General features: G+C 35.2%; 4 protein-coding genes across 8 annotated transcripts; 1 reads left to right on the top strand and 3 right to left on the bottom strand.

Annotated features, from left to right (window-relative positions):
- Nucleotides 1–6739: 6739 nt before the first annotated feature.
- On the bottom strand, nt 6740–12854 carry LOC130046482 (uncharacterized). Its single transcript, XM_056157209.1, has 6 exons — nt 12551–12854; nt 12215–12264; nt 11876–12106; nt 9033–9177; nt 8079–8113; nt 6740–7173 (listed from the first exon to the last, which is right to left on the bottom strand). The coding sequence occupies exons 1-6, from the start codon at nt 12844–12846 to the stop codon at nt 6809–6811; spliced, it is 1122 nt and encodes a 373-aa protein (XP_056013184.1). The 5' UTR covers nt 12847–12854; the 3' UTR covers nt 6740–6808.
- A 133-nt stretch (nt 12855–12987) lies between these two features.
- On the bottom strand, nt 12988–20515 carry LOC130052985 (uncharacterized). Of its 2 annotated transcripts, none has more exons than XM_056159575.1 (6): nt 20238–20515; nt 18390–18442; nt 17005–17163; nt 16369–16525; nt 16250–16281; nt 12988–13886 (listed from the first exon to the last, which is right to left on the bottom strand). In XM_056159575.1, the coding sequence occupies exons 1-6, from the start codon at nt 20330–20332 to the stop codon at nt 13462–13464; spliced, it is 921 nt and encodes a 306-aa protein (XP_056015550.1). In that variant the 5' UTR covers nt 20333–20515; the 3' UTR covers nt 12988–13461. The 2 variants fall into 2 exon arrangements, with proteins under 2 accessions (XP_056015550.1, XP_056015928.1); XM_056159953.1 differs by having other exon boundaries at nt 16369–16513.
- Nucleotides 20516–27656: 7141 nt separating this feature from the next.
- LOC125663817 (uncharacterized) lies at nt 27657–29910 on the bottom strand. Its single transcript, XM_048896198.2, has 6 exons — nt 29787–29910; nt 29656–29705; nt 29125–29280; nt 28589–28724; nt 28404–28435; nt 27657–28277 (listed from the first exon to the last, which is right to left on the bottom strand). Exons 1-6 carry the CDS (start codon nt 29807–29809, stop codon nt 27805–27807), a joined length of 870 nt encoding a protein of 289 aa, XP_048752155.2. The 5' UTR covers nt 29810–29910; the 3' UTR covers nt 27657–27804.
- Nucleotides 29911–33477: 3567 nt separating this feature from the next.
- Nucleotides 33478–45511, top strand: LOC125663811 (protein O-linked-mannose beta-1,4-N-acetylglucosaminyltransferase 2-like). 4 transcript variants are annotated; one of them, XM_048896191.2, is made up of 3 exons: nt 33486–33512; nt 43842–43912; nt 44109–45511. In XM_048896191.2, the coding sequence occupies exons 2-3, from the start codon at nt 43861–43863 to the stop codon at nt 45488–45490; spliced, it is 1434 nt and encodes a 477-aa protein (XP_048752148.2). In that variant the 5' UTR covers nt 33486–33512; nt 43842–43860; the 3' UTR covers nt 45491–45511. The 4 variants fall into 4 exon arrangements, with proteins under 4 accessions (XP_048752146.2, XP_048752148.2, XP_048752147.2 ...); XM_048896190.2 differs by having other exon boundaries at nt 33495–33512; nt 44091–45511; XM_048896192.2 differs by having other exon boundaries at nt 33497–33512; nt 44346–45511.
- The last annotated feature ends 21636 nt before the right edge of the window (nt 45512–67147 follow it).

Here is a 67147-nt window from a genome sequence, read left to right as displayed (position 1 = left end):
AAATGTTGCGGGGGTGAATCACTTTATGATCACTCCTGCATCTGCACCATTACGAAGATCCTAAGTTCTTGCCTCCATTCCCAAAAAACAAAAAAACAAAACAAAACAAACAAAAACAAACAAACAAACAACCAAAATCGGAAAGGGCTACATTATTGCAGCTAATATATACGCATCGATTTGGTGGCAATTTAATATCTAGTTCACCCATTCCAAAATATTTGACCGTTTAGCTACAAACTGCCAATTCTGCAGTTAAATTCAAGACGAAGTTCTATGAATATTAATAAAAATCATGTTTTCATTCTTCTCTATCCTACAGGTGCTGAGTACAATGGTTTGGTTGCTGACTTAGTCTGAATACAGTATATAGTAACCACTGTAAGTACTTACATAGGGACAATCTACTAGATTATTGGTCAGTGTATGAGATCCTTCAGGTACTATGTACAGTACTTGGGTTGCTGACTTAGTTTGAGCATTATCATATGGTAACTACAATACGTACAATACTTACACACAGGGACAATTTACTAGATCCTAAGTCAGTGTACTGGATCCTCCACAACGGCAAAGCACTGCTTTCCAGTGTGCAATCAGGGAGTCTTTATGATCACTCCTGCATCTGCACCATTACGAAGATCCTAAGTTCTTGCCTCCATTCCCAAAAAACAAAAAAACAAAACAAAACAAACAAAAACAAACAAACAAACAACCAAAATCGGAAAGGGCTACATTATTGCAGCTAATATATACGCATCGATTTGGTGGCAATTTAATATCTAGTTCACCCATTCCAAAATATTTGACCGTTTAGCTACAGACTGCCAATTCTGCAGTTAAATTCAAGACGAAGTTCTATGAATATTAATAAAAAATCATGTTTTCATTCTTCTCTATCCTACAGGTGCTGAGTACAATGTTTTGGTTGCTGACTTAGTCTGAATACAGTATATAGTAACCACTGTAAGTACTTACATAGGGACAATCTACTAGATTATTGGTCAGTGTATGACATCCTTCAGGTACTGAGTACAGTACTTGGGTTGCTGAATTAGTTTGAGCATTATCATATGGTAACCACAATATGTACAATACTTACACACAGGGACAATTTACTAGATCCTAAGTCAGTGTATTGGATCCTCCACAACGGCAAAGCACTGCTTTCCAGTGTGCAATCAGGGAGTCTTTAAATTCAATTTGAAATCAAAGCCTATCAGACACTTATCGACAGACATCACCAGAACTCCATCGCTCCTCTGGAAATTATTGCTCTCGTATGCTACCATGAGTCGAGGTTATACATTTGTTGTCAGTTAGAAAAATGGAAGTATCGGGTATCTGTAACTTGTATTATCTTATCTTACACGAAACCCGTGCTTCCATTGTTTATAATATATTCCCTTACTGCATTAACTTGATATTGTGATCTACAATAAACTCAATTGATTGTAACTGTATTGAAAGATAATTAATATATGATCTCCCGTCGAAAACACGAACAGGGCTTGTCAAATGTCGTTCGCTATCATATTTTCTTTCAATAGTCCAAATATTCCATATATTTCAAGACACCTACCATGTACGTACATGTATACATGCTGTTAATACAATATAGCTATTTTTGATTAGACGATGTACACAACATACATGCATTTTCAGAAGAAGTTTCAGCAAGTTGATCAATTTGAATTTGGTTTTCACCAGATCTTCTACCACGTCAACTGAAAACTTCATCAAATCCACGGGAGGTAAATCCGGGCTGTAAATTTATGATAAAATCAATTCAGAAGTCCTGGTATATTGTAGACAATGACCCAGTGTATGGTTTAGGTACATAGCGGATATCGTAGTTCTGAAGTGGTGGATGAAAATCGTACATGTAAGTTGCTGCTCTATCAAATCATTTATTGTCATCTATTTCTGATTTTAAAACATTTAATGCTTACATAACGGCACGTTCAGTCATCCACTATCATGATGGTCTAAATGCTGGGCATACTTATGAACTGTCACACAGGCTATGTATTCTATATGCCACAGTGACTAATCTGATCCACAAATGTTTGATTACGAGAGGTGTGACAAACTATATGATTATTATATCATAAACCTTCCATACGAGAAGAAAGAATTCTTTCAACGTAGATAATGTTGGGAATCTGACTAGTCTAAATGCAGATAACGTAAATGTGATTCGTCGATGTACACAAAGCCATAGTCATGAAGTTCGTTCATACAAAAGTCCACGTATACACAAAGTATCACTTGATTTACTTTTACCTTTTGTCAAGAAACAATTAGGTCCACGTCATATTCGCAGAAAAGGTTACTCTGTTCCATTGAATGTCTTGATTACGTTATTTCAGGAAGCCAAAACTAGTCCATACTTGGATTTTTCAACACTAGAATACAGATTGGAATTCTAAGATTATAGATGTTGTCCATTATCAACTCTTTAAATCATTGCAGGTTACAAAATGAATATTCTTCCGAATAATATCGTCATTTCCTTAAGCTTCAAAGTTATAACAACGTTATATATGCCTTTAGCATAAAGAAGATTCTTCGTCATAATAAAAATCAGTCATGTGTTGTATCATTTCAAAATTTATGTCCTGTAAATATACTTCTATTATCGCATCCAAACTTTTTAATTACAAACTTAAGATAATCTTAAACGTAATCCATCTACATGTTCTTGTTCTTCTTTCAACGTTATTTTAGCTGGATATGTCATTACTGGTGATATCGACATAGTTGAAAACGAAGAACTGAATTCACTTGGTTTAAAAGGTCTTAAATCTTCATATTTCATAGCTCCGAATTTTCTGTTCACAACAGAACTTCATCTCTGGTATGAATTATATCGAAGATAATGCCAGACGATAAGGTAAATAGAAAAAGAAGAGCTTAGCTCCTTGTCAGAATGGATTCAAGACAAATATTGAAATCTCTGAGACACATCAAAACAAAGTACATACCATTTATCGTTCTGGGATTAGTAAACCAAAGGTAATAAAGGAACAAAATAGGTTACACGAAGAATTTGTATTCGTTCCAGCTGACCAGAGACATATATAGCAGATATTAGCAATTTCCTCCAGTTTTGTATTATCTTACGATCCCCTGTTGTTTTGGTAAAATTGTACACACTGATATACCATAAAAGTTCTGATTAAAGATTTCTAGAGATATATATAAATATACATGTAACTCTTTATTATTTCAATTAATACGTTTCATTTTTATTCATTATTAAATAAATATTATGAATTAACGATTTTATACGTAGCTTGTACAACAAGTACTCCCCGGAATGACAGTGTATAAAATATAGAAGCATCTCATTATAACATTCCAGATATCACAATGTAAGTAAATAAATGAATTGATTAGAATAATTTATGTTGGTTTCAATATGCTACAGCCGCAAATATTTATATACATGTATATTCGGTTATTGCTTTGCTTAAGATCCGCGACGTGCAAATCAGGGTTGCAAACATCCGCAGTATAGCTAGTCCAGCGAGTAATATTGCCAACATCATGTGATATAGATACAGGGTATGTCTTGCCATTTCATTCAATGACACATTCAGCACATTTCTGAAGCAAGTTTTGTTCTGCAATCTATTGAAACTCAAAATCTAATAATATTCATTTACTCAATCTGCTTACCATCATGATGGTGAATTTAAGCATTTTCAATGCAAATTTTCCAATGAGCAAGGGTGAATTGTGGATTTCAATTTAGAGGGGCGTGGAAAAAATATGTTGGTCGCTTTTAAGTCCCCATTTCGTCCTGATGAGAACAAGAGGGCTTAACTGCATTTTGATAATAAAATATCTTGTGTAAAACTAATAGAATTTTCACATACACATGATGTTGTTATATGATTTGAGAATAAATAATGTTTCACTTTTTAAACTTCATCCAATCATGTTTGATAACCATGTTTGCTTCCCGTGTCTGGCATCTTATTCATAGACAGACTTAGAAAACGTCCGTATTTTTCATATGTATTTTCTAAACTTCCTCAATAGACATGATGAGGCAGTTGTCATTTTTATAATATACTTCTCAAAATTTGATAAGAATCACTAGGTTATATGTGTGTAATTTACCACTAACATAACAAAAGACATAAATTTGACTCAGAAACGTGTTTACTCAGGTTATGAATGAAAATCCATGAACGGCATGAACTTTTATCAATACGGAATGCTTGAAATCTGATAACAACACCAAAAGGCATTTCATTACAAAAAGTTAACAGCAAACCAGAGAAAGAATTACACAGTTTTTGGGGATAGTTCATCATTACACTTAGTCGATGAAGTGTCAATACCGGGTATGGCCTCCCCTTGCATCAATGACGGCTTGACAACGTCGAGCCATGGTGTCAATAAGCACCCGGATGTTTCCAATGGAAAGGTTGTTCCACTCTTCCACGAGGGCGTTTCCGAGCTCTGCCAAAGTCGTGGGTTGTGTTTTACGTCGTGAAAGGGCAACCTGCAGCATGTTCCATCCATACTCAATCGGGTTCAAGTCCGGCGAGCGCGCTGGACAGTCCATACGGACAATTGTCTCCTGCTGAAGGTACTGCTCCACCATCCTGGTGCGATGAGGACGGGCGTTATCATCCATCAGGATGAACTCAGGGCCAACATCACCAGCGTAGGGTCTGACGTAAACATCTAAGATCTCATCCCGGTACCGCACCCCCGGCATTGTTCCTCTCTCCGGGACATGAAGATCTGTTCTTCCGTCCCTGCTGATTCCACCCCAGACCATGATGGAACCACCACCATAACGGTCATGTTCACTGATGTTGGCATCATGGAAACATTCACGTTGTCGTCGCCACACTCGGTGCATCCTGTCTGTAAAGTCCAAACAATACCTAGACTCATCAGTGAACAGAACTTGAACCCAATCGTTCTGTGTCCAAGTGACATGATCTTCAGCCCAGTCCAATCGCTCCCGCCGGTGTCGAACAGTCAGAGGGACTCGAACAGGTGCCCTTCTCGAGTTGAGACCTGCATTGTGAAGCCGATTCCGTATCGTCTGAGTGGACACATTCACCCCCGAGGCGTTCAGGAGGTCGTTACGTAAGCTGGTTGCTGTCCTGAAGGGATGGCGTCGTGCCTGAAGAGGCACAAAATGGTCTAGGCGTTGGGTTGTCGACCTCTGATGACCACCCCCATGTCGGTGTGCTGCTGTACCAAAAGTCTGCTGTTGGTTCCAGGCCATGTTTACAACGCTCTGACTGACGTTTAGTGCATTTGTAACGTCACGTTGTGAATAACCAGCGTCAAGCATTCCAATACATCTGCCCAGTTGTTCTGTCGTCAGGCGACGCCTTACACGTTGGGGGGGGGGGGGGGGGGCATTGCGTTGATAAACGTAGTGTAAACACTCAAGTGAGTTTTAAAGTTTAGAAAGAATCAGACACCGATGGTAAAAGCCCATTGTCTCAGGACTTTGGATTGAAGGAATTGAAGGATTATGTTAAATTAAATCCATGTTGATTAATCATCGTAAATGTATTGAATAAATTCATTTCTTGCTTAGTAGTGTGGCAGGGTGATCTTTATATCTAATTGAATTTTCTACATTTTTCAATACTAAGCTGTGCTATATTAATTGAATGAAATTTATTCACAACATTCTATTGGCCAGGTTGTTTGTAGGAATTCACTCACTCTAGCTAAAACCAGTTTAATCACTTTTTCTTCTATAAATAAGTTTCGCGGGCTATTTTCATCAGTGCGGGAAATTTGTTTTAGAGGGAGTAGACCTATACATGTAGCTGCCCGTGCCACACCGTAAGGTATAGATTTGAAATGTTTATTATTAACTGATTGATAATTATGTACGTTGAACTATTTTTTATCAGTATATTTCTCTACTATGAAATGGCCGGGTTTTTTTATCAAGGACTATAAAGTTTGTTACTTTTTGAAGTAAAGTAATAAAGTCGATCATGTACATTTCATTGGAATATTTTGACTTCTTTAAAGGGAAATACGAATATGAATTTATGGAATTGTATATTTTGTTGCATGTGTAATGTGGTGTGTGATTTGTTAATTTCAGATCTGCCATTGCCTTTAGTTCTTAATAAATTTAATATTAAAACCTACGTCACTTGGTTATAGTAGACAACAAACATTTTTGTAAAATATATGTACTGCAAAATCCTTGGTGTAACCAGGTACGTGTCCACTGATAAATATCGACCCTCTGCTGAACACACGTTACACGTATAGTAGTTAATGCTTTATAAAGTGAGTACTCAAATTGAATTGTTTCTTGATTTTGTTTAAAATATTTCATCTTACATTTTTCGTGTTTCATGGAACTAGTTTAGAATATCTTAAATTCTTAGTGACCGATTTGATGAATTGCATCAAAATTAGGTTGTTGAACATGGATATTGACAGTAAACTAACAACTCAATTTTATGGTAAAGGGGATGATTTCAGCTTCTCCATCGTCAACCTACCATCTTTATATAACAATATTCCATCATCACCTACATATGGTGTTTATGTCTCTCAACTGATTCGATGCTTATGAACATGTTATGTTTTAAATCGAGGTAGACTAACGACAAATAGTTTGATGTTACAATGCATTGGTTCAACAGTCTCGTTTAAAATAAGCATTTCCCAAATTCTGTAAAATGTAGACAGGGAAAGAGCTGGGAATTAACGGTAAAAGTTAAAAGAGACATCTCATGCTTTAATTACATCAAACATGCCTTATGTTTCCCTGATAGCAATCTGTATTTAATCGTCAGATACAGGTTTCTGAACAATTTGTGATGGTATCGTCATAATCGCCAGATGACTGACTACCGGTTGCATCTTTTTGGGCAGTCTTTACTGTCGGTGTTACAGATGACTGACTACCGTTTGTGTCTTTTTTGGCAGTCTTTACTGTCGGTGTTAGATAATAACCGGATCCTCCACTTTTATCACTGATGCTGGTATCGTATCCTTTGCTGTGTAGTGATACTGATGTTAAGCTCTTCCTCTCCTCCGCTTCGTCATAATGAACATCGGCATACAGACGAAATGATCTTTCGCTGATGGTAAGGTACGAATGGAAATCTGGATTTTGTTCCGCGGTCTCAGACATCTCCTCGCTGTTCTTTGTTTCTAAACGATAGTTAGAATTGATGACACTCTTTATTCATGATATATAGCTATCGTTATGATAATTTTACAAATATACAGTATTAATCCGTATTACAAAGTTCTATTTTTAAAATCAAAAACTTTATCCATTTTAAAGATTTATTTTGCGAATGGCATAACTTCAATTCCATCAATTTGCAATTTCATAAATTCTCACATCTACATATTTGTAGAAATATTAGAGTCTTTTTTAGAAACGGGGCGGAATTGCAAGACTTTGTTATGAATAGGTACATATTGCGAATTTTCAACAATCTATATGATATCTACTCAGTCACAGATTTAAAAATGTTTTGTTGATTATTACATAATTGATAATATGCTCTTTATCTTATCAGCAAATTTGAATCGGAAGTTGGCGAATGATATAGCATATTCACACTATCCCAAACACAGAGAATAGAGCCGCAGATGATTTAGTCATAATACAACAGAATAGGATTGTGACGTCATAAAGAGATAAAGGTTGGTGACTTTTAATGTTATTGATGATATTCGTCATCAATGGGTTTGGAAAGTTTCAAAATTTTTAGAGCTGAATTTGCGAGACTGCTTCTTTGATTTCGCGGCAATTGACATTACGTATTCCATACTAGATTTTGTTTTATCTTACTGTCCATTAGTTTATGGTAACAATGACTGCAGTGAGTTTTATATCAATAATGCAATCATTTCAGTAACAGCATGACAGTTTGATCACCCTGCAAATGTTTAGGTGCGGCTTCTTTGAAAGAATGGCATAACGTGGTCATCCAAGCTAACTTTACTGAAACTACATGACCAATCAGTGATTGAAATTTGCACGCTCCATCAAGCGAAGTGGCACGCTGTTATTTCAACGATAATAAAAACATTAGGGCACTTACTCGTAGCTGTTTTTGTCCCCTTTTTCGAGTTTCGTCTACAAACAAATACAGTAAAAATAAATACATATATTTATGCGTTGTTATTACAGCACTAAAAAATATAGTGAAAATAAATACATGTACAATGTATCTATGCGTTGCTAAATCTTATTTTCCTGTTGGGTGACCTTCCCAAAATTTCAAATCCCTAGAGTCTTTTCAAAAATACATTGACATTTGATGTTTGTCACTTTTACAACTTGTCCTCCATATGAATCGATAATTATCTTAAATTTCTGAAGGCTTTTGTTAAACCTAAATTTCAGTCATACAATCACACAATGAAACAATCTGTGCTTGTAAAACACTGATGCACCCGAATTGCGACGTAGTCGATAAGGGCCAAGGTTAAAGTTTTTCAAAAGTATGTCAAACCCCAAGGTCAATATTACAAACTCAGAAATGAAAACTATTATTACAAAGAAGACACATGTGAAATAGCAAAGCCTTAGCCCAACCCGTTCAAAAGCTATTACCAAGGTTAACATTTCAAAAGTAGGTAAAAGGTCAAGGTCATGAGGTATTAAAAAATGCTACTTAAAGAAATGTCTTTTCAAAAGAAAGTACATGTGGAATATAAAAGACATATTACTAAACATTTAAAAGTTATGGCTTTGGTCTAAATTACTCAAAAGCAAGTCAAACGATCACGAGGTCAAATCCTTTGATAATCAAAGAAGGTTATGTCACCAGGAATACATTACACATGTAACATATAAAAGCTATATTAGCATCTATTCAAAAGTTAGGACTAGTGTTAAAGTTTTGCAGACACACAGACAGACAAACCAAAAATATGTGCCCCTGCATCTTCAAGTAGGGGGGGGGGCATAAAAAGAGAGATAAAAGTTTAACTACAATAAACAGGTATATTGTGACACAACAACTGATATTATGATAGATAATTATAATTACCTTAATACAATAACTATGCAGGAAATGCTCAGCGTAACCACTAAAACCAATGAGGCTGCTAATGCAATAATAACAGCGTTGAACATCGTTAATGGTTTTAATGGCGCTGCACTATTTCTCAGCACTGTTGTCGTCTCTTGAGCTTCTAGATAAATAAACAAATCAGTAGACGGATGATATGTGGTACATGTACGATATTGTCTGAATTATCATAAAGAAACAATCACCCATGGTCGTTACACAGGAGTCGGATTGAAATATTTAATAATGCCATATACAAAATGTTTTGCATTTCATATGACTCGATGTAATGAGTGATTATACGACCATCCATCTACAATTGTATGGGGACTGATCAACTGTGTCTGGTTTAAATTGACATTTCTTTTCAATCAAGAAAATCACTGGGCATTATGCGTATCGTGTTACTTAGGGCGGTTCAAACTGGGATTGGCATAACATGAGTAAACTTAACACACAATATTTAATCTGCATTGCGTTCAGACTACGATTTTCAGTAAGATTAACTTAATCTACTACGGATTGAAATGGGTTCATGTTATCAATATTTATTCTACTCAAACGTACTGTGCAACTACATATGCCCGATGTGGTGTAAATCAAATGTGGATTCTAAAAAAAACTTCCAAAGAACTTTTAGTAAACTTGAAATCACAAAACTTTTCTCAAATCAACATCAAAACGTACGACTTTTCAACTCTTTACACGACCATTCCTCGCGATAAATTAAAGACTAAACTTTTTGACATCATAGATAGTTGCTTTATCAACAAAAATGGAAAACGCAAATATTCCTATCTAGTGATCAGTCATTCCAAAAAATATTTTGTTAAACGCCACTCTGATTCCATACACAAGTACTCTGAAGTTGAAATAAAAAATATGCTGGAGTTCCTCATTGACAAAATCTTCGTGGTCTTTGGTGATCAGGTCTTCCAACAGTCTGTTGGAAATCCCCTGGGCACGAACTGTGCTCCTTAGTTTTTTTAATGTTTTATTTTTGTATTTTCAAAACATTTATACATACAAACTTTAATCTTCACTCGCTCATTCACATTTGCAATTACTCCGTGCACCTTTAAATCAACAATTACAATGAATTGTATATATAATATATACATGTATAATATATACATATACACACATAAATATAAATACACACATAAAAATACATATATACACATGGAAATTTAAATATAAAGGTAATTGTTTTATTTTTCATATCAATGTATATTGATTTTTAACAAACTATTTGTCCATTATATTATCATACAATGCCCATTTACCAAGCATTTTGGACTTGCTATGAAATACATTTTGACAATATTTTTATAAATTTCTATAGTATTTAAACAAATCAATTGCATCTGACAATTTGGGTTTTGAGCCCTGTGATCTGGAGTAATAAATGTGCTCTATTACTAACAAAAGAAGAAAATTTTCCAAACAGCTTCCATCAATATTGCCTAGTAACACAATTCTTTTTTGATTTTATAATCTTTTTCAAGTGCATTGTACCATTTCACAAAATCTCTCCAGAAAGCAGATACATACGCACAGTCATAAAAAATATTAGTGACTGTTTCTCTTTCGCTTTTGCAAAATGAACACAAGTCATTGTCTACAAGTTTAAGTTTGTGAAGGAAAGAGTTTGTAGCTATATAACACATACTACGGTATTGAAAATCAATTAATTTTGTTTCTTTTGTGCATAATGATGCGTTCATACAGTAAACTTCCTAACATTTTCCTGAAATAGTTTCACTGAGATAAGTTTCCCCCTTCTCTCTTTTGAGTTGTGGGGCTATGAATTCCTTTTCCTTCAAAACTTGATATAACAATTTAACATTAGAACTAGAGTTCATTTCTGTACAATGCATTGATTTGGACTCAAAAATTCATGATGTACTTTGTTTTTAAAATCAGTAATTTGTTTTTTTAATATTTTTGGGTACTTTTGAAATAAGACAATAATAGCTTAAAAGGTTCTTTGTACCAACCACATCTTTTACATCAGTAAAACATTTGAATGTTCCATTCTGTAAAACTAAGCCATTCAAGGTCTTAATGCCTTTGTCAACCCAATTTGTATAAAAAGTCCATTTTTTAATATCAACAAAGTTTCTTATATCTAAATTCAAATAATCTGTAATAAAAAAGAGCTTTCTTTAACTCTTGATAGAGCGCCTTTGTTACCTGACCTGTTTCTATATTCCTATGAAGCAGAATTTATGTTTTAAAAAAAACTTCTACTTGAGATGAAAAAATCTCTTGCTGTGGCCTTCAATTTGACATTTAGATATATCGACGATGAATTATCTATTAACAATTATAATTTGCATTCAGTCGATTCGATATATCCCAGTGAACTCGAAATAAAAGACACCAAAGAGTCGTCCACTTCTGTTTCATACTTAGATATGTTATTGAAAGTAGATATTAACGGCAAACTAACAACTCAACTTTATGACAAACGGGATGATTTCAACGTCTCCATCGTCAACTTCCCATATTTATGTAGCAATATTCCATTATCACCTGCATATGGTGTTTATATCTCTCAACTGATTTGATACGCAAGAGCTTGATCGAATGACCATTATGATTACAGTTTTTCTTTCATGACGTCTAATAATAACAATATGTCACAGACCTCAGTGCGGAACGCTCCACCTAGCGGGTATTTTAATTGGTTAAAAATATCAATGAATATTAGATATGGAGTTGCGGTGATTTTGCATTTTCTGGGAAATAGACAGTTTTATTGTATTAAATTTAAAGGGAGATAAATCAGTAGACGTGTAATAAGGAAGAATATAAACCTGATGATGAAGATGGTGTTGTTGATGATGATGATGATGATGATGATGCTGAAACCGATGTTTGTTGTGTAAATGTTTTGTACGTTGAAGTGATGTTGAAGCTAACACATCCAACTGCTGGGTCACAAAGTTCATCCACAGAACAATTACACTTGAGGTAGCAGTTCAAACCATATGTATTGACGGTGCAGTCCTGGGAGCAGTTACATCCATATTTACCGGCTTCACATGCTGAAATGAGTTGTCAGTTCAATGTAGTTTTCTATTTCTTAGAGCCGTGTTCACACGATTTGTTACATAAATTCTCTGTGCCAATTATTTTGGTAGTACTTTACTTACGTTCACATTTATCGGGCCCTACTTTGAAGTTGGCTTCACATGACAATGGCCTGTGTATGATAATTGGCTGTGTTAAAGTTCATTTTTGGTGGAAAATACATGCACATGAATATTACTCCATATCAAGAGTCATAAAAGGAAATCTAATTTGAGATAACGTGAACAGGTATTATCATATAGGTACATTTTAAGTAGATTGATAAAATCTGCTATTCAGGTCAATTCAAAATACAGAAAATAGTTCACACATTTAGATTATGTAACATTTAAACTTTATGATAAATATCATGCAATCTTTTGTAACAATATTTAAAATTTGTAGAATAACTGAATTACCAGTTGTTTACGTGACAGTCCCCTTCAGCAGGATGCACAAGTTTAAGGAGAATCGTAATGAAGACGAAACCTAACATGTCGGGTAAACATTCGATGACAGTAATATTAAGTACACTTATTCTGCAGATTTTTACTTTCAGATTTTCAACTCTAGAATTGTTTCCGGAATTCACACCAATATTTACAAGCTTCATTTCAATTAGTAATAAATTATTCTGCAGAAACATTTCATAATTTGCGGAAGTATATCCATTGTAATAAATATTGTAAAATATAATCAGACCTTCATCGGACATCGTTAAACTTTAATTCATTCTACTCGACCTAGTATATCACCAAAGCATAATTAATCAATGTTTCTATTGTTACATAGAACACGTATAGCCCCCATTATCCTCCAAGTTTTACAAATCGAATATGAATAACAAGCCATGGTGTATGCTGTACTTTGCCACCACCGTGACTTTTATTATGGCTGATAAGACAAAAAGTGTTTTTCAAGATACGCCAAAAATGACAACAAACAAATATTTTGTCTTAGAATAATATACACTGTAGTACATGTACACAAGTGGAGATGAGACGGAATATCATTTTAATTTTCCTTCATAGATACATGTATGTACCTACATTCTTCAAATATTGGAATTATCAAAAACTGTACTAAAGTTACGTGTAACAAGTTTTCTGAGATTTGGTTTTGAGAAGCAAACTCAATCATTATGTTTTTATTGTATGGACTTCTAATCATGTATTCCAATCAAAAGCAACATCCTCCTGTGAACTTAATGCAGCATACAGACATGCATGTATTCATGATTTTGGGTTTTTAAATAACCACTTTCTCTTTGTTCGCGGCACAACTAGACACGAAATTCCTCTTTTTCAGGACATGACGCAGTATGTCGCTATCACCATATGCTTGACTTTGGTCTGTTGATACTTGTAGTCGGTGATTTAGGATTAGTTTCCTTTTCCCATTTGGTATATATTACTTTTTGACCTTCGTCCTCGTGAAATAGGTTGATCAAACATTCTGGTTCTATCCCGACATTCAACTCCTCGACTTTAGATTTTGACATACTGTAAGATGAATGTGGAAAACTGCATGAAGCCACATCACACCCCTCGTCATTTTCATTTACCATTGATGATCTGGTTCTTAGAGATAAGATGTTGTAGCTTCCTCGTTCCGAATGGTCGTACGTGTTTTCTTCATTGCTATGGCGTAGGCTATTGCTGAATATACTCGAATCTGTATAGTTGTAGGAAGCATATTCAGGATCATCTTCAGTTCTTCTTGTTTCAGCCATGTGCAAGTTATTTACCAGTTTTTCTGAAGAAGAAAAAAGATACGATCATATTGAATTTCAAACAGGACAACTTATTCAATATGTAATAAATTCAAATATTGTGTGTTATTGTACATGTATGAAACAAAAGTAAATTAACATTGACGGTGGACATAGTATTAATCGAGATAAATCAGTTTGAATTCATGGTTTCGTTTCTGTATGTCTATGATTGTTACATTATTTACAATGTTCATGTAGCTGTGTCTTTACTTCATTAAGTGTATACACCGGTCACAGTAGCTCAGTGGTAGAGCGTTCCTTTCGTAACCAGGACGAGAGAGAGAGAGAGAGAGAGAGAGAGAGAGAGAGAGTATAATGACATTTCATAGATTTGATGTACATGTATTACACATTAATTCGATTTATGTTATATACTTTGACATTGGTTTTCTTGTCATATATTTCCAGGGGTTGTTTTTGCATTTTGATTATTGCTTTTTGGGTTGTTGGGGTGTTTTTTTTTACAAGTATTCCTTTTTATTTGTACTAGATAAAACCCCACGCAAGAGCGGGAAATCACAATTAAAATGATATTTGCCTTTTCAAAAGATGAATTCTTCAAAACCATGCTTCAATGTTAGACACATTTAATATCCTAGTCAATGGGTCGGATGAATATGAGTTACCGTACCTATACTAGATTCCTAAATTTCATAAAAACCCTTACAAATAAAGATACATTGCTGAATCCAGTAAATGTTCTACAAAGCCCCTATCTTTGCTCCTCACGAAAACATTAACAGCTGTGAAGGAGAAACCTCAAAAGTATTGTGCGACTACATATACCAGAAGTGGTGTAAATCAAATGTGGATTCTAAAAACTTCTGGAGAATTTTTAGTGAATTTGAAATCGCAAAACTTTTCCCAAAACAAGAAAATCAAAAGGTATGACTTTTCAACACTTTACACTACCATTCCTCACGATGAATTAAAGACTAGACTTTTTGACATCATAGGCAGTTGCTTCTTTAAAATAATGGAAAACGGAAATATTCGAATCTAGTATTCAGCCATCCAAAAAATTCCTTTGTTAAACACCATTCTGATTCCCCACACAAGCACTCTGAAGTTGAAATACAAAATATGCTGGAGTTCCTAATTGACAATAATTATCATCGTGGTCTTTGGTGTTCAGGTCTTCCAACAGTCTGTTGGAATCAACAAGGGCACGAATTGTGCTCCTTTGTTAGCTGACTTGTTTTTATATACCTATGAAGCAGAATTTATCGAAACACTTTTACGTGAGAAGAAAAAAATCTCTTGCTGTGGCCTTGAATTTGACATTTATATATATCGACGATGTATTATCTATCAACAATGATAATTTTCATTTATATGTCGATTCGATATATCCCTGTGAGCTCGTCCACTTCTGCTTCATACTTGAATATTTTATTGGAAATATATATAACGGTAAACTAACAACTCAACTTTATGACAAACAGGACGATTTCAACTTCTCCATCGTCAACTTCCCATATTTATGTAGCAATATTCCATTATCACCTACATATGGTGTTAATATCTCTCAACTGATTTGATACGCAAGAGCTTGTTCGGTGTGTGGTCAGTTTTTAAATCGAGGCAGGCTACTGAAAACAAGTTGATGATGCAGGGATTTCAACAGTTTCGTTTAAAGTCAGCATTTCGCAAATCCTATGGTATATTATCGTTAGACGAATTTGACTCCACTTTTTTTGGCACTCTGTTTTCCCCTATAATTTTGAATAAGATCATCTATATCTAAGCGTAAAGTGTGTTTGTAAATTTACAAATGGATGCAATAGTAGAGGTACACTTGTGGGTAATACAGGGTGTTGACCGGAACTTGGAATACAAGTCTGAACTGTATTATAACCAACGATGTTGTTCATGTTGATAGCATATATTCCTTTGTTAATTAGACTAAGTTTAAGGGACGGGCGGTGTGTTTCGAATTATCATCCGGTGGCATTACAGGCGAAGATAACGTACAGTGATCAATCTCATAACTCCTATAAGCAATACAAAACAGAGAGTTGGGCAAACACGGACCCCTGGACACACCAGAGGTGGGATCAGGTGCCTAGGAGGAGTAAGCATTCCCTGTCAACCGGTCACACCCGCCGTGAGCATGACGATGTCCATGACTATGTTTAGTTTACGTAGAGTTCCATCACATTCACATTATTTCCATGTGGACTTTCAAGATTTCCCACATTTTCTACCTTTTGTAGTATGATGGTATTTTTTCTAGAATTCTGACCCTCATGAATAAGATGATTTGAAACTATATTAAATCCTAAATTAATACTACACAAATTGTGTGGATTTTGAAATAGGACTCTAAATCAAATTTACTTACTGTATTCACGTTGGTATACTCTTTTTTTTAATCTGAAAATGTTTTAAAAAGAAATAAAATTTGAGGCATGTGTAGAAATAACAATTTCAAATGAAATAGATTTGAGTATTGTGTAATACCGTATCAGGATAGCAGCACAGAGTATGCTGAAGAAAACTACAGTTGCCGAGGACACCAGCAGCGACAACGGAAATTTGTTCAGACGATTGTTTTTTGGAAAATTAAATGACCTTACAGGAGAACTTCTTGGAAGGTTGGAGGAATCTGAAAACATATCTCATGGGAAGAGAGATGCAATAGATATGGAAATATATGGATATATACTGCAACTTATTCCATCAAAATATTAGATTTTATAATGCGCATGTAACCACGAAATCGGCAAAACACAACAAAATCGTTATTTAGATAAATTCTTATAGAAAAAAAGCTGAACTATTTCTAATCTATGGACTACGAAATGTTTTTCAATAATTCACAAAATATGTAGGGAAATACAATAATTAGTTGTTTTGATCACCAAAAACATGTCGCAAAACAAACGTTTATTTCAAATCATGCGTATTTAAAGAGAAAAAAAAATTAACATACTAATTGTACCTGATAGGATAATATGTTCATATATCAATCTAACTGTTGTATAAGTTAATGGGAAATATGTTGTATTACTCATAGGGAATTCTACCTGTTGTTCAACAATTAGAAAATAGTACCTGTTTCATAACTGTTATATAAATGTTTATAGAGAAATCTACCTGTTGTATATGAAGAAACACTGGTGTTGCTAGTACATCCTGTTGCGGGATCACAAATCTCATCAGCAAAACAGTTACATGTGGAGTAACAGCCTACACCAAATGCATTGCTGGAACATACTAGAGAGCAGTTACAACCATATCTACCAGCCTCGCAATCTACAAACAGAATATATCTATATTTTTCTTTAAAACTGCTACCGTTTATCAGATCTAAAATAAAATCTTTCGACAAAGGAAATCTGGTATGTTTTCTGATGGAGAATTTTATTTTCATAATACCCGCAATTTCTAAAGAAAGTTTAGGTATATTGTTGTTACCCTAGTCCGTCCGTTTGTCACACTTTCTTCTTCCTTAAACCCCTCTTTTATTTTAAGCAGTAATCAAATAATCTTTTGCAATGTGATAGGTGGTGTCCTGTAGATGTGCAATAAGGTTTCAGAATTTTGAATTTTACCTTGGGGCAAATAGGGTAAAAAATGATGCTTTTTTAAAAAGTAAAACCCAACTTGGTTCCCAGAACTCCTCATACATTTTATGCCAAATCATCTTTTGGAAGGTAATTGGTGGTGTCCTATAGATGTGCATTTTCATTTTCACTCGTGGGCCAATTGGGGTTCAAAAACGACATTTTTCTACATAAAAACCTGGTTTTAAGAACTACTCTTACATTTTATGAATTGGCTAAATCAACTTTTGGGAGATGGTTGGCGGTGTCCTTTAGATGTGGGGTTTTGGAATTTTTATTTTTACCTTGAGGAGCGAAAGGGGTGGAGGCGAACGAAAATATGGTGCTCAGCGCATTGTGTCATGTGCAACAAGAATATATTTGCTTTAAGGGTTGGATACTCAACCATTTTAAAGATATTTGAACAATAAAAACATGATGGGTCCAGGGATTAAGGCACTTGCCCACCCATCAGAATACTCAATGCATCTTCATATGTGCAGCAGGAATATACATGCATTTGGTTTAGGGGTCAGGATCTCAATTGCTTTAGATGTATATCAACAATTATGAAATAGGGTTTGGGATTACCCCAAGGGCACTTGCCCAGCAGAATACTCAATGCATTTTGACTTATCCATCCTAATAGGCCATAAGGGTAATGATTTCATCTGTTTTGAAGATATTTGAACAATCATAGAATGAGGGGGTGGGGATTACCCTGGGAACTTGTTGAATAGAACGATCTACACATCGTAATGTGTACATCAAGAATGTATATTTCTGGCAATGTAGGGGTGATTAATTCCTCCCAGAATCTCAAAGGTTATATTCTCACCCTGAGCATTTTATTCTAAATTTGATCATGTATATTCAAGTTAATCATGAAATAACTACAGCCACTTCTGTTTCAAGTATAACAGAGAGTATATTTACCTTCACATTTCCCTGATTTCATTAATTTCAAATTTGTTTCACATGGGATAAACCTGGAATGAAAATAACTAAATTTGTCTTAAGATATAAAGGTAGTGTATATAAACGATGTGATTATAACTAATCTTTTTATCATTACATTTGTTCTACTTACTATTGATATTTATATATCTTTTTATTATATACTTTCAATTTCATCTCTTCTTTTTCCTTTAAAAGTTTCCGGGCATATATCCCAAGATATATGCCCAGAAACATTTCGGCCGGCAAACATTACGTCACAATCAATACACAAGCCGTTACGACGCCGTTAATTTTCAAATTTTTCGTGTTTTTCATCTTTCACTCAGTTAAACCAATAAAGAAATTGTTAAAAATATATAAAAAGTATATAATGTAAAACTTGTACGGTACCAATTTTGATGCACCAGATGCGCATTTCGACAAATAATGTCTCTTCAGTGATGCTCAACCGAAATGTTTGAAATCCGAAATAACAATGAAGTTTTAGAGCTCATTTGGCCATTTTGATAATAAAAAGGTTATAGACTTTGTATGGGAAAATATGACGACCTTGTTTTTTGTCGTGGACGGACCTCGCAAAATATCTCTGCTAGACTTGCAACTAATTTCATTTATAATTTGATAAAGTAATGATCTAGTACTGGAGAAGTCTATGTAAACATTTATGAAGAATTTATCGATGTGTAAACTCCGGACATTTTACTCACAAACTGAATAAAAGTGCGAAGTGTGAGTAAAACAAAACGAGGTTACACATCGATAAATTCTTCAAAAAGAATGTTTGATTCTTATAATTCCAATTCATTCGCTTTATTGACAATTGCAAAAATTTGAATAGTTTCCCCGTACTACATGTACGATATTTGTTTTCAGACATGTATGAATACATCACGTTTTCAGATTTATTCATGTGTAAACTATTGTTCAGCTTTATTTTTGTCCAATCAAAACAATTGTAACAAATCACATTGGAATTATACATAATAAAATATGTTTGAAATACTGTATACAGTGTTATTTTCGTCCCGTGTTATTTTCGCCTTTCTACACTCGCAGGCAGTTTCGTCCCGTTTTAAATTCATCCAGACATAGTTGATTTAAAAGAGAGATGTGAGAGAAAACAGTTTCTCCCACTCTCAAATTCGCCTATTGACAACGAGGGCAAAAGGGACGAAATTAAAACGGGGGCGAATATTTCCGTGTTCACAGTAAACATATTACGATTTGGGGGTTTTCTCGTCATTTCTATGTCCCTCTCTCTTTGTAAAGAAATATCATGAATAACATCTAAGTCTAAAAGCGCAATTTGTAATTCACTTAGTATTTAATATTCGCCAATCTGGCATGCTTTGATAAAGTCGAAAATAAAAGTACTAGAGATACTTTTAATCTCATTGCCAATAATGGATTTAATTGAATCAATGATTCAAAATTCCATGAAAACCAATAAAATGTTCCGTATACATGTACATCTGTATTTCACAAAACGACAAACAAAAGTTTGAGGAAACCGTGATTTGCTCCTTGAATTCTCTCTCCTTATTTTTCGCTTAACTCTCTGTTTTGTATTGCTTATAGAAGTTATTAGATTTATCACTGTTCGTTATCTTCGTCTTTCTTACAATTGTACCCCCCCCCCTTCCGGACACAACTGTAAGATATAACAGATGTACATTGTGATGTAAAACGCAGTATCACCTACAATCTTATGAAAGTAAAGAAGTACAATACAACATACAGCATATAGTATAAAATATGTACAGTATACATTAGAAATTGACAGAGGAATAATTTCCAGTTGTCATAATTATCATGGTTACTTACGTGTCGTTTATGTAACATCCTACTGTAGAATTATGTATATTGTATACCGGATTCGCGGTCAAAATGACACATATGATTAAATTACATGTATACATAACAATTGTTTCTGTACGTCAAGCATAACATGTAAGCTATAGCAAGATCTCGGAGAGTTTTTTCATCCAAATTACATGTTTGTATTCAAATTTGATTACACTCTTAACATCATAAATTTTGATTGCAATTTTCCGGAATTTCCTGCATCAACAATATTCAGAAATAGACCCACATTTAATAATGATGTGAGTAATTTAACGGGAAGTTTATATATCAGCCTGCACACATCCATAATAATACAAAGGTCGACAGGGGATGTTTACTACTCATAGGCACCTGATCCCACCTCTAGTATATCCAGGCAACTCTCTATTTTGTATTATTACCTAATCTACAATATGAAAGGCAAAGATAGCGAACAGTGATCAATTTCATAGCTCCCACAAGCAATACAAAACAGAGAGTTTGGCAAACACGGACCCCCTGGATATACCAGAGGTGGAATCAGGTATCTAGGAGGAGTAAGCATCCCCTTTCGACAGGTCACATCCGCCATGAGCCCTATACCTTGAACAAGTAAACGAGGATATCCGTAGTCAAAATCAGTGTGCCAAGAACGGCCTAACAATCGGTATGAAACAACGTCAGAGAGCATTTGACCCAATGATCGTTATCGATATTACATCATCAGAGAAAAGTACACAAAATGAGCAGGGGTGAAAAAGTTCATCACGTGACCTACTATTACCCTATCACGTGACGAACTGTTTCCCAGTCACATGACAACTTTTTCCCGGTCACGGGAGAAACTATTACCAGATTAACAGATTAGGTAATGAAACAACTATTCCATGCCTACTAGGGAAACAGTCAAGACTATTGCCCCTCGGCAGTGGCGAAGACCCGGGAAACTGCGGCCTCTGACAACAGTTTCCCCGGTCTTCGTCACAACCTCGGGACAATAGTTTTGACTGTTTCCTGAGTAGGCATGAAATGATTGTATATTATTTATTTTGAGATAGATAACTGTTCCTTATCTTCAACTTTCATGTACGTGTTAAGTGGTCGGTGTATTTTACTGCTTTTTCCACCATTCAAATGAACAATAATTCCTTTTCTTTGAATGATCAAAAACATTACCTCAAAACACTCATAGGTATAAACAAATATCAAGACTAGAAATGAAGGAGGGACAGAACTCACAATGAGAGAGAGAGAGAGAGAGAGAGAGAGAGAATACCATGAAGATATCAAAAGGGCAGAATGAAAACCTGACATAGATCGAGTGATAAATGTAGAGAAAACGATACAGGGGCAAGATAAGGAATACCATACAATAATATTAGCTGCTTTGAAAGAAAACTTCAGACGTATCAATATATCAAACCACAGCATATGCGAGTAGTGTAAATCAAATCTGGATTCTAAAATATTCCAAGGAAATTTTAGTAAATTTGAAGTCTCAATACTTTCTCCAAATGAATAGCACCAAACCTTATGACTTTTCAACACTTTACACGACCATTCCTGACAACAGATTTTTGCTATCAGCTGTTGGTATAAAAATAGAACACGGATATATTCATATATTGTGATAAAAAAATAACTTTGTTAAACACCACTCTGGTTCTACGCACAAGTACTATGATGTTGATATTAAAAGATATTAGAGTTCCTCATTGACAATATCTAGGTGGTGTTTGGTTATGAGCACGAATAGTGCTTCTTTATCAGCCGACTAGTTTTATACTTTTATGAGGCAGATTGTATTCAAAAGCTTCTACATGGAGAAAAATATCTTGATGTGGCCTTCAACTGGACACTTTCTCATTTAGATATATCGACGACGTTTAATCTACCGGTATTAAGAACTTCCATTTTCATTCATATGCCGAATTGACTTTTTTGAAAATCGTCTCCTATGACCTTTAATTTTGTATTCTTTATAAGAGCTAGGAGATTGATATGAGATTGAGATTGATATTGTGAACTTTTCTTGACTACTACAATGTAAATAGTTTGCATTTATTAACCAAGGAAATCAGTTGTAGATCACTCAGACTACTATAAATTATTCTGTATTACCAGTGTTCAATGTAGAACATACACTGTAACTGTCTATCTTAGACTTCCGGCAAACATCAGAATTCCCGCAACTCCTCTGAAATATATTCATACAATACATGCACTTCCTTTAAGAATTGGATTGTTTGTATTCGTAGGGAGTATCCGTTAGGCCGACCTGGTCATAGTCATTAAGGTACTTCTCGTGATGTCATAAGTTTTTGCGAAATTATTGAACTTTTTGCATCACAGAGATATATGTATTTGTATGAATTTTACTCATTAGGTATAATTAAAAGCTTGGTAAAGTTATCAATGCTGAAAATGCTGAAAAGGGTATATATATATATATATATATATATATATATATATATATATATATTTGATTAACAGTTCAAGGTCTCCCAATATCTAGTTTGTCCCCCACGAGCACCAATTACAGCCTGACAATGTATTCCCATGGACCGAATGAAGGAGGTGTGCTACACCAGAGAAATTTGATGTAGATGAAAAGTGGAGGATATGTACAAAAATATTTTGAAGTTGAAAATTTTCAAATTTACTTTATTTTGTCAACAAATACAGTTTTAGTAGAAGGTAATCTGAAAAAAAAATTTAAAACCCCTGTTGCACTCGAACCTGCGACCTACAGGTCAGCAGTCGGTATTCTAACCTACTGAGCTACTCGGCTAGGTACTTAAATGGAAAAGGAAAAGTCAAATATTGCTGATATCGATTTTTTCATCCATGTTTTTAAAGGAAGTCAGCCATTATGATGATGTAGAGTACTACCTTAAGTCTAAAAACTGTCTAGGAATGTTGGTCCACTCTTACTACATAGCTGGGGCCACTTGTTGCAGTCTGAGGCGTAGGTTTCTTTGGCGGATACGTCTACACACGTCGTCCCAGGCATGTTCGATAGGGTTCAAATCTGGTGATGTGGATGCCAAGGAAGAACCTGAATAATGTGTCTTTGCAGAACATAACGTGTTAGACAAGCAATATGTCGTTGGTTTTGTTATGTCGAAAAACTGTTCCGGGATGCTGCATTTTTGGAACCATGTGAGGCTGTATGACTTCATCGATATATTGTTGAGTCGTTAAAGAACCCAGTATCTGAACCAAAAGCAATACTACTCTGTCTGTATAAGATATTGCGGCCCACATCATAACACTACCTCCCCCCCCCCCCTTTTTTTTGAGTCTGGGTGCAATTTTGCGCAAAACGTTCGTTTTAGAGTCTATACACTCTGGGGTTTTCATCAGGCCTCTGCAATAAAATTGGAGATAAATCGATCGCTGAACCAAACTGTTTGCCAGCGTTGCCGCGCCCATACTCTATGAGTGTGAGAACATTGAAGTCGGTTCCGGCGATGTTGCGGAGTCAGAACCGGTCTGCGCTCCATAACCATCCCAGGATCCCGTAGTCGATTGCTAACAATCTTGTCTGATATTTGCTATATCTTGATCCGGAATTGTAAGAGCTGATCTAATTGGTTTCTGTATTACTATATTATGTTACCTAATTAACCTCAAGCTCCGGTCAGCTCAGTATGTTCCGTTACGCTACAACTCCAATATCACTATTCGTAGGGGAAAGTAGTCCCGGAGAATTTGACGCTGTACGGAGTTTGAATTAACCTAAATGATTTGATAAAGTAGTTCGGAGTTCGCCATCTTGTGTTCCACACGTGTTTACTATGCAACAATATTCTGCGAATCCCAAGGCAGATGCTATAGATAACGTGAATCATTGACGACGACGACGCAATCGGATAAAGCGACACTATGCTTCTGGTTTCACGCGTGGTCTAACTACTGTACATGTATGCCGAACATGTTCCAAAGGTGAGGTATGGTGCTTTGTGCAACATTGAAATCTCTAGCAACTGCAAATTGTGACACACCTGCTTCCAGTCGTCCAACTGCATCATTCAGATGCGGTGTTTCTCAAAAACGGTTACATTTAAAGACAACGCAATCAAATGTCGAAAATCCGCGCATTTAGATGGACTACTGGTGTCTGAATCACATGCATTAGGAACTTACAACAGTCGAGACTTACAGAGACCAATTGTAGGATTTTATAAAAACACGTTTTATTCACCTCAAATTCTATAAAATGTCTATCCATTAAACAATATAATGCTAGATGCAGGCAATTCATACCAGACCAAAAATCAGGTGTGGAAAAATCATTTGAAAAGATTCAGCGATAAATTACTACTAATTACGTTTCTTTTTTATCGTTATATATTTACTTGCAATCGAGAAATCTCAAATTATTTTGGGTCATGATGATATTTTGGTTTCATTTTAGACACATATTTATGAAAAATGAATATAACGATAACTCAATAAGCAATACAAAGTAGAGAGTTGGGCAAACACGGACCCCTGGACACACCAAAGGTGGGATCAGGTGCCTAGGAAGAGTAAGCATCCCCTATCGACCGGTCACACCCGCCGTGAGCCTTGTATCTTTATCAGGTAAACGGAGTTATCCATAGTAAAAATTAGTGTGCCAAGAACGGCTTAACAATCGGTATGAAACACGTCAGACAGCATATGACCCAATGATAGGATGTATTGACAAAATAGATCATCATAACGACCATAGAAGTTGTGAAATGCTGACTTTAAACGGGACTGTTGAAACCCCTGCACCATCAACTTGTTTGTCAGTAGCTTGCCTCGATTTAAAAATTGACCATACGCAGAATAAACTCTTGCGTATCGAATCTGTTGAGAGATATAAACACCATATGCAGGTGATAATGAAATATTGCTACATACATGTTGACGATGGAAAAGCTAAACCATCCCGTTTGTCATAAAGTTGAGTTGTTAGTTTACCGATAGTATCTACTTTCAATAAAATATCTAAGTATGAGGCAGACGTGGACGACTCTGTGGTGTCTTTTATTTCGAGTTCACGGGGATATATCGAATCGACATATGAATGAAAGGTATTATTGTTAATAGGTAAAACATCGTCGATATATTATATAAATGTCGAATTGAAGATCACAGCAAGAAATGTTTTCTTCTCACGTAGAAGTTTTAGAAAAAATTCTGCTTCATAGGAATATAAAAACAAGTCAACTAACAAAGGAGCACAATTCGTGCCCATGGGAATTCCAACAGATTATCTAGCATCAATAATGAAACCCTCTCCGATTTTTTTATTCTAACGTTTTCGAGAGAGGGCTAGAACTTCATAGGATAATTGTAATAGTGTAAACTATTTTTATGAATAACCTGTAATAAGCTTGAAGTATTTGTCGCCAATGTTGTTTACACTCTGCGTTTACACTCAGGGTACCAACTCTGTACTTGGACATGTCCAATAGAAGTGTTTTTTCAATAGATATAATGTACAACATGCAAATTCTTCATCTGTCATCGTGAATTCTCGGAGGTGAATCTACTGAAAAACCTAAACATTGACAATCAGCACGAAAATGTATAGCCATTCCGACAAAGAAAGGAAAATTGCATATGGTGGCAGAAAAAATTGCACTCTGCTGTTCGTTTTTAACTTGATTTAAAATCTAAACCTTTTTAAATCCGACGAAATAGCTTTCTCGTCCGTACTCGTCCACGATGTAAAACTATACCCTATATGGGAAATGCAAATAACAATTTGACAATCGGAAGTTCAGCTCAAAATGGTGCATAATATGAATCGAGAAATTGGAATGTATCGAAATTGTTAAAAGCGGTATAGAATAGAGCCTCACAAATCGTAAGTTGCAGGTTATAGATTTTTATATGGACTAGGAAAGATAAAAAGCAGTTTTATTTACGTAAAGAAAGTCAGCAAATGTTTAGAATGATCGTAAATGTTGCAGGGGTGAACCACACGCACACCTTCACCATTACGGAGATCCTAAGTTGTGGCCCTATTCCAAAAAAAAAAAAAATGAAGAGGGCTACATTACTGTAACTAATATATATCCAGCATTTTGGCGGCGTCTTAATATCCGACTCACCCATTCAATAATCTTTGACAGTAGAGCTACAGACTGTCAATTTTGCAGTTACATTCCAGACCAAGTTTCATGAAAATAAACAGAAATCACCGTCGTCATGTTAACAGTCCTTTGGATCTGTTTTCACTCTTCTCTATCCTCCAGGTGCTGAGTACAATGTTTTGGTTGCTGACTTAGTCTGAATACAGTATATAGTAACCACTGTAAGTACTTACATAGGGACAATATACTAGATTATTGGTCAGTGTATGATATCCTTCAGGTACTGAGTACAGTACTTGAGTTGCTGACTTAGTTTGAGCACTATTATATGGTAACCACAATAAATACTTATACACAGGGACAATTTGCTAGATCCTAGGTCAGTGTACTGGATCCTCCACAAGGGCAAAGCACTGCTAAGAATTCGTCTATGTATTTCCGTGTGCAATCAGGAGTCAATATCAAATCAAAATTGTCTATCAGATATTTATCGGCAGACATCATCAAAATTGTCTATAAGATATTTATCGGCAGACATCATCAATGAATTTTCTGGGTTGCTACCATAAGGTGTTATATATATATATATATATATATATATATATATATATATATATATATATACATACAAAGCACTAAAATAACCAACGACACGAACAACAATTTTTTGAATCAGAAAACGATCATTGCTAATATTGATAACATTGAAGATATGTAATGTTCATTGGTTTAATAGACTATCATATAAACATTCTGATATTCAAAATAACACCGAAAGCAATCCACTGAAATGTGAGACAAAAATTATTTTCCAAACTTATTTTGAACAGATATTGTGTATCGTCCTACACAGCGTCTCCAATCTCGTTGTTCGTGTCGTTGGTCATTTTAGTGCTTTGTATAATTTTTTGTATTTGACCTTGTATCCATGTTGTGGATCCGACACTCTTGAGGTATCGGGTGTTGTTGGAACTTTAGTGCTTATATATATATATATATATATATATATATATATATATATATAATATTGAAAAATGGATATAGGTATCGGGTATCTGTAATTTACTTTATTGACTTTTCTTATCATGCACGAAATCCATGCTTCCATTGTTTATAATATATCCCAATCAACAATCAAGTCATTTACTTTAAATTGATATTTTGTAGATAATGGACACGTTGTTGACATTGTACGTATAAAATTCAATTTCAGAAGTACGAACGGGAATAAGTACCACGACTATATACTCGTACATTATGAAGTCAAATAATAACAATATGATTTTTATATATTTTGAATCAGAAAACGATCATTGCCAATATTGATAACATTGAGGATATGTAATGTTCATTGGTTTAATAGACTATCATATAAACATTCTGATATTCAAAATAACACCGAAAGCAATCCACTGAAATGTGAGACAAAAATTATTTTCCAAACTTATTTTGAACAGATATTGTGTATCGTCCTATACAGCGTCTCTATTTTAAGACAGCACGCTTCCTGTGTTCAGGATCCCACTGTTCACGTCACATCCGCTGTAATTTTCATAATTCCCCTTTTCACTGTCACTCTGGATCTCGGATATGATTTCCTGATTACTGACAGTGCTAAATAAGTCATCTTCCGATTCTCTAAAGAGATTTATTAAACATTCTGGTTCAATGTTAATACCTAGATATTCGATATCAGGCGATGGTGATATTTCAGCAGTTGTTTGTGGAGTCTGGACGTGAAATGACGTCATCAGAGGACATTGTCCGTCGTAAACACACGCCCTCTGTGACGTATGTCTGAGAGACAGAATGTGGTAGTCGCCTCTATCGGTATGATCGTACGTATTTTCTTCGCCGCCTGAAGGAAAGAGTCTGAAGTTGGTCAATGAGTCTGCAGAGCTGTAACCATGATACTCATTTCCAGCCCCTGGCCTTCCCTCCATTAAGTTACTCAGCATTCGTTCTGAATTTTTTTTTTTCAAAATTGAAATCATTGCATCAGTTAACATTGAACTGAGAAACCTCAATTTACTTGCAATTAGAATCATGATATAGATATTCATCTTTTGAAGAAGAAGAAATTACTTACGATATTCACGTTTGTAATATCTTTTACTTGACCTGAAATAAACAGCCGTTTTTATAAATAATACAAATGTACGACTAGAAATTAATATCAGTAATATTTAGACAGTAAGTAGGTATGTAAAATTAGCAGTATCTATTAATCGTTTATAGGTTAACATTTTCAATGCTCTGGTTTCCTTCATTTACTTGATGAGAATGAAACCGCAGATGACGCTGACAATCACGACAAATGCCAGGGAAACCAGAAGAGACGTGGTGATGTTGCTGAAGAAAACGTTGAACTGATCTGACGTCATCATGTCATATTCTGCAGACTGGGTTTCTGAAGGTCAGAGTGATACATGTAGTTTATAAAAAGACTGACTGCTCTTGGATTGTGCAAATATAAGTAATATCGATTGAAATCAAGAATGGTATCATAGAAAAGGTACATATTATGTGAAGTGTATCATAGATACGGAAGAGTTTCAAACCATACGAGTCTTCGTCCTCTTCGCATCTATGATTCATGATATGAAAATTGAATTGAATTGTATCCCATGTGCTCACCTCCACAAATGATGGTATTTTCAAAAATTAGTCTATGTACAGCTATCTGTAAAATACCATTCTGATACTGAAAGTTCTTCTGGAGTAAAAAGATCCATGTCCTTGGTGTTTCAAGGTTTATTGAACAATTGCTGAAAAAGGAAAACATCGCGACACAAAATATTTTAATTTACCTGGCGTTTTCGTAGAGATATTGACTACTAGACATCCATTCTGAGGATCACATATCTGGTCCTGTGTACAGTGACATGTTTCATAGCAGTTAACACCGTAGCTGTTGGCCCCACAGGGCGTGGAACAATTACAGCCGTATTCACCCGCATCACAAACTACACAGCACAAAATTGATGTAAGCTAATGATATCATTCCATCTGAAGAGAGCTGATATTTGTTCAAATAATTACCGTGAATCTAAAACTTTTTTCATTGTTGTACAAAACATAAGGATTATATGATAATCTGATTAAGATCAGATCGTTTGATCCGCTCACGTACATTATGTAGATCGAGTAGCGATATGAGCGGATCAAAGGATCTGAATTGGATCATATGATAAAGTCCCGTGGCCTGTTCGTTGCACGAACCATTAACAATATTGTTTCCTATAGAAATCATTAGAGTTTGTCTTTCATGAAAATACTGGTTGAATTTATTAATGTTAAATTTTCTCAAAATTCTTCGTGTGACATTTCTCGGTACTTACTTTCACATTTCTCGACTCCTATCTTATAATTCGGCAAGCAGTCGTATGGCCTGTTAAAGACATTTTAAAATTATACTTAACTGAATATCAAACTTTCGAGCATTAAAGACAAAACTGAATAAAAGAAATACCATTTGTTGCTTAGACACATCATGGCGATAACATCCGATTTGAAATGAACTCATATTTTTGTACTAAAGTACTTTAATGACGGAAAATGTATTGGAAGTGATTTCCTGTTAAATGGGATTTGTTTAGTGAGAGATGGTTATTTCCTTCTCATTATCCATATCTACTCGTGCACTTGTAGTTATCCATCTTTGACTGGATATAGAGGAGATGGAAAATATTTTTTAGAAAAAATGTCAGAAACACGCGTATGTCGCTAGCAAGTTTATATCGCACGTGCTAATTACATCTTTTTCAAAGGCTTTGGTACATTTTCTATGCACACTTTTCCAAAGACTGACATATGTTCAAGCAATGTGTGTAATATGAAACAGAAATAGGATTTACACTGTATACGGCACGTGTTGTGCCTTTTTTTTTTTCAAGTGGAGTCTGGTCATTCCAGTACTTGTTCCACGAAAACTCTTTACTGATTGATAAAGGTTTACTGAGGCGACAGTGTAAAATGTAGCACACTCTAGTAATGCCCCCCCCCTAAAAAAAACCCACCACCACCCATTGTATGTTTCAGTGTGCTTTTGCTTTCTGATCTATCCTATTTTTCCCAGTGCATGTCTATTCCCTTCAATGTCATGCATAATGCAAGTATGGATAATGTCAACCATACTCTTAAATAGAGTATAGACAATGGGGAAGGGTATATGAAAAACATTTTCTGTAGTTCAATCATGTTCAGTTTTCATCTAACAGTTTGTTCCAGTTAAAATTTTTCAGTTTGTTTTATTGTAGGTATTTGTGTACTGCCTGTCTATGAATGTAAATGTTTATTGCTTCAAAGATTTCAAGGAGACCATTCTAGCAGTATGTGCTATTAAATTTCAATTTTTTAACTGATTGACAACTGTAACAGGCACCAAGTCAGTCCAGTAGTAGACTCACAATGGCAGATGATCTTATCCGGCAGCTCTATGCCAGTGTCTCATTGCAGAATTGTCAATGAATTCATGATTAGACAGACAATAGTACAGTCAGATTATTTGTTGATTATTAGTATTCTATTAACGTAGTTCCACCTTCCTGTGATGCCAAAAGATTTCACAAAGTCAATGTGATTTGTTTCATTGCTGCAGAATTTCAGTTCAAAATGGGACGAAACTTTCCTGGTTTCTTGATTGTTTTAATGTTTAAACATGTGAATTTTGAGAAATGTAAAAATAAAACTTGTAAAAACATACATGCATTTAAATGTATATTGGAAACCAGGAAGGTATCAGAGATTATCCTCGACAATTTTGGTGTCTCAGTTTGATCTCTTCTCTGACTGATGAGGCCCAGGGAGACAAACTGACATACATAGTCATCAGATTCATTTACCATGAAACTTGGTAGGGCTGTGTAGCCTTGTGATTTTCATACAGACTCACTTTTCAATTATGATAGGGTGTAGAAAACCACAAGATTTCTATGCATCACATAACTTATATACATTACAGAGTTGGTCATTTCTGTAGATCAATAATAGCTATTTAAATCACTTTAAAGGGAATTTATTTAAAACACCTTAATATTAAAATGTAATGAACTTGATTATTGCCAATGAAGTTCTCATAAATATTATCTCTACTATGCCATATGGATTTTGCAATATTTGCAAAATTAGTTTTATTGTTTAATATCATTAACTATGAATTTGTTGAAATGAAAATTGTACACAAAATTAACAAGACAATTGGTGAATAAACTCATTATTATTATTATACAGTAAACTACTGGTATTCATTCTTATTCATATTTATTGGTATAAAAATTTAAGTACTATTAGGTCCCCATCACATGGCAGGTGCCCTAGAGTAATCACTTTGGCTTTGTCGTTACGGAGTCACTTGAATCGCTCAAGAGACCAACCACTGCCGATCTCGAGGAAATGGTGGTCTAACATGCATGGCTATCGTCACTAAATGAAATCATTTGAAGCTGTGAGTTTTCCGTTAGCATATGGGACTTCATGGATATTTGGACACAAATTTATTGGGATCCAATTTTATCCTAAAATTTTGAGACGGCACTGCAGGAATACAGCGATTTAATACCTCAAACGGGCGCACGGGAGGATCCGTAGCTCTCTGGTGCATGTATATCCTAGCCTTTTCCCAGGGTAATATGCAGTTCTGCAGTCTTTGGAAAGATAAACGAAGGTGACCTCACAGTGTTTTGTGACATGGATGACCTCCTATACGTTGATGACATTTCTGTTGGCAAGGTATACGTATACAGTTTGTACTCGATACTGGTAAAGGGGTATGGATACGATTTGAACTTTTGAAAAAAATAAAATTTTATTTCCCGCATTTTTGATGTTTAAAATGCTTAACTAAGATATTGCTAATGGTCAGCAAAAATTTAAATGCCATTTGTTGAGTTACACTTGAGATACAACACTCACGATTCCTTGTTATGTAAACAAGGCTCGTGGCATGTTTTTGTTTAGGTATAGATTGCTTCATGGAAAATATCATGTTTAATTAAAACAAAATGAGATGTGACAAACCCTAGAAATTGTTTTAATGTGTTCAGAATTAACTTGTAAATTGAAAATATGTTTCAACGAAGCATTTACAAGTATATTTAACCTATGTAAACAAATCATGGCACTACCCTTGTTTACATAACAAAGAATTGTGAACTCTGTATATCTCTTGTAATAAGACAAATGACATTCAGATATTTGCTGACCATTAGAAATGCTTTAGTTAATTATTGTAAAGATTGAAAATGGAAAAACTAACAATTTTATTTTCTGCTCAAATCGTGTCCATGCCCCTTTAAATTTCCGATAAAGATCATGACATTTCCACCGCAAGTAAGTGAAGTGAGGAACATGTTATCATGATCAAGGAAATTAGCAGAGAATCCTGTACATGTCATGCTTTGATGACGCAAAACAAATTGCAGACGACCTTGATATATAACCCCAAGAGTTTGCTTCAAGCAGCAACACAAGGAAATTTGTTTCCACAAATAGTCTAACAGATCATCATCGATCTGTTATAACCATTTCGTCTCTGGACAAGGATCCAAAGCAAGGCTCAGACGACACATTCGACAGACTGTTTGTTGTCTGTTAATGTGATCCTTGCAGACATTTATTTCTCTACGTTTTACTTTTCGTCATTTTTCGTTATCTTCCGTAAATACATGCTAACTCCAATCTGATTAAAACCAGATCTTCAATCCGCTCCTCTATTGGCCATAACGCGACATGGCCAATAGAGGAGCGGATTGAAGATCTGGTTTTAATCAGATTGTGCTAACATTAACCCCCCCCCCGCGTACAAATATTTCAAACCTAGCTACGCAACTTTCCTCAGTCGACAGTGTTTTACCAATATCCTTCTGTTTTTATTTACTTACTATTTTTTATATCATTATTATTAGTTTTATCGTACGTCAGTTCCATTTGAGTCGATAGAATCAGAGACATGAATATTCGATATTTATCTGGTTGCGTTTCGAAATAAAGATGCAAACAAAAATAGATTGCTGCTCCGGATTCAGTAAGATTTTTAATTTAAAAAGCATATCGTTGGAGCTTTCACCCCGCTATTATTATTATTCCATTTTTTTCCCCCTTCAAGAATTAACTTTTCCGGAAATTTACTACACATTTCATTTTGGTTTAACAATTAGCCTGCCAGTGTTTATTTCCTAATTCATACGTGAAAAGAGAAGTAAGTGAACAAACGATTTTATTTTAACACTGACACCTTGTTATACACCGCTAAGTCGCTTGATAGGTCAATTTAGTAACAGTGCATATGTAAAAGAGAAAATATTTTTTGCAAATGACACTTTTGAAGTGTTTAAATCTCTGTAATATAGGTTGGGCAGGATTCCGATCCCCCTCCGCGAACATGACTCTGTATCGATGGAAAACTTCGATGTTGTTAAAGAATTTTCTTGCAATATTGAAACTATTTTACCTGAAAGTCAGGAAAAGTCGGGGGGGGGGGCGTAAAATTCACCAAATATAATGTTCAGTGACAATCGTGTGTTATTTTCATATTTATTTATAAATCCCTGTTAAGACCGTCCTAAGTATGTCTGCTCAGTGTGGGACACAGACTTGTATTTATATTGCAAATCATATTTTCCTCTATGAACCAACCAATTTCAGCACGCGACACAATCCGTTCACATTGACTATGAACAGATTATGAACTAGCTTAAAGCACGCGACTGAGAGAGCGTAATGATTTGGAAAAAATAGAACATCTGTTACAAAGATCTTGCAAGTCACACCTTTGGATTAAGATTGTAAACTTATGTGGATTATCATCCCAATCGTGCGGTCTCCTACCTCCAAAATACAGTGCACCTTGCAATGTTGATAAAAGGCAGGGTGAGACGAAATGTGATGTCATGTCTATGTGTTGACGTACGTCACAATAACTACTGTGACAGAGTCTAGGAGTTCGTTTTATGCAACAAAATAGAAGCAATGTAAACAAACGGTGTTTTAGTAAATGAATATAAATATAAAAAATGAACATCACTTTTGAGCTGTTCATGGTCAGTATGAACGGATTTGGATTTGAGGCAAATTATCTGTGAATCGCTAGTGCGATTCACAGAATTTGCCTCAAATCCAAATCCGTTCATACTGACCATGAACAGCTCAAAAGTGATGTTCATTTCTTAAATAAATCCCTAGTAAGACCGTCCTTAGTATGTCTGCTCAGTGTGAGACACAGACTTATAAATCCCTAGTAAGACCGTCCTTAGTATGCCTGCTCAGTGTGGGACACAGACTTATAAATCCCTAGTAAGACCGTCCTTAGTATGCCTGCTCAGTGTGGGACACAGACTTATAAATCCCTAGTAAGACCATCCTTAGTATGCCTGCTCAGTGTGGGACACAGACTTATAATACCTAGTAAGACCATCCTTAGTATGCCTGCTCAGTGTGAGACACAGACTTATAAATCCCTAGTAAGACAGTCCATAGTGTACATGTATGCCTGCTCAGTGTGGGGCCATACTGAGGACATAGATAACATTGAAATGGTTTGATATGTGCTGCTAGATATGTCACTGGCAAACACAGCAATACCCCTACTGGCTAGTGTCAGTGACATGATACACCACCTACAGTGGAGAAAACTAGCAGACTGACCCACAGCTTACTATGTTATACAAAATAGTCTATGAAAAAGTGGTCATGCATAAAACAGACAGATTCAACCTCCCTCCCTTCTCAGACTTTCGTGCAACATGCATACACTCTCATTTCAAATTCCATCTTATGGAACTCAAATTCTGGAATTATCTCCCTCAGGACACTCAGCAGGGTTGGCAAAAAAGTGGTCAATATGAGTATTGACGGGGCTGGTGGTCAATATGGTTAAAACTGGTTAATACTGGTCGATTGAAAATTATTTGGTCATTATAGTCTGTGTTATTTATTTTAAATGTTTAAGTGACCATTATGGTAAATACTGTAATTCATAACATGCACTATCAGTTTATAATATACTTATAAGTCATAATATTAGATAAATAATGTACAAATGACTCTGTTGAATTGGGTAAGATGTAAAAGTTTCTGTTCAAATTCCTTAGTTTAACAAGAACTACCTATATTTATGCCCCCCTTTGAAAAAGAGGGGGCATATTGTTTTGCAACTGTCGGTCTGTAGACCATGTGTTGTCCGCTCAATATCTTTCGACTCCTTTGCTTGATAACAACCAAACTTGGTACATGGGTTGCCCCTGGAGAGTAGATGATCCTTATTGATTTTCAGGTCACATGGTCAAAGGTCAAGGTCAAACCTCTGGTCTTAAGCCCATGTGTTGTCCGCTCAATATCTTTTGACCCCTTTGCTTGATAATAGCCAAAATTGATACAGAGGCTTTCCTTAGAGAGTAGATGATCCCTATGGATTTTCAGGTCACGTTGTCAAAGGTCAAGGTCAAACTGCTGGTCTTAACCCCATGTGGTAGACCATGAGTTGTCCGCTCAATATCTTGAGAACCATTCACTTGATTGTAATGATATTTCATATGTGGGTTGGTTATAAAAAGAAGAGGACCCCTATTGTTTTTCAGGTCAAAAGGTTAAAGGTTAAGGGTCAATCTACTCTGGACATAGGAATATACTGTCCGGTCAATATCTTGAGAACCCTTTGCTTGACAGACATCAGACTTAGTACACTGGTACATCATCAGGAGAAGATGACACCTATTGATTTTGAGGTCACATGGTCAAAGGTCAAGGGTCAAACTGGACATAGGAATATATTGACCACTGAATGTCTCAAGAATCCTTTGCTTGACAGACATCAAACTTGGTACACTGGTATATCTTTCGAAGAAGATGACCCATATTGATTTTGAGGTCACATGGTCAAAGGTCAAAGGTCAATCTGGACATAGGAGTATACTGCCCGGTCAATATCTTGAGAACCCTTTGCTTGACAGACATCGAACTTGGTACACTGGTACATCTTCAGGAAAAGATGACCCCTAATGATTTTGAGGTCACATGGTCAAAGGTCAAGGGTCAAACTGGACATAGGAATATACTGTCCGGTCAATATCTTGAGAACCCTTTGCTTGACAGACTTCAAACTTGGTACACTGGTACATCTTCAGGAAAAGATTATCCCTATTGAATTTGAGGTCACATGGTCAAAGGTCAAGGGTCAAACTGGACATAGGAATATACTGTCTGTTCAATATCTTGAGAACCCTTTGCTTGACAGACATCAAACTTGGTACACTGGTACATCTTCAGGAGTTGATGACCCCTATTGATTTTTAGGCCACATGGTCAATCCACTCTTGACATAGGAAGATATTGTCTGCTCAATATTTTGAATTGATGATACTACTCTCAATTAAATGATGTGTGTGTGTGTAACCCTTTTCAATTTTGCACTATAGGGGACATATGTGTTTTACAAACATCTCTTGTTTAATAAGTATTGTTTCATCAATCTTCATTTTAAAGGACACATCTCGTGTTTTCAAAGTATACAGAATTATATGCATTTTGTCTTCCTTATGCTTATAGAAATTAATTGTAATAGTTCGTTCACTGAAGTATTGCGATAATTAGCCACAATATGGACTTAAATCTAAGCCCCGATTTCAAAAAGCCTAGTTAATTAGATAGGTAGTCACGTGGTACAGTGACGTCATATGCGACCTTCGTCGATCAACTTGTTGTAATAGTAGTGTTAGATATTTTTAAAAACTCGGGTTTTAGGGGCCTAATTTATTTACCATGGATAACATTTATTTCGATGTTGACAAATTTCCCGAGTCTTATATCTTTTAGCCACCAGTGCATACAAATAGCGACCCAAATGTAGCGAGGCAGGGCCGTAACTGCCGATGAGGCAGACGAGGCAACTGCCTCGTCTGATTTTTTGGCAAAAAAGAAAATAAAATTATATAAATGTTATATTATAGGATATATGTTTAAAATGAAGACAAGCACCTTTGTCTTTGACACCATATTACGATTCTTTACATAGTACAAATGAAACACAAACATGATAAATTGGGATTTAAAAAGTGTCATTTTCAGTCGTAAAGTCAATCGGCGGCCCCCAATCCCCTGCCTCCCCTGATTTAGAACCCTACTTACGGCCCTGCGAGGAAAGCGAGTATGAAATCTGCATAAATTTGCGAGTAAATAATGTTTACATGGGATCACTGTCTAAACACTATTTGGTAATGCCATTTCTGTAAACAACTGTAATTAGCGTTGTTGCTTTTCTAAAATAAACAGAGCAATTATTATTAAATTTATTTTTGGAGAAGTTAGATAGGCCTAAATTATAATACGATTACGTACATGTAGCATTGACAACTAGGCCTACCGTCACGGGTGCATTTCGGGGGAAAAAAATATAATAAAAATGATCAAAGTTATTGTGAAAATCACAATACTTTTAAATTATATTATTCAAGCTCAGTTTTATTAATCATTATTTTTTGTTATCTACACATTGTTACTTAGGAAGTGGGAGTGCGGCATGCTGTTGTTGTAAACACGTACGCGTTCCTTTAAAAAAAAAAATGAAAGCATTATAATTCAATTCAAAGTTGGGAAATATCATATTTTATTATTTATAATTGAAAGTTCTATTATCTTTAAATTTCTTTTTTAAAACTACCAGTTGGTAGACACTGCTAGCAAAGTTCTGCCTATATGGTGTTACAAGGTGAAGGTCAGTTGGTGCGAGTGTGTATTGAATTTGAGAGCAGAACGGAAAGCATATGCGGTAGGCCTATATGTAACAGTGCGAAGCTTCGATAGAACCATTTTCTCGCAGTTTATATACGTCTTTGTCCAAGAGCTTGTTTGAAAAAGTATAGGGACAAATTCTACTGGGGTTTTTTTTTATGGCAAAGTCGTTGTGCCAACAAAAAATATTCACGTCTTGTCCCTCATACCTTCCTTCGAAAATTGAAAAAAACAGAGTCCAAATCATCTCTACTGACAGCAAGTACACCTTTAAACGGCACACAACACCCCAATGCAGTGTTATTTACAAGCCGTTAATGTGATAATTGTTTGTTTGTCAATTAAATCTAATCTGTTTATGAAATGGCTAACAAATGTTTTCAAATCTTCTCGCTCGAGGTCGCATATGACGTCACAGATAATGGCGCGTAAAATGTCGAAGAAAATATGCATATCGCAAGATTTGAATTTCATCGCAATCAAACTCGAAAACTACGCAAACTGTTTCTTTTAAAACACATGTAAAGTAGTTTTAGGCATGAAATGAATTAATTTTGCTGAAAAAATTAAAAAGTTTAAAAACACGAGATGTGTCCTTTAAGTGTTAAATGAACATTTGAGGGGGTGGGTTGGTGATGTTTTCATAACAATAACACACACATTGGTCATCTCTGGTCCCTGCCTATGCTTATTAACACCTGTCAACTCTGCTTCCTGTGCTCAGGTACTGTCCAGCTACCTTTTATTCTTAATCTGTCCAGGTACATGTATTAACAGGTCTGTCTCCAATTGTCAAGCTATGCTATAGAACTGTGACCCTCTTGTAGGTACTAAAGATATTTTGGTCAGTTTCAGCAAACCAAATATATTAAACTTATGAAATTACATTTGATTATGTAATGAAAAATATTAATCAACAATTGATCCATATAATGAAAAGACTTAATTTATCTTTATCTTTGCAAGAAATGTACAAAAATAGGAAATTGGACAGTTTAAATCACAATTGACCAGTATTGACCACTTCGGGAGTATTGACCAGAACGGTTAAAACCACCGGTTTTAACCGTCCAACCCTGGGACACTGTAATCTGTTACTCAGTTTAGTCAGCAGCTGTTTCAGATTCATCTCATCAAAACTTATATCTTACAGTGTAAATAGCTTTAATCATCAAATCCTTTGTGTACTCCCTCCATAAAGAAATGAAATCTTCAACAAGTTGAAGGTGAATGACTTCTAGAAATAGAAATACAATGTAGTTGTATGATACTTTCTCTGTAAGCATTTGTCTTCTAAATATTTCCATACAGCTTTGTATCACCTGAATTTGTTATTTTTCGTTTTTCATGTACATGGGTTTTTGTTTTTTTTTATGGAGACCCATTAGTGCTAAATGTATGTAACACCATGTTATTGCTAAGTTCCAGTAATCTGTCATCGTTTCACACTTTTTGTGACAATGTCTCTATCTGAGTATTAACATCTAAACGACAATTCGTCAAAGGATGAAGTGTGTTCATTGATTATACAGTGTTATTAAAACATATATTTGCATCTAATAATGATATTGAATTACCACACACGAAAGTTAAAATCCCTTATGAATGTACCATAATAACATGAGTATCATGAGTTATGCCAAAATTTGAGTATTTAAAGATTGTAATTAGCCTTGGCAACATGTAATAATTCTAGACTATAGTGCATTAAACTGAAAGTTTATTGCACAAAATATATATGTGAAATAAACAATAAAATTGTTGTTACTATCATCAGGTGAATTTGATCTTGAGATTACATAGCTGTGCCGCTGTAAATGTATGAAGCATGTTCATTTCCATTGGATTGGAATATTTCATATAAATTTGTCCAGGTTCTGCATTCGCCCGACTCTTTATTTTGTATTCCTTATAGGAGTTATGAGATTGATAATTGTTTGTTATCTTCACCTTTCAGAAAAGGAAATTGGTCGTGCAATTCTGCATTCTTCTACTTTGACAGAAAGTAGATTTATTATGTTCACTTCTCAAATTTTACAGAATTAAGTAAGAATTACCATATAGAAGGATATTAATTCACAAATTAATGAGGAATGATTGTACTTCCACAAGAAGATGAAAAATTCTGTATTCTTATGTTAGTATTAGATTAAGGCTATAGTAACAAAAATAATTACTCAAAGGATTCAAAATGAAATTGGATACTTGCTTAATTTCACCAAATACATTTTTGTTGTAAGTGTTTCATTTTATGCTTGCAAACTTTATTTGTTGATAGATATTTTAAACAATTTCCTCAGATCAGGTTTTACAGTTCCAGGTTTTGATTGTAAAAGTGTATTACAAATTGATGTAGGGATTCTTTTGAATGCAAAGTCAAAAGTCAACAACAAACAGCTAACTCTAACCACAATTGTGGTATAGTAGGCAGAGGCAGATCAGGGGGGGGGGGGGGGGGGTTACAGGGGTTGCAACTCATCCTTTGGTTGATCATTTTTAGCTCACCTGAGCTGAAAGCTCAAGTGAGCTTTTCTGATCACCTGTATTCCGGCGTCCGTCTGTCCGTCTGTAAACTTTTCACATTTTCAACTTCTTCTCAACAACCACTGGGCCAATTTCAACCAAAGTTGGCACAATACATCCTTAGGTAAAGGGAATTTTAAATTGTTAAAATAAAGGGCCAGGCCACCTTCCAAGGGGAGATAATCAAGAAAAGGTAAAAATAGGGTAGGGTCATTAAAAAATCTTCTTCTCAAGAACCACTGGGCCAGAAAAGATGAAATTTATAGATAAGTTTTATTAGGTAGTGCAGATTCTAAATTGTTAAAATCATGGCCCCCGGGGGTCGGATGGGGCCACAATAGGGGGTCAAAGTTTTACATACAAATATATAGGGAAAATCTTTAAAAATCTTCTTCTCAAGAACCACTGAGCCAGAAAAGCTGAGATTTATATGAAAGCTTCCTTATATAATGCAAATTCTAAATTGTTAAAATCACGGCCCCCGGGGGTCGGATGGGGCCACAATAGGGGGTCAAACTTTTACATACAAATATATAGGGAAAATCTTTAAAAATCTTCTTCTCAAGAACCACTGAGCCAGAAAAGCTGAGATTTATATGAAAGCTTCCTTATATAATGCAAATTCTAAATTGTTAAAATCATGGCCCCCAGAGGTCGGATGGGGCCACAATAGGGGGTCAAAGTTTTACATACAAATATATAGGGAAAATCTTTAAAAATCTTCTTCCCAAGAACCACTGAGCCAGAAAAGCTGAGATTTATATGAAAGCTTCCTGATATAGTACAGATTCTAAATTGTTAAAATCATGGCCCCCAGGGATTGGATGGGGCCACAATAGGGGATCAAAGATTTACATACAAATATATAGGGAAAATCTTTAAAAATCTTCTTCTCAAGAACCACTGAGCCAGAATAGCTGAGATTTATATGAAAGCTTGTTTATATAATACAGATTCTAAATTGTTAAAATCATGGCCCCCGGGGGTCGGATGGGGCCACAATAGGGGGTCAAAGTTTTTTGGGGGGGGTTTTCGGTTTGTTTTTTTTTTGGTTGATATAGTGCAGATTCAAGTTCGTTAAAATCATGGACCCCGGGGATTGAATGGGGCCTCAAGGGGGCGTCAAAGTTTTACATACAAATTTATAGGAAAAATCTTTTAAAATCTTCTTCTCAAGAACCACTGAGCCAGAAAAGCTGAGATTTATATGAAAGCTTCCTGATATAGTGCAGATTATAAATTGCTAAGATCATGGCCCCCGGGGTTGGATGGGGCCACAATAGGGGGTCAAAGTTTTACATATACAAATATATAGGAAAAATCTTCTTCCCAGAACCACTAAGCCAGAAAAGCTGAGATTTATATGAAAGCTTTCTGATATAGTGCAGATTCAGGTTTGTTGAAATCATGCCCCTCCCCCCCTGGGGTAGGATGGGGCCACAATAGGGGATCAAAGTTTTACATACAAATATATAGGGGAAATCTTTAAAAATCTTCTTCTCAAGAACCATTGGGCCAAAGAAGTTCATATTTACATGAAAGCTTTCTGACATAGTGTAGATTCAAGTTTGCAAAAACCATGGCCTCCAGGGGTAGGTTTGGGGCCATAATAGGGACTACGGTTTTACATGCAAATAGATATGGAAAATCTTCTGATATGGACCAAGGTGACTCAGGTGAGCGATGTGGCCCATGGGCCTCTTGTTAACAAATAAAGTCATTTTTTGCCATTTTGAGATCTTCATCTCCTTTGTGGGCAGAAAAGCTTCAAACTTAGGTTGGAACACTCCTTTGGAAAATATGGATCCACCCCTGATAGGTGATGTGCATCTATGCCACACATTTCTTTGCCAGAAGTTTAACCAAATTAACTCTTTGCAGATTAAAAAGATGGTCAATAAGTACCCAAAAATTTGAACTTGATTTATATCGAACTGTGCTTGCAGTGTTTTGCACTGAAGCCAAAATATATAAAGACTGCAAGCATAATATAATGCAGATGTGACACAATGATAGTTTGTCCACAGTTTATGGGGAAAAGAGCTTCATCGTAAAACAGAGGGAAATCAGATAGAAATTTACATTTTACTATTATGCAAAGTCACATTTATATGTTGGTCAAATGTGTTGCACCTGTCTATTTTGAAAGATTTGGGAGTTTAAGAATTACAAGGAATGTCAAAATGATAAATTTAGTTCAGGCCATGACAGAGTAAGTTATACAGCAAGGTTGGATAGGCGAGATACAGACCTGTACAAAATGTGTGGAAAGTGAAGTCGGTAGCAGCTTGTTGTAGAAAAGTAAAATGATTACAGATTTGGTATAAGCTAATGTGTGAAGGGCTTTACTGATGTTCATACAGTACTCGTGACCAGGTTACAGGCAGACAGCCATGAAAAGTTAAATACATCAACCTTAAAAACGACCTAATGTGGCACTGTTTCTGTAAAACTGGAGGAAAACAAAATTTACAAACATTCAATGAATAATTCTGTTCTGGTATTTTGATTAACATTGGCATGATTAATACTTATTCAAATCACTTTATCAAATAAATTCACAAAATTGCTGGTGAATTCTTAAAAAAATTTCTACTTTCTTATGACGCAAGCTTATATATTTTATGGAGGTGATAGACGTTAATTTTTAATCCTATCCTCACTTTGTCCAATTAAACTCTGAAGTACCCTAGATTCCTAGCTAGAACAGGTATTTATAATTAAATGACCAGATGTATGATTTAAATAGTCATTCCAAATGAAATCAGATCAGATACAAAAATAGGGGTCTAACATTGATGTGTTATATCTCTCTCTCTCTCAAATATGAATTTACAAAGTAAATGTGACAGCTGGAAAACATTTTTAAAATAATGTTTGCCGTAAAAGGTTGCAGTGGTTGTTTGACATGATATGTAAAAATTGGGGTGCTCAGTTATGAAAGCCCTATATATATAGCTGGGTGTCCGGGTAGCACAGAGGTAGTGCTCTCACTTCTCACCGATGCGAACCTAGTTTGATCCCCATGATCGGCAGTGGTTGTATGTGAGAGGGTATGGCGATCGCTCACTCGGACACATGGGTTTCCTCCGGGTACTCCGGTTTCCTCCCACAGAAATGACCCCCTAGCGCAAACATCCGTGCATCAAATGAGCCCATCGGAAATAAGCTTTTGAGCTTTCATGGGTTATCCTTGGTGTTTATGTATGTATATACCGAATTTTATGTTTTTGATGTATGAATTATGAAAGAATTTAATTTTGCATTTATACTCTTCCAGACTCATTCCTGAAGATGGAATGAAGAAACAGCAAAATGCACATTGGAATTCTAGCTACAAGCAATATTCTGGTTTGTATTATCTCTGTTTATCTGTATACAAAATTTGCTTCAGAGGATTTCAAATTAGGACAGAAAACTAAAGAGATAAGCCATGATAAGATTGACATGTTTCATACCATGCATTGGTGCTTTGATCACCAATCAAGAATTTGTCGTTTTCAATCACTTTGCTATTATCCATTTGAAGATCAGTTTGTTTACCTAGTTAACAACTCCAGCCAAGAAGAATTGAAATCAACATTACTGTCGCTGTCATTTTCATCAGTGTCTGAATTGGATGCATTTTCATTTGCACCAGTTTTTATAAGTCAAAACTTTTCCAAACTCAAAATCCACTGGTTGGGTGGTAATGTAATGTTATTTAAGAGATTTAAACCAGACAATATAATGCATGTGTTGCATGATGATGTTCTACCTCTATATCATACACTACAATTCCTAGGTGAGAGAAAATTGAAACTTTTGTTCATGGATAATTTCACACAAGGACCATATGACATATTCTACAAACTATTGGCTGATGTAAGATATAAACCTAGTGCAAATAAGCAAGAACTTGTTTGCTTTGAAAGTGCTTTTATTGGTGTATCTCCTGTGTCTAAGTGGTATCAATATGGTTATCATGGAAAAGTTCAAGGACCAGTGGCTAATGACAAACTGAACTCTTTCCATATACATGGTGCAACTTCCAGCATTATGAAGAAACTAAAATCTGCAACCAATAATCAGTATATAGGGGATTATCTTGTGCTGATTTCTAGGACAGAGACTCGAAGAATCTTGAATGAGAAAAAATTGATATCCAAGATTGAATTTGATACCAAGATGAAAATATTGGTTATTAGTGATGGCGACTTCAGTGAGATGGTGCACGTAGTCCAGGCATCAAGAGGAATTATTGGAATGCATGGAGCATTGTTAATTCTGGGATTGTTTCTCAAACCCGGATCAATTCTGATTGAATTATTCCCATATGCTGTGAATCCGGATAATTACACACCTTATCGGACTCTGTCAAGCATACCCGGAATGTCCATTATCTATAACAGTTGGAGAAATAAGGAAAAGACAAAATCCTTCTTCCACCCAGATTATCCACCGGAAGAAGGGGGGATTAGACATCTACCTGAGAAGATTCAGGCTCAAATTATGGAGCAAGAGGAGGTTCCTTTACACAGCTGTTGCAGTGATCCAGCATGGTTATTTTATATCAATCAAGACACAGAAGTAAATGTGGAGGAGGTAGTGCACATAATACAGAAAGCTCTGACTGAAAGTAACCTATTCACTGGTCCACAAGTTAGTGACAAAGAACTCTCAGTAGTTAAACATCTACAGTGTTCTTGTGCTGATAATAAACTCACACTGAACTGGGAGAAACCTTGGAATCTGGACTACATTGGTATTGACAGTGTGCAGTATATGATTGGTGTTCAAAGCAGGCAGTTAAAGTCTTATAAAGTGTATATTGTAAATGTCATTTCATATGTAATTGAGGATGGTATAGACTGCAATGATACATACAATGTTTGGGTAAATGCAGAAATGAATGGTGTCAAAGGAGTTGTACAATACATTGAATGTTGATAAATGTATTCAAATTCTTTACTGAAACTGTTGTGTATTGATATAGTTAAAATGCCATGGGAAAGAATAAGGACCAGTGACAAATGTTTGTGCTTTCAAATGGGACGTAAAACATCATACAAAATCCTTTCATGTAAAGATATGATAAAATAACATACACACAGAGAGAGAGAGAGAGAGAGAGAGAGAGAGAGAGAGAGCACTAAAAACCAACAACACTCAACATCCAAAGTTTCAATCTGATTGTAGATAAGAGGTGAAAGGAATAAAGATATAAAAAGCAGTAAAAGTGACTAATGACATGAACAATATTCAATTGTCAAATTTTTGGGACGACCTGTCTCTTTCAGGATGACAGAATATTTACATAGAAACAAACTGGCACTTAAACTGAACTTAACAAAGGCCAGGGGGGGGGGGGTATTGAAATCTACAGGGTTTTCAAAGAGCTATAAAAATGTCTGTTTTCAATGTGAGTCAAGACTGAACTTGTGGTTGGTCAATTTTAGTGTGTTATCTCTCTATCTATCTATATCTATATATATATATATAAAGCACAGAGAAATTCCCTATATGGATACCCACTTATATAGGAATGCTTTCTCCTCCTAGGCACCTAATCTAGTATATCCAGGGGTCCCTGTTTGTCCAACTATCTATTTTGTATTCCTTATAGGAGTTATGAGATTGATCACTGTTCATATTATAAAAGCATATCGATTCCTTGTAGGCAGGAAAAATATATGATTCTTTTATGACTAAGTGTAGATTGATGAATAAATGCTAATTAATTAAGTGTTGGTGTATCAGAAATAATAGAAAATTAGATTACTTTAAAAAGAGAAAACATTAGTAGGGTTAAGGACATGCAAAAAAAAAATGTAGCTCTACCAAGTGCTCCAACATTAAAAGAAAGTCTTCTCTTGTTAAAAGAATATATTTCATGAACGATTACTCCAGGTGTACTTTTGTCCTATTATAGATATTGCAAGCCTGAATAATTATGTTTAGGCTATGAAATGCAAAAATATATCAATGATTATACACCAGTAAAAACATACATTAATGTGTAATTTAAGTGTTTCCTTATTAATTAAATATTGAACACTTCCTTTATAAGTATTGAAGTTGCATATCATATTTTTCATCATTAGCTCACCTGAACTGAAAGCTCAATTGAGCTTTTCTGATCACTTATTGTCCAACATTCATCTGTCTGTAAACTTTTAATATTTTCGACTGCTTTCTTTTTAACTACAGGGTTAATTTCAGCCAAACTTTACTTGCCACAAAGCATGCAAAAATCTCCCTCTCAAGAACCACTGGGACAAAACAGTTGAAATTTGCATGAAAGTTTCCTGACATAGTGTAGATTCAATTTTCTTCAAATCATAGCCCCTGAGGGCAGGAAGGGGTCACAATAAAGGACAAAATCTTTGATTGGAATATTATTGGAAATATCATCTTCTCGTCTGTGCATTCCTTATGACAATACCTTTCTTTTGGTACCAAAGTTTTTAACCTTGTATCCTTGGCCTTTGAGTTTGAACTACTTTTAAGAAAACCTAATCCAGGCAAAATCTCCAGAAACATTTAAGGTAATGCTTTTATATTTTGTGTATAGATTCCTTATGGCAAAAGAAATTTCATTTGATACCATGATGTTTGACCTTGTGATCTCTACATTGGATTTGACCCAATCAAAACTTTAACTTTTGAATGGTGTGTTATACATCTTTCATATTCCATGTATGTATTACTTGTCACAAGACCTTTGTTAGTCGAGTTTCGTAGCAAATATCTGCTTTTAAATTGGCAAAGGATGGGTGGACAGGTGGGTGGGCGGCGTACACAATTAGCTTGTCCGGTCTCTAACTTTCATACGTTTTTGATGCATCTTTGTGAGACTTACATAACATGATCATATCCAAAAGATAAGGTTCCTATATATTTTGAGGTCAGAGTCACTTTGTCACTAAATGACATAGATTTGAGCTTGTCCGGTCTCTAACTTTCATACTACTAGGGGCATCTTTGTGAAACTTACATAACATGATCACATTCAAAAGAGGAAGGTTCCTATATATTTTGAGGTCAAAAGGTCAGAGGTCAAAGTCACTTTGTCATTAAATGCCATAGATTTGAGCTTGTTCGGTCTCTAACTTTCATACTACTAGGGGCATCTTTGTGATACTTACATAACATGATCACATCCAAAAGAGGAAGGTTCCTATTTATTTTGAGGTCCAAAGGTCAAGGTCACTAAATGTCATAGATTTGAGCTTGTCTGGTGTCTTAACTTTCATATTACTAGGGGCATCTTTGTGAAACTTACATAACATGATCACATCCAAAAGAGGAAGGTTCCTATTTATTTTGGGGGCAAAGGTCAAGGTCATGTTGTCACTAAATGCCATAGATTTGAGCTTGTCCGGTCTCTAACTTTCATACTATTTGGTGCATCTTTGTCAGACTTCCATATTTTGATCACATCCAAAAGAGGAAGGTTCCTATTTATTTTGAGGTCAAAATGTTAAAGGTCAGGGTCTCTTTTTCACTATATACAGCTGTACTGTAGATTTGAGCTTGCTTCTAACTTTTATACATGTACTTGCTGGTGCATGCATGTTTATCGGACTTCAAATTCTGATGACATTCAAGATTCATGTTGAATCCAAAGGCTAAAGGTCAAGGTCATTATCACACTAAATACCTATTGCGGCCATTCAAAGCTTCATACTTATAAACTATATTAAATACGTGCATGTTTTTACTTCGTGAATGCAAGCATGCATAATTTTCCAAACTGCAACTCGGCCATACGTATCTTTGATGCGTTTTAGCGATTTTTAGCACAATTTTTGACAATGTAACCTTGACCTTGAATGTTGATCTACTTTTACAAACGAGAAGTCAACTTTTGTAGTATCTCCTGAACTGTTTAAGGTAGGGCTTTTATATTTTGTATATATATTCCTTATGGCAGGACCTGACATATCATAAAATGATTTTTGATCTTGTCTTATGGTTATGTAATGGTCTTTTGGGGTTAGGTAGGGAACACAATGTGTGGTCGAAGTTTTTCATGGGGATAAACATTGCAAAAAAAACCCTCAAAATCACAATATGAGGCCCAAGGTGACTCAGGTGAGTGATGTGACCCATGGGCCTTTTGTTTTCAACTTTTTATACTTCAGTGGGCAGATGTGATCGAAATTTGTTCCTCTCTGTCCCAGAAGTTCTATATGCCAAGTAAAAATAAGTAATCAAGATATAAGGCTCATGATAGATGTTCCTATACAACAAGGGATACGTACTCCTCCTAGGTACCTGATCCCACCTCTGGTGTATCCGTGTTTGCCCCGTTTTCAATTTTGTATTCTTCATAAATTTACTAGATTGGTCACTGTTCGATATCTTCACTTTTTCATGGTAAAGATGTTGTAGTAGTTAAGATTAAATATATTGGTTGCCTTTGTTTATGACTGATCTTTTTTTTCTTTCGACATAAAGACTATATTCTCTTTAGAGAAGTCGAGAGGCACATAAAGACTAGCTTAACGTTTTACCACAATATTTGTCACAGACGCACACTGTAGTTATTTTCGGGAATTAATCATGAAATTGATTTAAGATAGCTGGTGTTGATTTCAGTGAGTGGTTGTAATTTCTGACGCTCTCGAGAGACCGGTGGACTTAGTTTAAAATGCTGATCTTGGATTTGTAGTTACGTGTAGGAGACATGGGAGATTGATTTAATGTCAAAACTCAATCGAAATCCGTATGTCCTCTTATCTACGCAGAGGAAAAGATTACATTGATTTACATGTACATTGAATATGTTGTATGAATGTTTTGAATTTGGCTTTTAGGTAAGGGAACGTCAATGTAGAATTTAATATACAAAATCTTCACATACTGCATATCGAAAAAAATCGTTCTTATTTTGATTTCACCCATTTCATTTTCATCCTTAATTGGCAAATTTAAATCTGATTAACGAATTTAAACGAACCCAGAATACTAAAGCAACTATAGTAATAGCGAATATGGACACATTCTTATCTAGACGAAATCGATTGTCCGTCTAGAAGAATTCCATTGTGGTTGTTGAGATTCTTTTATTTAAAATGTATTTAGATTTATGAGTGCAGCCTTCGCTGGGACCATTGGGTATTTTATTTAAATACAATGTAAGATCATAATTTGCGCTCATATTGCGTTTCGTATTCGAATTGTGGTGATGCGTCATCGGATACGTTGATCTAGTACTAAAGATTGATGTGTTGCTGTTTTTATTAGTACAGCCCTCCACCATTACGGATGAGACATGCATGTGGGGATGATTCGTATCAATCATGAATGCCGTGGATTACGTAATGTTTGCTACCCTATCCTGACTTATGTGAATTGCAGTGGTAATGAAAGAACTGAATTCACAACTTCCAGACTGATTCTGAAAACTCTAGCGCATTGCATAATGTCCCTGATGAGATTTTTATCGATAATTGTGACTCATAAAGTAAATAAAGAGAAATGCATGCTATGTGTTCATGCTAAAACGTTGTTCATCGTTTATGTCATTGTTTATTGTCATAAAAATATTGTCTAACATTCAAAGCAAAAAATCAAACCTGGATATCAAATTAAAATTCACCTATCGTTATTTTTTATAAGTTATTTATCATTTCATATTAAATCGTGTGATTTTCAAGAAATATTTTGAATTCGGTCAGGATACAATGTACGTTGGAAAATGAAAGATATAGATATATAGATAGATAGATAAATAGATAGATATAGTAGAGAGAGAGAGATTTGTGAGAAGAAGTGAAGTATGATATACAAATAAGAATATTTTGTAAGAATCACCTGAGCTGAAAGTGGAAATAAGTTTTTCTGACCGAAATTTGACCATTGTTTGTGGGTCTTCATCCGTAAACTTTTCATATTTTAGTTTTCTCAAGAAAAGTCGAATTTAAACCAAACGTACCATAGAGCATACCCAGGTAATCGGGTAATGGGAATTCAAGGTTGTTCAAATGAAAAACAATGTCCCCTTCCAAGGAGATGATTAAGACGAAAAACAAAATAGATAGTGTGTTTGAAAATTTTCTCAAGAACCAGTTTGAAAGCTATATGCAAGATTCATCATATGAACTTGTTCAAACTATGAGTACGGGGACCAGAATGGACTGCAATATGGAGTTTGTTTGAACATCTTTTCAATAACCATGCACGAAGTCACAATTCATAAATTCAATATGCATGCATGCTCATGTAGTGTAAGTATGGTATGTTCACACTGTGGGGTTACAAATAAGGGTTTAAAGGTTAATCAAAGAGTGCATCAACATTGGAAAAGTCTTTGATAAACCTTCTGTATGGAGCGCCAAATTAACATAAACTCAAATAATTTTATTTGATAATTTTATTTGATGCGCGCAACAATTTAATTAAAGATTTCTTCAAATAATTAATGATATCTTCAATTCTGAATTATTGCGCACATTAATTGAATTGATAATAGCTTTAATTCTTCAGCTGAATTGATGCGCGCTTTAATTGAATTAATGATCTCTTCAAATAAATTAATGATATCAACAATTGAATTGATGCGCGCTACAATTCAATTGAAGAGAGCAATAATTGATATAATACGCGCATTAAATCAATTGATGAGAGCAATAATTGAATTGATGCGCGCATTAATTCATTTGATGAGAGCAATAATTGATTTAATGCGCGCATTAATTCAATTATTGCTCTCTTCAATTGAATTAATGATATCTTTAATTCATTTGAAGAGAGCAATAATTCTTTGAGAGAGGGCAACTATATAATTAAAGATACATGTATCTTCAATTCAACATATCCACAATTGAATTAATGATATCTTTAATTGAATTGTTGCTCTCTTTAAAAGAATTGATGCGCGCATTAATTCCTTATACAAAAGCATTGTAAATGATTTAAAGATATCTTCAATTGAATGAAAGAGATCATCAAATTATTTATACCGAGCTCTAGATTAATTATTGCGAGCAATATTTCTACTAAATTAATGCTCTCATCAAATGAATTGAATAGAGCAATAATTGAATTAATGCGCGCATCAAATCTATTATTGCTCTCATTAATTGAATTGAAGAGAACTATAATTGCATTGATGCACGCATTAAATCAATTATTGCTCTCATTAACTCAATTGATGCGCGCATTAATTCAATTGATGAGAGTAATAATTGAATTGAAGCGCGCATCAATCATTTGATGAGAGCAATAATTGATTTGATACGCGAATTAATTCAATTAAAGAGAACAATAATTGAATTGATGATATCTTCGAATAATTGAAGACATCTTCAATTATTTGAGTTTATCTTAATTTGGCGCTCCATAGTTCTGAACAACCATAAGGGGTCAATTTGTAAAATTGATATAACAGATCAATCCTCATGAAATGTAGATTACAGCGAGTTCACGCGATGTCCCTCGGGTTCAGGGTGGTATTACAGGGGAAGATGGGTCATACTTGGAATTTTATGTTTGGTAATGGAAAATATATTAACTCCGGTGAGCGATGTGGTCCATGTACCTCTTGTCTTTCAATTGATTTTAGTGGATACGTTTATCTTGCTAGAAATTCTAGTATCTAAATTGTTTATTTCAAGCTGTTTGTGTAACGAATGTGCTTAACGATTTAAAAAAAAACTTCAAAAGATTATATACCTTGAATGTTTAACAGGTTTTTTTTTATATTTCTATTGACAGAACTTCATGCCCATATTAATGATCGTGCCATGACAACGGCACGTAATGAAATTCTTTCACGCTAAGCTCTTAATAAAGCATTTGAATAGTCAGGATGATTATGGACTATAAAACTTTTTTCGGTAATAGATTTCAAATTGTTATTGCATCACAGACAACAGTAACTGTTAGCTTTGTCTATACAACAATGCTTATAAATATTGTCGTGATGTGGATTACCCACTGATTAAGAGGCGATTAAATGGGGCGGTCCTTCGGATGAGACCGCAAAAAACCGATCAGATTCCGTGTCACAGCAGGTGTGGCACGATAAAGATCCATCCCTGCTCAAAGGCCGTAAGCGCCGAGCATAGACCTAAATTTTGCTGCCCTTTACCGGCAATGGTAACGTCTCCATATGAGAGATATATTCTCGAGAGGGACGTTAAACACTATACAATCAATCATAATTTGAATGCAAAGGAATGGTTTCCATGGTATATATGCAAAATTTCTTGATACAAATTATCAAGCACTGTGTTGTATGCAAAATATCATTTATAGAGTTACCAAATGAAAGATTTCCAATGTTAAGTATTCTATGGAGTAATAGAATGACCAAGGACGTTTGCATTTTGCAAATTCTAGCCTTCTATATGTGAGAGACGTTTTATAAAGATGTTTGTTACTATTAAACATCCGACGTCTTTTATTTTTCTTTGTTGTATCTATATAGACAGAGCACATCTTATGTATATCATTTATCAAATGGACCTAAAACTTCAGCTTTGTTATTCACAGGAACACAAATGGTGTTATACATGAGTATATACGAAACCAGTAACAATTCTGAGTGGGTTTTTTTTATCTGTCACATTCAAGAACTTCCTGCCATACCTTAGAACTTCTTGTCACATTCTAGAATTGTCTGCCGTACGCTAGATCTGTCATCCAAGAACTGTCTGGTACACTCTAGAAATGTCTGTTTCGTGCACAAACTATTTACAATACCTTAGAAATGCCAGTCTCACCCTAGAACTGTCAATCACACCCTAAACTGTCAGTTTCATCCTAGAACTGTCAATCACACTTTAGAAATGTCTGTCACACCCTAGAACTTTATGCCACACCTAGAACTGTCAATCACACCCTAAAACTGTCAGTCTCAACCTAGAAGTAACTGGAACACTCTAGAACCGTTTGCCACACCTAGAACTGTCAATTACATGTACCTTAGAACTGTCTGCCACATTCCAGAATTATCCGCCCTCTATAGAAATGTCTGCCACACCTAGAACTGTCAATCACATCCTAGAACTGTATGTCACATTTACCTGGTAGAATTGTCAATCACACCTTAGAACAATCTGTCATACCTAGAACTGTCAATCACACCTATAACAATCTGTCATACTGTCTGTCTCACTTAGAACTGTCTGTCACACATAGAACTGTCTGTCACACCTAGAACTGTCAATCACACCTATAACTGTATGTCATACCTAGAACTGTCAATCACACCTATAACAATCTGTCATACCTAGAACTGCATATGTCAATCACACCTTAGAACTGTCTGTCTCACTTAGAACTGTCTGTCACACATAGAACTGTCTGTCACACCTATAACTGTCAGTCATATCTAGAACCGTCAATCACACCTATAACTGTCTGTCATACCTAGAACTGTCAATCACACCTTAGAACTGTCAATCACACCTATAACTGTTTGTCATACCTAGAACCGTCAATCACACCTTAGAACTGCCTGTAATATGTTCACCCTACAATCATGTGTTTCGATATTCCTTATATTATATGTTGAAACAGTAAAAATAACAAGAAAGGTTATGTCCCACTCAACGCGTTGGCGCTCGGGTTTTACGTCTAATGCATAGACTGCTTCTTCTATAGGCCTTACTGGGACCAGATCTGCTTGGAAGTTATATCTGGGAATATACGGAACGATTCTCGTTGGATATTTTGAGTTTGGTCCACGGGATTCAGATGCTGTCTGGATTGTGTTTGTAGAAGGTTAATGTTTTGAACTTGGTTACTTTCCAAGGTAACTGGAGGTTCTCAAAGTTACACATGTAAATGTTTTACATACCATGCTTCTTTCTTATGCTGGGTGTGACCTATATTTACCTGAAGACTGAACAGAGGAAACAGTTGGTAAAGGTTTTTAAAGACTTTTTCACATTCTCAAGTAACTGTAGAACTAACCTAAGTAGCATGGAAATTATTTCTGGGGATATTTACTACCACCCTTCGTTATCTTAAGTGACTAAATTTGTTCTGTATGGTTATATTTTTTTTATAGCAGGTTCAGCTTTAAAATTAAGTTGTATTCACCAGTAAACATGAGAACTACCTTGGTAAAACTTGCACAGTGCATGTAGGAATGCTTAATACCCGTCTTCCTTGAGATGGTGAATTTTCTCAACAAGCTACAAAGAAAAGATTACGCCAGCGCCCTTTATAGCGTTGAATCCGATTTTTCAAAGAAATTATGTCATATTATGAGACGAAGGGTCAAATTTATATAATATAATAAAGAGGTATTGTACATGTATTATATCTTATCATTTGTATCACACTATATGGCATTGTATTAAAATAGAACACTGATATACTGGTGAATTTTACGAGGGAAATTATCTCCTGTATTGAGAAACAGGAAAATATTATCACGATATGCATCACTGTAATTTTGTTTGATATTTTTGTGGTGATATAGTCAAAGCCCCATTCATCTGTGACGTTTGTCGAGTAGAGTTATTTAAAGTTAGATGAAAGCAAACAAAGACATACTTATACCAAGCCGAAGTTTTGTAACTTAACTGAATAGATGTATTTTCTTTTTTATGAAATACGAGTTTTTGACTTTCTTATTCCTATTAGGGTTCATCACCAGACGAATCTAAACAAAACAGATACTACATGTAGTATAGGCCTTTTTGTGAACTCGATTTGATTGATTGATTTTATATTGTTTAACGTCCCGCTCAAGAATGTTTCACTCATATAGAGATGTCACCATTGCCAGCGAAAGACTGCAAAATTTAGGTCTATGCTCGGCGCTTATGGCCATTGAGCAGGGAGGGGTCTTTATTGTGTCACACCTGCTGTGATACGGGGCCTTGGTTTTTGTGGTACGCGATGGGGTGTGATATTGAGCTATCATTAAAAAGTATGACGGTTTTTGATGACGTAAATTTTCAATAGTGCCAATGAAAATTTACTCCATTGTGTAGCTGTACATGTAAACTTATTCCCATTCAAAATGTATGAATGTTCAGCTTTTGTGAACAGAAGTGGAGGTCTTTGTTCCGAGGGTGTATTGTACATACATGTATGTATGACAAATTGATATTTCTACTTGTCACTAAACAGACAATACCTGTAAGAAGCTTGAGATAAGATCAAGTATTTTTAAGATCCACCAAGGCAATAAAGTTCAAACTGTTGTAATTGCCATTGGATTTTCATGTTATATTTAACCTGTACCTCATACGAAATGTTTGAATATTTCCCCCAAAGAACATCCGAACATCTTGATACTAAGTACATTAAAAAGTAATGTGGAGAATGTTAAGAGGAGAACTTATATATTCACTGTACGTAATTTGGTTTTAAGTACCTCCGCTGCGCTGTATAATTTAATTAGACATCATTTTAAATTGTAGGCGTATATTGTTATACACCGTGTCTCCTTAATTTTCTAAGAGGAGATGTATAAGAAATGCAGGCCGTTTTCAAATATTCTCTGAAGTGTATGTGTTAGAAATCACAAAACTTCTATGCAACATCAGTTAATGTAGATAATTAATGTCAAACTGTTACAATTAAGGGTGGAACAATGGGTCCAAAGTTGTACAAAAATTGAATAGGAATGTGTAGAAAAATCAGAAGTTTTGATTTTCAATCATCATCAATTAGTGTAAACATCAACAACTCAACTTTATCACAAACGGGATGCCTTCAGTTTCTTCATCATCAATTTCCCATATTTATTTATCAATATTTCATTATCACCTGCATGCGGTGTTTTTGCCTCCCAACTTATTCTATATGCGGGAACATGTTCCGCTTATGATCAATCAATAGCCTCACGTAAAGTCAGCCTTGATTGAATGCTATGGCTGCTCTATAATGATAATTGTTTGAAAATACGGTCTGTCGTTAGGTCAAATACATGTCTGATGTGTTTTATACTAAGGTAGGCCATTCTTTTTCATGTTGAATTTGGCTACGGATTGGTCCGTTATCTGATCAAGACGAAGGGCTCACGGTGGGTACGTTATAAAAATACCTTAAAAGTGTAGTATGCGAGCCTCAAGAGATCTTGGTACTAAAACATTTACATCGACGAAGTCAAGAAAAAACAGTAATACTGACGAAAATGAACAAAATAAATTTATTCTTGTACAATGTAGGCTTTATTATGTAGCAGTCTTTATCAAAACTGAATAGCCCGACTCCCAGGGACTAGCTACTGGCCTGTAGAAAATGTCTCAGCATTTAGTGAAAAATCTTGGATCAATAAATTTGTTGAATTATGTAAATTTCCTGTAGTTTCCGCTTTTGAGAATGGTTTGTGTTTATTAATCAGAATACATAAAACACGGAAACTTCAGGGACTTCACCCCCTGGGTTCCAACCGACCCATTGGGGGCCTAAAGGTGGCCCCAGACCCTCTGTCTCTGGGACTTTTTCCAAGCCCCTTTAAACTTAAATATTGGATCCGCCCATAATAAATGACAATCATGTGAAGACGTTTTACTTAATTGAACAGATCCAGAATTGTACTGATGTATATTGTCTGTCTGTCTCTTTGATCTACTGATTCCCCTACATTCCATTACTCGAAGCTTTTACATTATATATGTATTTTTTTAAACTATGCTTGGACATCTGACGAGCCCTCGGGGGTTAGGGTGTTAGCATCTAATCCTCTCCATATCATTAAAAATAAAACAATGGTTGTCATATTATTAAGATGTTTGTGATATGTCATAACTTTGTACTGAATCTAGAATGGATAACATTTTCGACCCAGTCTAGATTATACATGTATACACGTATGCATATTCTTAACGCTTGCAAGGCCTATAATTATATATAACGAGAGAGAAACTTATACCATTTGTTCCGTTGGTTGTTTTATCTTTTCTTTATTTTCACTGTTTTTGTATAAATGGTTTTTTTTGTGTTGATAAAATATTTCAAGGTGTGAAAATCTCGATTAAAATTTCTTGTACTTTATATAACTTCTTATGTGACTGTTTCAGCCATAGACAATGAATATTTTGTACAGGTCTTTGTATCCGGGGAAGTCTGGTATAGTTATCGTTTGTGAACGAGAATCAAAGAACTCTCTTTCTTTCAACTATTTTCTTGAAAGAGTTCATTCCCAAAGAATGTCCACTATTGTTTCTAGGGTTTGTTTGGGGTTTTTTTTGGCAAAGACAAGAAAATATTGTGTCGGCTGTGCAGTCTTTTTGTTTTTTGTTCGTATGTATTTTTAATCAAAAAGAAGTTTTATAAAGAATTATCTGGTTTCCCTGTAAACACTATATCCCTACCGTCGCCGGGATTGAGAATCCAGCCCGGGCCTTCTAGTTATCCTTATCTATTGTAAGTAAATCAACCCGGGCTATCTAGTTATCCTTATTTATTGTAGGTAAATCAGCCCGGGCCTTCTAGTTATCCTTATTTATTGTAGGTAAATCAGCCCGGGCCTTCTAGTTATCCTTATTTATTGTAGGTAAATCAGCCCGGGCCTTCTAGTTATCCTTATTTATTGTAGGTAAATCAGCCCGGGCCATCTAGTTATCCTTATTCATTGTAGGTAAATCAGCCCGGGCCTTCTAGCTATCCTTATTTATTGTAGGTAAATCAGCCCGGGCCTTCTAGTTATCCTTATTTATTGTAGGTAAATCAGCCCGGGCCATCTAATTATCCTTATTCATTGTAGGTAAATCAGCCCGGGTCTTCTAGTTATCCTTATTTGTTGTAGGTAAATAAGCCCGGGCCTTCTAGTTATCCTTATTTATTGTAGGTAAATCAGCCCGGGCCTTCTAGTTATCCTTATTTATTGTAGGTAAATCATCCCGGGCCTTCTAGTTATCCTTATTTATTGTAGGTAAATCGCAACAGGAGTGCATACGTCCACTTTTAAAAAAAATTAAAATCGAGGTAAGCTACTGACAAACAAGTTGATGGTACAGGGGTTTCAACAGTCTCGATTGAAGTCAGCATTTCGCAAATTATATGGTCGTTATAACGATCTAGTTCGTCAATACAACCTCGCATTGGGTCAAATGCTGTCTGACGTGTTTCATACCGATTGTTAAGCCATTCTTGGCACACTGATTTTGACTGCGGAAAACTCCGTTTACCTGATCAGGATATCGGGCTCACGGCGGGTGTGACTGGTCAACAGGGGATGCTTACTCCTCCTAGGCACCTGATCCCACCTCTGGTGTGTCCATGGGTCCGTGTTTGCCCAACTATCTATTTTGTATTGCTTATAGGAGTTATGAGATTGATCACTGTTCGTTATCTTCACCTTGCATAGAAATGAAAACTAAAGAGATGATTTTTAAAACGTAAAATGAATACAAATTACCGCATGGAATGTAATTTATTCCACGATTTCTCAATTACGTCCAAAAACAGTGGGTAAAATTTGTATAGAGTTATAAGGGGAGGGGTTGCATATTTCGACTTTTGAACACACACACCCCCCCACCCACCCACATTTTTTGATTTGTACTTATTTACTCGAACTAATTCGAATATTATATATCAATCCATGCATTCACTTTTTTTAATGTACCAAGCAAGTATCCTTAAATTGTTCCTTTTGTTTCCAATTTTAAAATAAAACATTTCATATTACAATTTCTGTGTGTTTTCTTGAAAATAGTTTAGAATTTCTAAACATTTTAGCGGCCGATTTGATCTTGTTTGTTAATGTACTATATTTAGCGGTCCAAGTATAATTTAGCGCCTTTGGCAGTGAAGCAATATAGCGCTAATTCCGTCATCCAATCGAATAATCTATCCGAAAGTTTGGTCGCCGTTTACCCCACCCCAGAACGATTGCACGTGATAAGCCAATCGATTGGCGATAAGCGTGGTATGTCGCCAAACTTGACACAGATGTTCCTCTACTTGTTCTGCAGAGTGATAAGAATTCAAATACAATATGTGAAACTTGAATTTTGGTTGAGACCAAGTTGATCTTCAGCTAAAATGGATGCAGTGTAACAGCTGTAAACGCTGCTTGATTGATTTATTATGTTCCCCCAAAGGGTACCTATAGTTTGTTATGGTGATAAGTGAAGTTTTAAACAATCTAAATGATTTTATTTGAATTCACCTATAGCTGAAGAGACTCATTCACTGCTATTTCTGTATGAATCAAGCCAGCATTCTTCTTCTAGTTACACAAACACGTATTGTGTGACGAAATGCACGACGCAGACATTTTCCGGCAGGAAACAACTGACTCCTTTTACGAAAAACATGAACAACTCTCCGCCAAACTATCACGTCAACAGCTTATTCTTATATTGAGAACTCTAACTTCATATCCCTAAAATGAGATTTTAAAATAGAACACTGTATACATACACAGTGATATCATACAAGTCAGCTGTTTGTGTACATATCTTATACTCTCGTGCTGAGATCCAACGAAATATGCAGCTTCTGTAAAAATGTAGTGGTCCTATTCTGCATATGTTTTCACCATTCCCATCTCTGTTAGCAGTTTTCTTTCTCAAAACCAATGCTTTTGACCATACTATAAACTTAAAATTGAATAAATGTTGGCAGTGCTATCAATTTTATTGTAACAAAGAGGCAGTACATTTTTCATGCGAGCATTGATTGTTCTTTTTTTTTTAAAAATAGAATAAAATATAATTATACAAAATGTTATATAAATTCATAAATCAAGCAACAATTTACAGTCTTCAAGAAAACAACAAACATTTCTAATTGTGTCAACATGAGCGATGTTTTGGTCAAAGAGAAATGACATAAAAATGTATGATTTAAATAGCTAATATAATCAGAAAAGTAAGCATACTCGTACAGACAACGTGTACATGAATAAATAATAGTATAATTGTTTAGAGCGAGCATTCTTCACTTCATAATTGAGCTAGACTTGTTAGAATATTGTAATTACACGTGCATTGGTTTTCTTTTTCACGTTAATACTTGGTGCCAATGGCAGGTGATGAAACCCAACTTGTGTAAAAATTGAGAATAGAACATTCTTAAACTGCATGTATAACAAAGCATTCTGTTTTAATCAGTGTTAATTTTACTTGCTATACAGAGGCACTTCGAGCCTGAAATACGTTCAGATTTGTAGATCCTCTGCCTGACCTTGTCCGACGATTCATACAAGGGTTCTATTAGCAAGGAACGACCTTGACCCAATTTTAGGCAATTGAAATAAATTATGAAAGAGTAATTTCCACAGGGAAAGTGAGTATTCCTTCAGGGCATTGCTGTGGAAGCCATTAATGGACAGCGCAGTCTAACAATATTCTTAATTCACCATTGGGCTTACACAGCAACAATTCAATAACCAAACAAATATCACAATTTGTAATTATATGTCATAAAAATCAACCACACATCTTCACAATTAAAATTTAAAAATAAAACAAATTAATTAGTGCCCTTTATTAAAGATTAGCTTCAACAACAGGTGAGCAAGTCTCAAACGGAGGTCTGCTGACCCAGTGCAGTTCCAAACAATCTAAAGTTGCATTCGATTGTATTGAACACCAAAACATTATCACATTGAAAGTATTTATGAGTATAAAGTTGATGACATTTCCCTAAAGGGTCATTAAGAGACACATGAATTGTTCGTGAACGTCACCAGCAGATGTTGTTTGAAATATATTTGAAGTTTGGGGGCACGCACAAGTGGTTTTTAATGCAAATTCTCACAATGATAAAAATTTCATTGATTCGTTTACGACTTTCACAATTTCGTATAGGATTCTGGTTCTACTAGACAAATTTTCACCACAAAATGTTCTATCATATATGGGATGCTTTGTCTTGTCACAATGCATAACATATACACCAACTAAACGGCTTAAATTTTTGTTTGTAGATTTGCATGCAATTAAGAAGGATCCTTCCATTTTCTGATATAACAGTTGTTCTAGATGCTTAAAGGAAAATGATGTTTGGAAAAATGTTCATTAAAAATCAGAATAGGTCATGTCAAGCATGATTTATTAAAGTAAATATTTAGAATTGAATGTACTAATAATCTATTTACTACTTTCATGGTCTTGCCCTCCACTCAAGAAGGTATTAAGGAGATTTTGTGTCTTAAAACATCTGGACAAACCGTTCTATTTATCAAAAACTGTAATTTTGATACAATTCTCAATGATTAGAAGATACGACATCAGAATCGAACTAAATGACAGGTGGCATTTTCTGTTTACGAAATGAAGACAAAACATTTTCTCGTGTACAACGTAATTTTATAAAGTTGGACTAGAAATAGAAGAATGCAACTAGTCTGACTTATGTGGAACCTTAAAGAGATATTGAAAGAGAAGCATAGATATTTAATTGAATTTCACAGATTAGACATTAATGTTAGTGGTGTATTTCACAGTGAATTGTATATAAAACAGCACGCATATTTCCTTAAGGTTACCAGTATATGCATACACGATTGGATCACTAACTACTGAAAGACATGTTACTTCACCGGTAAACATACACGATTCGAACACAAACTAATGAAAGACACTTACTAACATACCACTTAAGTATTTATATCTAAAAAAAAAAAAAAAATCAGTGAAACTATCACATTCATAAAATATGATGCGTCACGTTTATTTTGTCTGGTCCACCACTACTGTAGTTTTTCTGCTGTGTTGCAGATACTGGTATGCCCACGCATGGGATTCAGAACTTAACTATACACAGTATGCACAACATGACTGGGATAAGTCCTATCAACGTCCAGACACATTGTGTTCGCTGCTGTTGAGGATGACAAGTGTTCCATTCGACTACCCACTGTACATTGCGTAGCTATAAATGAGTACCATATTGTCCGTAATATTACATCGCATTTCTAATGACCAACTTGAAATAAATGGTGCAGTAAAAATGAAGTAATTTGCAGACATGTTATGATTTTCTTTTCTAGGGAAACTCCTAGTTGTAAAAGTATTTGAACTGTGAATTTAGATAACGTGCTCGTTTGGTTGCCGTACATGGACTGACTTTCAACATATTCATTGTGAAATACAATATTAAAACGTGCATTTTCCATCCCTCGTCTCACTTTCCTCGAGAGTTACATGTACATATACAAGTTGCAAACTTGTACAGAAACAAGTCATTGTTACGGAAGTGGTCCAGAGAGAGCTGACGACAGAAACTTTTCTTACAATTAATCATTTTAACTGGGACGATTGAAAACGTTAGGGAGAGAAAGAATTCGGTGGAGAACAAAATCTTTGCAATCATAATCTGCATGAAATTGCGCACTTACATGTAACTATATATTTTTTAAAAATGTTCCCAAAAAATTCGCGGTTGTGTGGCATTATTTATTGGAAACATAAACGATGATATCAACGATAGTTACAACGAAAGGGTACATGTACATTACTTTAGGCGATATTGGTAACTGATGTCATAACTTATACTAGACATGACTCGTAAATACGTAGATGTAGGTCAGGATATGATATCGGGACGACCAACCGTGGAGACTAAGGAAGTTACACCTCTTTAAATTTCTGAATCTAATGCGAATGCACTTTTGTGTCAGTGTATAGCAAAAGCTGAATGTTGTTGTTTTTTTAAAATACGTGTATGTCAATGACTCTTCACGTGAGACACGTCTGAAATTTGCAATAAAAATAAAATCACATTTACGATATTAACAAATCTGGACTGCCGCTGCGTCATAGTATGGTTAAATTTATCTTAATAGGTCAGCTGGTGGCAAATATATGCATAATTTAAAACAAACTGTTATCTTAAATCTCTTTTAAAATGCGTAATATGTGATGTTTAAGACACACAAATATTTGAGCGTGATAGTTGAGAAAAAACATTCAGAGCTGTACTCAGCTAGAACACATGTACTTAGTAAAAGAAATCAGCGCATGGTAAAAAAAATAAATATACACAGTACAACTGTCACTGAAAGATACTTTTGATGACCTTCATTTGAGGAACCTACAACTCTCCTTCAGTTCTAAGACATACTTGATAAACCTCTCTTCAGAGGTGAACTTCTACATTTCACCATTGCTTTTATTTCTCTTCTGAACGATCTGTCATAGTAAGCGTAAATCACAGGATTAGCCGTATATCCAACAGCATGCAAGCATCTCAGGAACAGAAATAGCTGTAGTTCCGTGTTGGAAACATTAAACCACCTACCAGGATTACTAGAATCGAACAGCACAAAAATCCACGTAGGAATAAAGGATATGATTGTCACAATTGTGATCACAATGAACATTATGCTTGATTTATGCGCCTTAGCACTGTTGCTTAGAGAATTTGCCAACGAGCGCTTTCGATGAGATAAAGTACTCGTGTTAGATTTCAAGGTAGCCGATTTATTTATTTCTTTCGAAGAATTACTTGAATTAGTGTCCGATATCATTACTTTCAGAGGAGGATGAATCGAATGATCGCTGTTTACATGGTTTTGGTCCACGTCATTATCGACCACTTGCACGTTTTTCTCTCCATTTTCAGATAAATTACCAAAGAGGAGCTTCAGTCTTGTGCTTTGATCCTTCATTTCTTTAAAATGTTTGGTTTGTCTGTAAATCACATGTCCCACACAGCCATATAAAATCCCCATGGTCAAAATGAGAACAAGTGACATCACAATTAAAAATATTGTGGATCCTTTAACCAACTCTTTTGCTCCAAACATGGAAAAATCCGGCCCACATACATTTGCAAACAAATTTGTTTCAACTTCAATCGTCCGCACTTTGAAGTAGACCACTTTCGGTAAAGCCAGAACTAACGAAGCAAGGATTACTCCAGCCAAAGCCCATTCCTTCATTCTTTTGTTCATCTGAGTTCGAAGTGGGTGACAGATTTTTCGGTATCTATGAATGCAGATAACGACTAACACTAACAACGACAATATGAAAAACAGGTTAGTGCAGAAAAGTAATATCTTACAGCTAACATCGTCTGGGTATTTCAGAGGATTGGAATTTTTCATGAAGACTAGATTGGATGAAAAAATACAGTGAATGAAATCAATTGCCGCCAAAACAACAATAAAATAATGATCTTCACGTCTCTTTCGAACTTTCCTTCTGTATACGTAAATGACCAGTATATTTCCAACAATCCCAAACAACAAGAAAATCGCGTTGATGGTTGTGTTTGGAACATACCGTTCCCTGAAGAAGTCATTGCACTCATCCAGTTCCATCCGTTTGTCGGAATCGTTTGACGTATGCATGTGTAAGCATTGAAAGTTTCTATCCATATTTCTGCGACGCGCAACCTTATTTAAAATGTTCCTGCCAATCCTTAAACCCGACTGATTAATACTGTCCTCGGCGTATTAATGGTTTCTTTTTTCTTCATAACAAACAGCAGGAAGAAAAAATAGGGCACGGGGATTTCCGGAGAACGCAGACGATCAGCAGTAAACACTCTGCTTTCAATATCCCTCTACTAGCAGTGGACCAGGTGATCCATGAGTGCTTTGCCAACTGTCATCATTTGTGAATGAACAATCATCAGAACTCATTTCAAATGTTTTTCACAATATGACACTCTGGATTTAAACATCTGTTATTTAACGAGTAACTATAGTTTATCAACCTAAACGCACAACGTGTTCACAGTATCGTATTTCAGGTCTCTAAACAGCGATTAAAACAGTTTTATATGCCTGTCTGCTCACTAGGTAGGGACTCTACTTCGTCAATTAAAAGTATGAGGTAAATATCATCATGAAAGCATTTGTCGTGTGCAGTATATCTCCCAAGCGCAATTGTGAATTAAATACAAACATTTTGTATTGACTGAGACGCATTTGCATTTATTTACCAGTAAGTGATAAAGGCAAATTCATTATGAATCATTTTGTAAAGGCATTATAGCTTAATATATGTCGAATAAAGATATACAGCTATAAAATATCAGATTTTTAGATTAAAAACATGCGTAATACACACAATCAGAATATGATGGACTTTATTGTTGACTTGAAAATATTTTATTGCATAAAGTATGTGTAATGTGAATGGTCAAGCTCAAATAGGCTCAATGCGTCACATCTACAAACTTGATATACAGTGGAAAAAGCGTGTGTATTCGGGGTTATAAAACTATATAATAATGGTACTGATAGCAAATATACATTACTGTTTTATGAATGAAGAGTGAATGAATTTATTTCCCTCAGTTGAAAATTACAGCATAGATAAAATATTTTTTAAAAAACAATTGAATACAAAAATTATGCACGAACAGATCAGAGATTAAGGCAGTGTTTCTATCAATATACATGTATCAAAAGTATCAAATATCATAACAGTTGATTAACCAGGAGGGTAGACCCTCTCGTTTATGGTTTTTATAAATTTGAATATGTTGTTTAACAGCGAATCATTGTGTGTAGAGAAAAAATTGTAAAATTTGAAAACATTTGGTCTTGATCGATAATATGTTGGTACAAACATTTTTCTTTCATCTTTAAATATTTCACAATGCATAAAATAATGGTATTCATCACCTATGTGTACGTCTATTTTCCCTCTATCAACATTATTACACCGGCCTGTTTCTATAGGTAATTTATGATTAGAAGTTCTAAATCTAGCAATAGTTCGAATCTTATAAAGATAAAGAAGAATTTATATAATGTTGAAAATTAAAACATTAATTTGTAAACATGGTGTATATAATTTAGTTTTAGATGTACAGTTTGAATACAGAATCAAGGTGGCGAACAACGTGACTTTGACATGATCAAATTCAATTGACGACGAAAGTCAACACAGAGGGAAATTCAAATGAGTACATAACACATTTATCAGTAACGAATTGCCACATAACTTATATCAACATTTGCTGAATTTTCTCAGGAACAAATCTATTTCAAAATGGTAGTTCTACATGCGATAAAAGCAGAGAACACTGTCAGGTTTTTGGCAGTCGTAAATTTTTGACTGAAAAAAATGTCAGTGTTATCTGCTTCTATCGCACACGGACCTACGATTTTAGTATAAATATGTTCTTGAGAAAATCCTTCAAATGTTGATGTAAGTTACTTATTCGTCTGGATAATAATGTTTAGATATTAGACATGCGTCTTTATCGTATTTTACATGCACTTTACAGTTACATGTTTTATTTTATAAAAGAAAATGATGACATATATAACAAGGGATTCAACTTATAGGCCTCGAATAGCATTTTATCATGTAATCTCGGTTCAATTGATCTCATCCAGAACAAGACATGCTGAGTAGCACTACTCACAATCTGATACCGGTAGATAGAAGACGTACTACTCACAACCTGATACCGGTAGATAGAAGACGCACAACTCACAACCTGATACCGGTAGATAGAAGACGCACTACTCACAATCTGATACCGGTAGATAGAAGACGCACTACTCACAACCTGATACCGGTAGATAGAAGACGCACTACTCACAATCTGATACCGGTAGATAGAAGACGCACTACTCACAACCTGATACCGGTAGATAGAAGAGGCACTGGCACGTCGAGGGCAAATATTCAAATGTAGTTTAGAATTGCTGAGAAAAATGCGACATAGATCTGTGACAAACGGAGAGATGAAGGCTAGAAAGAAAAACAC

This window comes from Ostrea edulis, chromosome 1, assembly GCF_947568905.1.
Source record: "Ostrea edulis chromosome 1, xbOstEdul1.1, whole genome shotgun sequence".
Lineage (NCBI taxonomy): Eukaryota > Metazoa > Mollusca > Bivalvia > Ostreida > Ostreidae > Ostrea > Ostrea edulis.
Note: the sequence above shows the minus strand (reverse complement) of the source record. Positions and strands in the feature narration are given on the sequence as shown.

Excerpts from the sequence above, each read along its gene's own strand:
- LOC130046482 (XM_056157209.1), bottom strand. The coding sequence starts at position 12,846 with ATGTCCGATGAAGGTCTGATTATATTTTACAATATTTATTACAATGGA. Across the intron at positions 8,114-9,032 it reads TGCATAGTTATTGTATTAAG|ACGAAACTCGAAAAAGGGGA; the intron begins GTAATTATAATT and ends ATTTGTTTGTAG. Across the intron at positions 7,174-8,078 it reads GGGGACAAAAACAGCTACGA|AAACAAAGAACAGCGAGGAG; the intron begins GTAAGTGCCCTA and ends ACTATCGTTTAG.
- LOC125663817 (XM_048896198.2), bottom strand. The coding sequence starts at position 29,809 with ATGATGTGTCTAAGCAACAAATG. Across the intron at positions 29,706-29,786 it reads ATGTGTCTAAGCAACAAATG|GCCATACGACTGCTTGCCGA; the intron begins GTATTTCTTTTA and ends TGTCTTTAACAG. Across the intron at positions 29,281-29,655 it reads AGGAGTCGAGAAATGTGAAA|TTTGTGATGCGGGTGAATAC; the intron begins GTAAGTACCGAG and ends TGTGCTGTGTAG.
- LOC130052985 (XM_056159575.1), bottom strand. The coding sequence starts at position 20,332 with ATGTATACATGTAATTTAATCATATGTGTCATTTTGACCGCGAATCCG. Across the intron at positions 17,164-18,389 it reads GAAATCAGGGAAATGTGAAG|ATTGCGAGGCTGGTAGATAT; the intron begins GTAAATATACTC and ends TTCTGTTTGTAG. Across the intron at positions 16,526-17,004 it reads TGTTTCTTCATATACAACAG|ATATGTTTTCAGATTCCTCC; the intron begins GTAGATTTCTCT and ends TCTTCCCATGAG.
- LOC125663811 (XM_048896189.2), top strand. The coding sequence starts at position 43,877 with ATGCACATTGGAATTCTAGCTACAAGCAATATTCTGGTTTGTATTATC.